The following is a 72,089-nucleotide window of genomic DNA, read 5'->3' on the forward strand; positions in this document are numbered from 1 at the left end:
GTGCATATTATGTAACCCATGTTCCCATTGCCATTTTGTATGTGGGCCTATCTGAAAGAAGCAGGGAAGCCCAGGAAAGAAGCTGACTGAAATCCACAGGATGAGTTGTCACATCCATCTACTAACTGAGTTTCTTTTGTAGTGGATGTCCTCTGATAAGCATTTACATGGATCACAAATATCTTCACCCTCTGAATATTGTATATTGGTATGTATTGCCACATGAAATAGAGACACTTATTATCTTTGTTGATAGGGATAGGATAGAGAAGCATTTTCCAGATTAACACCTGAGTACCTGGTGTATGGATTTCCTTCACTAAAGATAGCACATCCAGGGCCAGTCCCATGGCCAAGTGGTTAAGTTCGCATGTTCTGCTTTGGTGGCCTGGGGTTAATTGGTTCAGATCTTGGGCGCTGACCTGAACACCACTCATCAAGCCATGCTTTTGCGGCATCCCACATAGAAGAACTAGAATGGCATACAAGTAGTATATGCAACTATATACTGGGGCTTTAGGGAGAAGAAAAAAAGAGGAAGATTAGTAACAGATGTTAGCCCAGGGTCAATCTTATCATTAAAAAAAATAAAAGATTTCACATCTGATCTTGCACCTGTGATTGGCTTCACTAACCAATTAAGTTTGTGATAAATTACAGTCATTTTGATAACCTGTCTAACTTTTAGTTCTCCAAACAGGTGTGTTAAATGAGATTGTGATAGGGATCATCAGCTCTTTATCTTCCAAGTCTGCGATGGTAGCACTAATATCTGAAAATCCCTGAGTTATGACAGTGCTTGTGATGTATTATCTTTATGGAAGGTGTGGAGAAGTCAATTCTAGTGGCCTCCACTTGGCCTTTTGTGAAGATCTCTAGCTTGGGACAATAGAAACGACTCACAGAACTCCACAGAAAATACTTTTGTAATGTTTTTAATAGAGAAAAAATAGAGCTTGTTGGGTTACAGTAGGAGAAAGAGAGTAAAGGTGAGCATCAAGGGTAGAAGAGATGTCCAGGAAGATCTCTAGAGTCCTTTCTTCTTTGTACAGGACACACTTTGTCGCAGGATAGGAAACACCAGGATTTGTATGATGAATTTTGATTGGTTGTACAAGACAAAAATGACTAATGGAGTCTTTTGTGCTCCTCTAGTCCTTTACCTAAGCCAGCCTATCTCATTCATTACTGCAGTTGTAAACCATCAGTAAACAAACTGGCATTGTTGGCTAATGGAAAAGGGGGGGAAGACTTTCAAACTGTAAATGACAAGTCATAAATCATTAGTTAGCCACTCTTCCTTATTGTGGCCCAGAGTTAGTACTAGACTCTCGACATCCACAAAGATAACCATAGAGTTGTCACCATCTAAGTGTGGTGACCCACATGGAGACTATGTCAGTTACTAAGTGTATCTACATTCAGGAATCAGAGAAATAATGTAGATGCTTCCACAATCTGCACGGATCCATTGTAAGAAGAATTGAGATAAATTTTTACCTATCATTTGACCTTTTTGAACTCTCACTCTTCATTTTGTACCATAGTAGTATTCTAGGTCTCCAGAGATTAGTGTCAGTTCAAAGTAATTAACAAAAAATCTTTAGATATTTGTCTTTCTCCCATTGCGAGTACCATGGTAAATAGACTCCATGTAATTTAATACAGAGATCTCATCTGGGACTGTAATTGGAATCAGCTTCTGATTTATGTTGAGATAAATTGCTGCATCACGAAGGAGCTAAGCAAAAGGAGAGAGATGTCAGGAGAAATGCTCAGAGGAAGAACGTGGAAGATGTAGGTCAAGATTGCATTATATTTTCCAATAATAATAAAAAAATGAATAGTACCTCATAGCAAGCTATCATCTGGACCCAGGAATGAGTATCAAGTCCGAGATCAAGTCTGCTTTCATAATCATTCTGGGATGGGCATGTTTGGGTAGTGGAGCCATTGCTCTGTAATAAACTCTAGCAAATAACACACTCAAATTATGGCTTTGAGGCTCGAAGAGTAGCTACTACTTGGGGATGAGCATCATCATCTGGTCTTGTAAACATATAAAAGTACAGATGAATTAACATTTCAAATTTTAGGATTCTCCAGACATATAGCATTAGATTTTGTGAAGATCTGGAATGGAAAGTCGCCACTAACTGGAAAGTGGTGGTGCAGGAGTAATTATAACAGAAGTGGTTTCTGCTATCTCTCAGACAAGCAATATGCCACCGTGACACCTGGAAAGTGAATCCTCCTGCAATTCGTACTAGTTACTGATGAAATCGTAATTTTATATCAAGAAACAAAGAAAGATCTACTATTGCAAACTCTCAGAGAGGTTTAGGAAGCCTCCCCTTCATCATTACCTGTGTGATGAGATCTTATGTCTAGGAGTTCCTGGCAAAGAGACGGGAACTATAATTAGTCATGCTAATTAGAGCAAAGGATCTCCAGGACCATGGGGTGGCTTCCCTTCATGGAACAATCATGCTTTTATGATCTAACAGTTGCTTTAAGAGTGAAACAGAAGTGCCTGCATTTCATAGTGTCATATGGATTAAGTGGTATCATAATATGAGAGTATTTCATCTGACTGGGTGAAAGGACTGTCTTTGGGGGAAATGATTTGCAGGAACTGAAAGTGAGAGATTAGAATTTCAGCTTCTTTGTCTAGGTTTAGATCCAGAATCCAGAACAATGGCAGAACTAGAGTGGCATTTAGAAGCCGAGAACCCATGGAGAGAATGAAAGTGAGAGGCAGAAGGTTGGTGGTGATTCAGTGTGCACTGCAGAACTTACGTTCTCCATTCCATAGGCAGCAGACTCTTCTCAATCCCAGTTGTATAATAGTTTAAATATGGATACTATTCCATTAATTTAGGGATTATGGTAGATCTGGGTCTGCAGGTGAATCATTATTTTTGGTAAAATATGTAAACCTTAACAGAAACAAATACTTCTCTCATTGTAAAAGGCAATCAAGTTCAAAACTCAAAACATACAGCAATATGAATCACTTTTTATTCATAACGTATAAAACATCGCTTTTTGTTCACATATATACACATGTGTGCATGTAAAAAATATTTGCATCTACCTATTAGATTTTAAATTAAGTTATGATACAGACTAAACTTAGCAGAGCTTCATGATATAGTCACATAGGAATTATAAGTAGTTTAAAAATAAACTATTTTGAAATGTGTTATTTTAACTGACTATGAAACCAGAGATCATTAAACTCTTAAGACGTGTTCTTATTAAGTATTCAACTGGAAAAATGTAATGTTTTACAAAGGTTTAGCCTCTGCATACCAAAAGTTATTACCAGAATGTTAATATATTTTATATAATGATATATAGGTGATTTAAATAGATATTTTTTTTTTCTTTTTGGGAGGAAGATTGTCCCTGAGCTGACATCTGTTGCCAATATTCCTCTTTTTGCTTGAGGAAGATTGTGCCTGAGCTAACATTCTTACCAATCCTCCTCTATTTCGTATGTGGGATGCTGCCACAGCATGGCTTGATGAGTGGTATGTAGGTCCATTTTTCCAGCTTTATTGACATATAATTGAAATACTACAATGTGTAACTTTAAATGTACTGTACATAGATTTGATGTATACATTTATATATTGCAATATGATTACTACTGTAGCATTAGCTAAATACCTGCATCACAACACATAATTACCATTTCTTTTTTGCGTTAAGAACATTTGGGATCTACTCACTTCACAACTTTTGACTATATATTGCAATATTATTAGCTTTAACCACCATGCTGTACAACAATTCCTAGAAATTATTGATCTTCTAACTGGAAGTAGGAGACTAAGTGATGATGCTCAATCACCAGAAGTCAAATTGTCATAATGATCACAATGAGCAGTAAGGTAAGAGTGACAGCCAGGCAGGCCAAATCCATGAAATCTATGGATACCATCATACAGCATGCAGCCCTAGGGACCAAATAGATAAGCCACTAAAAAGAGCACTGTTTAGTCTATACTACCAGAAGAGTTCCAGGATAGGTATCTGAAGGTTGAGAGTAATATCTCCCATAAAATCACAATTACTTGCCAGGTTTTTGGACCTGAGCATTTTCAGACCTGGAACTCAATGACTGATAAAGCGAATGGGTCTACAGAGGAAGAATCCTGTAACATCATAGAACATGTATATGCTGATAATTCCCTCAATTCTTTCCCAAAGAGACATTAGCATCTTTGGAACATCTGATGATTGTCTCAGTCCCCAGCACACATAACTGAATAGATACTCTTTGTCATTCACATAAGTCTCAAAAGGCATTCGTGGCCTATGGGATAAAGCCTATCACAGAGGGAAAGGCCAAACAGAAGCACTTTGCATTGGATTCTCAGGGCTGCTGTATCAAATTACCTCAAACTCAGTGGCTTAAAACAGTAGAAATTTATTGTTTCATAGTTCTGGAAGCAAGAAGTCTGAAATCAAAGTGTTGTCAGGATCAATTCCTTCTGGAGGCTTTGGAAAAGAATCCATTCCATGCCTCTCTCCCACCTTCTGGTGGCTGCTGACAATCCTTGGTGTTCCTTGGCTGTAACTTCCCTCTAATCTCTGTCTTCACATCATCTTTTCCTTTGCGTGTCTCTAGTCTGCCTCCACTTTTCTTCTATTAGGAGAAGTGCCATTGGGTTTAGAGTCTATCCTGAATCCAGAGTGAACTTATTTTAATATCTTCAGCTTTAGAATACTGCAAAGGCCCTTTCTCCAAATAAGGTCACTTTCATAGGTTCTGAGGATTAAGACTTGGACGTATTTGAGGGGATACTACTATTCAACTCTCTACATCCTTGAGACAACTGCCTCCTATCACTTCTCTGACTTCATAGCCAAAGTGCAAATAGAAAATAAAATTACATTTCTGAGGACAGTGGAAGTTAAAGATCTTAAATATTTAAAGTATATAGGATGATAGACTCTATTACATCTCCATTAATTAACAGTCTTGCCACTGCAAAACCAACTGATTCTGGAGACTGATATTATACCCCTGAAAACTCTAGCACATAGTCACTCCACTCTCAGTCTCTGTGCCGGATGTAGGATCTCTGCTAAACTAGACTAATTCATTTTCATGGACATACATGGTATGAGGCCATTACTTTGGTGACTGTGTTCCTATCTGAAAAGATAATCAAAAACAGTTCTCATTCTCTTGGAGCACACAATGGAAGACATTTACAGTTTTGCCTCAGGACTACATAAAACAAACTTTCTTATCTTCTCTCATATGATAGCCCAAAGAGATATAGATTTTCTGGACACTCTTCAGAAAATTGCACTAACCCACCATGTTGATGTTATTATGCAAATCAGGAAAGATGAGTAAGAAATGGCTAGTATTTTGGAGGCCTGTGAAGATACATGAGCTCCAGAAAGTGAGAAATAAACTCCATGAATATTAAAGTATTTACCACATCAATAAAATTGAGATCCAGTCATCAGGGATATTTGAGGTTATCATTTCCATATAGAGAATAGATTTTCACATTTTGCCTTTCTCTCCACAAAGAAGGAAGGCAGTCAACTGTAGGCCTTCTCAGGAATCAAACGAAGTATATTCCTTACTCTGGCTCATATACCAGGTAACACAAAAGACTACCAGTTTTGAGTGGGCCTAGAGCAAGAAAGGACTCCCCAGTGGGTCTAGCCTGTGAAGGACTATACTACTACATAGACATTATGATATTAAAAATATCAGTGGTGAGAGAAGACGCTGTGTGGATTTATGGCAGCATAGTAAGAGAATCACAGCACAGTAAGACAATGCCATGTGAACTGGAGGATTACATGCATTTGGATAAAACAAGTCCTCGCATGCTACAGGGGCCTGTTAGAGATAAAATACCCAATCCTGGGACACTATGTTAATGCTCACCAGAGAATATCCATCACAGAACAGATGATAAACAATATATGCAAAATAGTTCAGCCAGTTTACTTCAGCCAGCTTCTATCATCAGTTATCTTAGTTTTTGCCACAAAAGCAATTAGAAAAGTGGTCATAGTGGCAGAGTGGCATTATGCATGGGCCTAAATGAATGGGATTCCATTTACCAAAACTGATCTAACTCTGCCAACACCAAGTATCTAGAGTATCAAATCTAGTAGCAGGGGTCAGCCCAGTGGTGCTGCGGTGGCCCATGGTTCCCTGGTTTGGATCCCAGGTGCTGTGGCAGGTGTCCTACATATAAAGTGGATGAAGATGGGTACTGATGTTAGCTCAGGGCCTATCTTCCTCAGTAAAAAAGAGGAGGGTTGGCGGTAGATGTTAGCTCAGGGCTAATCTTCCTCAAAAAAAAAAAAATCTGCTAACAACAGAATCAAACACTGAGTCCTTGATATGGCATCATTGTTTGAATAGACCAACTGGACACCTACCGGCCAGTTTTCTAATTGGATCCCTTTCACTCTGAATATTTACCCTGACAGGAATAGCCACATATTTTGGGAATGACTTTATCTTATTATTTGCATGGGTTCTGCAAAAATGTCACATTCTGCTAAACTGGAATTTTAGCAGTTTAAATAGTTGACAAGGCTGAAAGTTATACAAGCAGTACTACAGTGAAGATAGTTTAAGGCCATGCTTGAAAATTGACTTTGACATATAAAACAAAGCGCTCTTTGAGTAGCTTAATTTTTCAGCATAAAATAGTGTGAGCTATTTTGAATTTCTAATTTATGCAGATCCTATTCCAGATGTATAGTCTCCTCAAACTCCACTTTCTTTTCCTCATTCAGAGATACCCCCAGCTTCTGATAGGTCCCATTCTTTGCAATGTAATCTGAAAGGTGGCTATGGTCACAAAGATGGAGTGATTTTAGGATTCACTTCATTATTTTCCCTTCTCTTGGTTGTCATCTTTCTGTGATGTCTAATGCTCATTATCTGAAAATAATCGTTGTATATAATTTGTCTAGTTTTCTAGTTGTTTATGACAGAGGGTTAATCTGGCTCCAGTTACATCATCATGTCCAGAAATGGAAGTCAATATCTTAATTCTTAAGCAGTACAAACAACTTGGAACATTATTTGAGTAGACAAATTAAAGCAGAAACTGAGGAAACTTTGTAAAAAGAGGAATTTTCATAATGTAGACATGTAGTGACTACCGAACTCACATCATAGTGACGGCAAATCTTATTTTTCCAGACTTACTAAAACTATGAGAACAAAAATAAGGACCACTTTTTTTCCTAATGAGAACAAAATGGTTAATACTCAGGCCAGAATGTACCCAAAGCCATTGAGAAAGTAATATTGATAACGAATGAATTCACTTCTGTAGGTCAAAGGTCTTTATCTCTTCTGTGGCATAACAATTACAATTGAGAAGAATGCTTGATTTAGGGGATTTTTAAAATAATATTCTAGCATTATTTTAAAATCTCAAAATTTTTTCAGCTTTACTGAAATATATTTATTTATATATTTTGAAATATATTTATTTATATATTTATATATTTTGGATATTAACACCTTATCTGATACATGATTTGCAAATATTTTCTCCCTTTCCAAGTGTTGCCTTTTCATTTTGTTGATTAATTCTTTTGCTGTGCAGAATTTATTAGTAGAACATAGTTCTACTTGTTTGTTTTTGCTTCTGTTGCTTATGCTTTTTGCATCACACCCAAAAAATTATTGGCAAAACAAATTTCAAAGAACTTTTCTCTATGTTTCCTCTAGGAGGTTTCCAGTTTTTGGTGCTGTATTTAAGTTTTTATTCACTTTGTGTTAATTTTCATGAGTAGTGTAGTATAGGGTCCAGTTTCATTCTTCTGCATGTGGTTATCCAATTTTCCAACCCTATTTATTAAAGATACTATCTTTTCCCCATTGAGTATTCTTGGCACCCTTGTCTAATATTAGTTGACCATAGATTAGAGGCTTGTTTTTTTCCTGGACTCTATTCCATTCCTTTTGCTTATGTGCATAATTGTTAAACCAGTACCATACTTTTTGATCACTATAGAATGGAGATATAGTTTTAAATCAGGAAGTGTGATGCCTTCAACTTTGTTCTTGTTTCTTAGGATTTCTTTGGCTAGTCAAGGTGTTTTTTTGTCTCCATACAAATTTTAGCATTGTTTTTTCTATTTCTGTGAAAATGCCTTGGAATTTTTACAGGGATTGTATTTAACATAGATGGCTTTGGGTATGGACATTTTAGCAATATTAATTCTACTGATCCATGTATCATTTCTTCTTTTGTGCCTTCTTCCATTTCTTTCATCAAAATCTTGTATTTTTCAGTAGAGACATGCATCACTTAATGATGAGATGCATTCTGAGAAATGCATCATTAGGCAATGCTGTTGTTATGCGAACATCATAAAGCGTACTTACACAAACTTAGATGGTACAGCCTACTACACACCTAAGCTATATGGTACTAAACTTATGGCACCATTGTTATATATGCAGTCCATTATTGATCAAAATGTGGTTATGTGGTGCATGACTGTATACAGATCTTTCATGTACCTTGTTAAATTTATTCCTAAGCATTTATCATTTTTGATGCCATTGTGAATGGCAATGTTTTCCTTCCTTCTTTCTTCCTTTCTTTCTTTTTTTTTTTTTGTGAAGAACATTTGCCATGAGCTAACATCTGTTGCCAAACCTCCTCTTTTTTGCTTGAGCAAGAATATCCCCGAGACCACATCTGTGCCAACCCTCCTCTACCTTGCCTATGGGATGCGCCTACAGCATTGCTGACAAATGGAGTAGGTCTGCACCTGGGATCCAAACCTGCAAACCAGGGCCACCAAAGTGGAGCACACAGAACATCAACCACTCAGCCACAGAGTCAGCCCCCTACTTATTTATTTTTTAGAGGTTTCATTGTTAGTGTACAGAAACACAGCTCATTTCTGTATGTTGATTTTTGTATTCTGAAAACTTACCGAGTCCATTGATTAATTCTAACAATTTTTTGGTGGAGCCTTTAGGATTTTCTGTATGTAAGACATATAATCCACAAATAAATATAATTTTACTTCTTCCTTTCGAATTTGGATGCCTATTATTTCTTTTCCTTGCCTGATTGTTCTTTCTAGGACTTCCAAGACTATGTTGAATAAAATGGTGAGAGTAGGCAGGTGCCTCCTTCCTGATTTTAGAAGAAAGCTTTCAGCTTTTCACCACTGAGTATGATGTTAGCTGTGAGCTTGCCATATATTACTTTTAATATGTTGAGTTATGTTCCTTTTATACCCAGTTTGTTGAGCATTTTTATCATGAAAGGACGTTGTAGTTTTCAAATACTTTTCTCACATTTATTGAGATGATCATTTTATCTAAACTTTCATTCTAATAATGTTGTGTATTAAATTTATTGATTCGTTTATGTTGAACCATCTTTGTATCCCAGAAACAAATCTCACCTGATCATAATGTATGATCTTTTTAATACACTGTTGAATTTGGTTTGCTAATATTTTGTTGAGAATTTTGTTTCTATATTCATCAGGGATATTGGTCTGTGGTTTTCTTTTCTCCTCTGACTGGATAATTTCAATGATTTGTCTTTGAGTTCACGGATTCCTTTTCCTGCTTGATTAAGTCTGCTGTTGATGACCTGTATTCATTTTTATTTCACTCATTGTATTCTTTACCTCCAAGATTTCTGTATGTTTGTCCTCATCTAAACAAAATAGGCTCTTTAATATTTTTTCAGATTTATGTTTGATTCTTTTTATGACTTCTGTCTTTTTTTTAACTTCCCATTTCGTACATATATTGTTTTCCTGATTTCATTGAGTTCTTTATTTGTGTTCTTTTATAGCTCACTCAGCTCCCTTTAAACAATTTAATTTAAAATCTTTTCAAGCAATCCATCAATTTGCATTTCTTTGCTGTTGGTCACTAGGAAATTATTGTATTTCTTTGGTGGTGACATATTTCCCTGATTTTTCGTGTCCCTTGAAGTCTTGCATTGGTGTTCACATTTAAAGAAGCAGTCTCCTCCTTCAGTCTACTGACTGGTTTCGGGAGAGAGGTACCTTCATCTGTCGGTCTGACTAGGAATTCTGAGGCTTTCTCAGAACTTTTCCATGGATATCCCTGCTCCACACTTCTTGTTCTCACTTGAGCAAGATTACATCAGATTATATGCCTTCTCTCAATCCCACAAAGACCCACTAAATTTTGAGAGTGTGCCATTTGCTTTCCCCAGGGAAGAGGTGTGAAATGTTCCCGTTTATGAGAATTCTCCTAAGCTCGGAAATTTGGGCTGGCCTTCTGCACTTGCTCACTAGCTGTCTCCAAAGGCTCACTCTCACCATCAGTGGGAGCACACATCTGGAGTGATCAGGGTAATGGCAGTGAAGTGTACGGAGTGTATGGAGCAACTGTGGGCCAGTTGAGGGTGGTCTGCAAGAAAGGTGTCCCTAGTGGCTTGTGGGCATGTTTTCTAATGGAATCCATAAATTATTTAGTAGGAGGAACCATGAAGTGGTTTGTAACATCCCTTTGATGGTTTCTGAGCTCTGGCTGTGATCCTAGCCTCTTCTAGCCCCTCAGCCTTGCAGATCTCCTCAGTAATCTGAGTAAGGCAGAAAGAAGTGCACCTCTTGGACAGCATCCTTCTTGACTGAGGAAACTAGGCATTCACTCACATGATCACAGTTTCTACTATAGCAGAAACCACAGGTCAGTGTGTTGTCTCCTGGCACTGAGTCATGCTGCCTTGAGGGAGGAAGAACACAGACACAGTGAAACTGTTCCTTTTGCCCTCTTCAGTGCATCTGTTCTTTAGAATTATTTGTTCCATGCTGGGTTGAAACTTCTCCATTGGACTCCCAGATTCCCAAAGTACTATTATCCCGGGTGACTGTGAAAACCAATTTTCTGTCAGGGGGATGACAGTAGAGAACACCAATTCTGCAATCTGCTGACGTTATTCCACAAAATAATTTCTCATAACCACAAAGCTCAAAGTAAGGTGGTATGGATTGGAGGACAGAAGTGGAACAACATAAGGTTAGAAAACTAGCCAGATTCTTAGGGGCCATTTCAGACAGGGTACATTTTAACATATATAAAAACAAAAGCTATTAAAGTTTTTTGCTCAGGAATGACATTCTCTGAAGTAGATTTTTTGAAAATCTGAAAAATTCCTTTGCAGAAAGTGGGTTTCAGATGTGCTAAAGTGAAAGCACGAAGATCAGAGGCTGCTGTAGTTAGTCTAGGTTAGATATGAAAATGATTAGGATTTGATCGATGTGCATGAAGACTGATAAAAGGGAATAGATTGATATATAACTTGGGGGTAGAATTTATAGATATGATGATCGATTGTATAATTGTTCAATCCTATTTTTTATTATCCAATTATTTTATAATAATAAAAAGGATAATGATATTATCATCATATATTCCTATTGATTAATTATTTGAGGCTGAAATCAACTTTTTAAGGAAAAATTATAGATGAAGTTATTGTTGTAAATACCATTGAATCCATTTCTACATGGAGTAGTGGCTTCCATGTACGGGGATCCAAGTGAAATAATGGAATTTTACTTTATAAAGTCTCTTAGAAGGGCTGGTCCCATGGCAAGCTAGTTAAGTTTCCATGCCTTCCACTTCAGTGGCCTGGGTTTGGGGGTTTGGATCCCAGGTGTGGACCTACTCCATTCATTAGCCATGCTGTGGAGACATCCCACATACAAAGTAGAGGAAGTTTGACACAGATGTTAGCTCAGTGCTCATCTTCTGCAAGCAAAAATTAGAGGAGGATTGGCACCAGATGTTAGCTCAGGGTGAATCATCCTCACACACACACAAAAGTTCTCAGATTGAAAAAGCAAAGAAAATAGAATAGATGTGACATAAGGAAGGAAAAAATTATTTTTATTTTCTTCATGACTTGCTTTTTCTATTCTAAGATAGCTCTTCTCATTATAATATTAATCTAAACTAGAATAAAAACTTGAACTCATATCTACAGTAACAGAAAAAAAGAATACTTTTTCTTTTGAAGATAGGTGTGATTTAGCAGAAAGAGCAGTAAATTTAGCAGTAGAATATTGGATTTAAATCTTCTCTCTGCCTTAATACTTCTTACGGTGCACATATTATCTCATTCTGGTAGTAGATGGTACCCTCCTTTCCACCTAGAATACCTAGCAGTGTTATGATTAAGAGAAATACTAGAGGGATAATTCTGCTCAAATGAAAATCATATGTAACCAGAGAAAAAGATAAAGAGCAATCCTAATTGAATACGCATCACATGGTAATGGATTTTCTTAATAGAATTTACAAATTATTTTTGATCTGTAATTAACTTTAAGCCTCTTTTTATTTTCACATCCTCTACAAGGAGTTTTGAATCTCTGGTTCTGAGGATTTCCCTCCTAACTCATTTTATTGACTTTACTGACCTTTTCTTTATCAAAGCAGTTGCTTTAATTTTAATCAATGACACAAAGCATGCTGTTCAAAGTTCAGCCCAATCTACTATAAATAGGTTGAGAGGGTCAAAGAAGAGTTCTCTGCATTGCAAACTTCATGCACTTGGTTTAAGTCCAGGTTTCGTCAGAGCGGGAGCTGATCATGAAGACTGTGAAAGGCTTCTGTGTCCTTTTCATGCTGCATCTGTGTTTCCTCGACTCTGGAAGGACTGGGAAAGTACTTGTATGGCCCACAGATTTTAGTCATTGGATTAATTTAAAAGTTATTCTGGAAGAACTCCATCTTCGTGGGCATGAAATAACCCTCCTAGTACCCTAATTTAGCCTTCTGATGGATCATACCAAGATTCCCTTTAATGTAGAGGTCCTTCAAGTTTCAGTAACTAAAGAGACTTACATGGAAGAGCTCAATACCTTTATCTATATAACTACTTCTGAACTGCAGAAAATGTCCTGGTGGGACAAGCAAGTAAAACTGCCAGAAATGTTCAAGAGTTTTTTAAGGACACACAAAAGAGTATGCGACGCTGTTATCACAAATACGGAGTTACTCAGCAGGCTTCAGGCAGCAAAGTTTGATATCTGTGTTGCTGATCCTTTAAGCTTTTGTGGGGAGTTGTTGGCTGAGCTTCTCAATATTCCATTTATATACTCTTTTCGGTTTTCTGAGGGGAATGCTGTTGAAAGACTGTGTGGAGGGCTTCCCACCCCTTCTTCATATGTTCCTGGAAGCACAACAGGACTGACAGACAACATGACTTTTGTACAGAGGCTGGAGAATTGGTTATTGCATGTAATGAGTGATGTGATGTACTTATATTATCTGTTTCCAGAATGGGATGAGTATTATAGCAAGGTTTTAGGTAAGAGAAATTTGCATGTAGTAAGGATTCTTATTTTGTACGTAAAATGTAAATATTTATCTGAGTGTATAAAAACTTTAAAAAGGTATTTCTAAGTGAAGACTCAAACTCCTGTGGGGCTTGGAATTGCAAAATTGGGGTTAAACAGTGACTGTGCTGTTTTAGGCCAAAGAAATGATTCTTTTGTTTGTTTGTTTTCGATGTTAGAGTACTTATAATATATCAGAGAAAGGAATATTCTTTATATTTATACATAAATCCTACTTGCTGCTACTAATTTTTTAAATATCGGGAAAACCTACATCTAACAGTGTGATTTCCCACACCTTGATCTCTTTCTCTCTTGTTTGTTTCTTTTAGACATTCTGCTTTCTTTCTAATTAACTTGCTATTTCTTAGGTTTTCTCTTTGCGTCCTACCTAGGCTTGGTTGCTTCATTGCAGAAATTGTCATGAAGCGAGCACAATACTAGAAAATAAATAAGCATATCTTGGTTTCATCTGCTCTTGTCTCTCAAAGAGGAAAAAATAGATTTTTCTCTGAAGGACCTTCTTTCCAGATTTTTTAACTTATCTCGCTGTTTTGTTGTTCTCGTTCTTTTCAAAAATGAATGAGAGGGCATCTGCTGAGCTTTGGTCCTGAGTGCAATGATTTTCTCGATTTCAGCAAGTCTTTTACTCCTTCTTTTTTCCTTTCACATAATTGATTTTTTTATTTAAGAAAGTGTTTGTATAATTGTATTAAGAATGATTTTGCATAATATATTAATCTTTGAGGAAATAGTATCCTGCCTATGTTATTTAGGTTTTTTTCTTTTTGTGAGACATAATTGACACCTAACATTATATTAATTTCAGGTGTACATCATAATGATTTGATATTTGCATATATGTTGAAATGATCACCACTGTAAGTCTGGCTAACATCCAACAACATATATAGTTACAAATGTTTTTTCTTGAGATGAGAATTTTAGGATCGACTTTCTTAACAACTTTCAAATAGACAATATAGTATTACTAACTATACTCACCATGCTGTACATTACATGCATGGACTTCCTTACTTTAGAAATGAAATTCGTATCTTTTGAACAACTTCAACTGTTGTATCCACCCTCCATACCCCAATATGACAACCACAACCCAATATGACAATCTAATCTCTGTATCCATCAGTTTGTTTTGTTGGTTTTTTTTAGATTCCACCTACAAGTGATATCACACTGTGTTTGTCTTTCTCTGTCTGACTTACTGCGCTTACATAATTCTGCCTAGGTTCATCCATATTGACAGAAATGATAGGATTTCCTTTTTTCTCATGGCTGAATAATATTCCATTGTATATACAATGACATTCTCATTATCCATTCATACATAGATGTACACTTCGATTGTTTCCTTGTCTTGGCTATTGCCAATAATGCTGCAATGAACATGGAAGTACAGACATCTCTTTAGGATAGTGATTTCCTTTTCTTCGTATATATACCCAGAAGTGGAATTGCTGGATCATATGGTAGTTCTATTTTTAATTTTTTGAGGAAGGTCCCTAATGGTTTCCATAGTGGTTGCTCCAACTTACATCCCCATCAACAGCGCACAAGGATCCTTTTTACCCAACATTCTTGCCAACTTTTGTTATCTCTTGTCTTTCTGATGTAGCCATCATAACAGGTATGAGGCGATATCTCATAGAGGTTTTGATTTGCTTTTCCCTGATGATGAGTAATTTTGAGCATCATTTCATGTACTTGTTGCCCATTTGAATATCTTCTTTGGATAAATACATATTCAAGTCTGTTGCTCATTTTTTAATTGCATTATTTGTTTTTTTTGCTATTGAGTTGTATGAATTTCTTATATATTTTGGATTTTAACTCATCAGATACATGGTATGCAAAAATTTTCTGAAATGTCATGGGTTATCTTATTTTGTTTATCATTTCTTTTGCTTTGCAGAAGCTTTTTAGCTTGAAGTAATCCCACTTGTTTATTTTTAATTTTGTTGCTTATGCTTTAGGCATCATATCCAAAATTTAATGTCCAGACTGACATTAAGAAGATTTTTCCTATGTTTTCCTCTAGGATTTTTACAGTTTTAGGTCTTACGTTTAAGTCATTAATCTATTTTGAGTTAATTTTTGTGAGTGGAGTGAGATTCTGGTCTAGTTTCATTCTTTTGTATTTGAATATCCAATTTTCCAGTACTGTTTACTGAAGAGACTATGTTCTTTTCCCTTGAGTATTCTTGGTTCCCTTGTCAATTATTAATTGAGTATATTTGCATCGATTTATTTTGAGGCTCTTGATTCTGTTCCATTGGTCTATGTGTCTGTTTTTATGCCAATACCAAATGATTTTAATTACTATAGCTTTATACTATAGTTTGAAATGAGGAAGTGTGATTCCTCCAGGTTTGTTTTTCTTTCTCAAGATAACTTTGGTTATTTGTAGTCTTTTGTGGCTCCATGTGAATTTTAGAATTGTTTTCCTTGCAACTAACTTTTTTTAAATTTAAAAAATTTTGTTTTTATTTCAGTAACATTGGATTATAACATTATATAAATTTCAGGTGTATATCCTAATATATTTCAAATTCTGTGAAGATTACATCATGTCCACCACTCAAAGACTAATTATAATCCACCACCTCACATGTGGGCCTAATCACCCTTTTCATGCTCCTCTCTCCTCCCCTTCCCTCTGGTAACCACCAATCCAATCTCTGTTGCTGTGTGTCTGTTTGTCATTGTTTTTATCTTCTACTTATGTGTGAGATCATATGGTATTTGACTTTCTCCCTCTGACTTATCTCACTTAGCATAATACCCTCAAGGTCCATCCATGTTGTCACAAATGGGCAGATTTCATTATTTCTTATGGCTGAGTAGTATTCCATTGTGTATATATGCCTCATCTTCTTTATCCACTTGTCCCTTCATGGGCACCTAGGGTGCTTCCAAGACTTGGCTATTGTGAATAATGCTGCAATAAACATAAGGGTGCATCTATCTTTATGCATTTGTGTTTTCAAGTTCTTTGGATAAATACCCAGCAGTGGAATAGCTGGATCATATGGTAGCTCTATTCTTAAGTTTCTAAAGAAACTCTGCACTGCTTTCCATAGTGGCTGTACCAGTTTGCACTCCCACCAGCAGTGTGAGGGTTGCCTTCCTTCTACATCCTCTCCGATACTTGCTGTTTTCTTTCTTGCTAATTATAGCAATTGTGACCAGAGTGAGGTGACACCTCATTGTAGTTTTGATTTTCATTTCGCTGATAGCTAATGATAGCTATGTTGAACATCTTTTCATGTGTCAGTTGGCCATCCATATATCTTTTTTGGAGAAGTCTCTGTTCAGCTCTTTTGCCCATTTTTTAAATTGGGTTGTTGTTTTTTTGTTGTTGAGACATATGAGTTCTTTGTATATTTTGGATATTAACCATGTGATATATGGTTTGCAAATATCTTCTCCCAATTGTTAAGTTGTCTTTTCATTTTGTTGATGGTTTCATTGGCTGTGCAGAAAATTTTTAGTTTGATGTAATCCCAATTGTTTATTCTTTCTTTTGTTTCCCTTGCCAAATCAGAGACGGTACTTGAAAATATGCTGCAAAGACCGATGTCAAAGAGAATACTGCCGGTTTTCTTCTAGAAATTTTATGCTTTCCGGTCTTACATTCCAGTCTTTAATCCATTTTGAGTTGATTTTTGTGCATGGTGTAATGTAATGGTCTACTTTCATTCTTTCACATGTGGCTGCCTAGTTTTCCCAACACCATTTACTGAAGAGACTCTCCTTTCTTCATTGTATGCTCTTGGCTCCCTTGTCGAAAATTAGCTGTCAATATATGTGTGGGTTTATTTCTTGGCTCTCATTTCTGTTCCATTGATTTGTGTTTCTGTTTTTGTGCCAGTACCATGCTGTTTTGGTTACTATAGCTTTGTAGTATATTTTGAAATCAGGGAGTGTGATACCTCCAGCTTTATTCTTTTTCCTCAGGATTGCTTTGGCTATTAATGGTCTTTCGTTGTTCCATATAAATTTTAGGATTCTTTGTTCTATTTCTGTGAAAAATGTTGTTGGAACATTGATGAGGATTGCATTGAATCTATAGATTGCTTTAGGAAGTTTGGTTATTTGAACTATGTTAATTCTTCCAATCCAAGAGCACAGAATATCTTTCCATTTCTTTGTGTCTTCTTCAAATTTCTTCAACAATGTTTTATAGTTTTCAGTGTACAGATCTTTCACCTGTTTTCTTAAGTTCATTCCTATGTATTTTATTCTATTTGTTGCACTTGTAAATGGGATTTTGGTCTTAACTTCTCTTTCTGCAACTTGGCTGTTAGTGTATAGAAATGCGGCTGATTTTTGTATGTTGACTTTGCATCCTGCAAATTGACTGTATTCATTTATCACTTCTAAATTTTTTTAGTGGATTCTTTAGGATTTTCTATATGTAAAATCATGTTGTGTGCAAATAATGATTTCTTTTTTCTTTCTTTTCTTTTCTTCTTTTACGATTTGGATCATTTTTATTTCTTTTTCTTGCCTGATTGGTCTGGCTAAGACTTCCAATAGCATGTTAAATAAGAGTGGGGAAAGTGAGCATCCTTTCTGATTCCTGTTCATAGAGGTATAATTTTCAGTTTTTCTCCATTGAGAATGATATTTGCTGTGGGTTTGTCATATATGGCATTTATTATGTTGAAATTTTTTACTTTTATACCAATTTTATTTAGAGTTTTTAACATAAATTGGTGCCGTATCTTATCAAATGCTTTATTGACATCTATTGGGATGATCATGTGATTTTTATTCTTCATTTTGTTAATGTGGTGTATCCCATTATTGATTTGTGGATGTTGAACCATCCCTGCATTCATAGTGTAAAACCCAGATGATCATGATGTATGATCTATTTAATGTATGGTTATATCCAATTTGCTGGTGTTTTGTTGAAGATTTTTACACTGATGTTCATCAGTGATGTTGGCCTATAATTTTCTTTTTTTGTGTTGTCCTTGTCTAGTTTTGGTATCAGGATTATATTGTCTTTGTAGAATGAGTGAAGAATCCTCTCTTCCTCTTCAACTTTTTGGAGCAATTTGAGAAGGATAAGCATTAAATCTTCTCTGAATGTTTGGTAGAATTCACCAGGAAAGCCGTCTGGTCCTGTACTTTTATTTTTTGGGGAGGTTTTTGATTGCTGTTTTGATCTCCTTACTGGGGATTGGTCTATTCAAATTCTCTAGTTCTTCTTGATCCAGTTTTGGAAGATTGTATGATTCTAATAATTTATCCATTTCTTCTAGATTATCCAATTGGTTAGCATATAGGTTTTCATAGTATTCTCTTATAATCCTTTGTATTTCTGAGGTGTCCCTTGTAATTTCTCCTCTTTCATTTCTGATTTTATTTATTTGAGACTTCTTTCTTTTTTTCTTGGTGAGTCTAGCTAAGCTTTGTCAATTTTGTTTATCTTTTCAATGAACCATCTCTTGCTTTTGTTGATTTTTCCTATTGTTTTTTTAGTCTTGTTTTTGTTTATTTCTGCTCTGATTTTTATTATTTCCTTACTTCTGCTGATTTTGGGCTTTGTTTCTCCTTCTTTTTCCAGTTACTTTTGGTGCACTGTTAGATTCTTTATTTGGGATTTTTCTTATTTGTTGAGGTAGGCCTGAATTGCTATGAATTTCTCTTTCAGAAGTGCTTTTGCTGTACCCCATAGAATTTGGCATGTCATATTTTCATTTTCATTTGTCTCTAGGTATTTTTTTATTTCTCCTTTGATATCTTCATTCACCCACTTGTTGTTCAGTAGCATTTTGTTTAATCTCCACATTTTTGTGGCTTTTTTGATTTTATTCCTATGGTTGATTTCTAGTTTCATACTATTGAGGTCCCAAAAGATGCTTGGTATTTTTTTAATCTTTTACATTTATTGAGACTTGTTTTACGGCCTAATATGTGATCAATCCTGGAGAAGGTTCCATGTGCATTTCAAAAGAATGTGCATTCTGTGAATTTGGATGGAATGTTCTACATGTATCTACTAAGTCCATCTGGTCCAAAGTGTCATTCAAGGCTAATGTTTCCTTATTGATCTTATGTTTGAATGATCTAACCATTGGTGTAAGTAGAGTGTAAAGTTCCCTATTATTATTTTGTTATTGTCTAAATTTCCTTTTATGTCTGTTCATAATAGCTTTGTATATTTAGGTGCTCATATGTTGCATGCATACATATTTACAAGTATTATATCTTCTTGTTGGATTGTTCTCTTTATCATTATGTAGTGCCCTTCTTTGTCTCTTGTTACAGTTTTGTTTTAAAGTATATTTTGTCTGATATAAGTATTGCTACCTCCCCTTTCTTTTCTTTGTCATTTGCATGAAGTATCTTTTTCTATCCTTTTGCTTTCAGCTTGTGAGTGTCTTTAGGTTTGAAGTGTGTCTCTTGTATGCAGCATATATTTGGGGCTTGTTTTTTTAATCAAGTCAGCCACCCTACACTTTTTGATTGGGAGAATTAGTCCAATGACATTTAAAGTAGCTATTGATAAACATGTATTTATTGCCATTTTGTTACTTTTTTTCTAGGTGTTTTAGTAGTTCTTTTCTGTTCCTTTCTTCCTCTCTTGCTCTTGAAATTTGATGACTTTCTCTAATAATATGTTTGACATCTTTCATCTTACTTCTTTGTTTATTTATTATAGGTTTCTGGTTTGTGATTACCATGAGGTTCCTATATAATATTCTACATTGAGTTGATAATCTCTTTAGCTTGACTTCTTTCTAGAAGCTCTACTCTTTTATTCCCCTCCTCCCACATTTTATGTTTTTTAAATCATATCTATTCTCTTGTTTTGTGTGTGCCTATCCATTACCCTCTTATCATTGAAATAGGTATTTTTAGTAGTTTTGTCTTTTAACCTTCATATTATCTTCATACTTGGTTGATCTGCTACTTTAGCATATTTTTGCCTTTTTTAGGGATTTTATTGCCTGGAGCTTTTTTTGATAATTTTCTTATCCCTATTTGTGATCATCACTTTTCACTTAAATAAGTCCCTTCAGCATTTCTTGTAGAACTGGTTTCTTGGTGATAAATTCCTTTAGTTTTTGCTTGTCTGGGAAGCTCTTTATCTCCCCTTCGATTCTGAATGATAACCTTGCTGGATAGAGTATTCTTGGTTGTAGGGTTTTTCCTTTTGGCACTTTAAATATGTCATCCCCTTCTCTTCTAGACTGCAGGGTTTCAGCTGAGAAGTCTGCTGATAGTCTTATGGGGTTTCCCTTGTGTGTCACTTGATGCCTTTCTCTGGCACCTTTTAGGATTCTCCATCTTTGGACATTTGAATTATAATCTGTCTTGGTGTGGGCCTCTTTGCATTTATCTTGTTTGATGCTCTCTGTACTTCCTGTACTTGTATGTCTGTTTCCTTCCTTAGGTTATGAAACTTTTCAGCTATTATTTCTTCAAATAGATTCTCTGCCCATTTGTCTCTCTCTTCTCCTTCTTGGACACCTATAATATGAATGTTAGTGTGTTTGATATTGTCCCTGAGTTCCCTCAGACTTTTCTCATTCTTTTTTCTTTCATCTGTTCAGCTTGGGTAATTTCCTCTAGTCTTTCATCCAGTGCACTGATCCATTCTTCTGTATCATCTAATCTGCTATTGAGTTCCTCTAGTGAATTTTTCATTTCCAGTGTTGTATTCTTCATTTCTGATGGATTATTTTTTATATTTTCCAATGCTTTCTTGATGTTCTCACTGTGTTCATCCAGTCTTCTCCCAATATCAGTGAGCATCCTTATGAGTTTCTGTTTGAACTCTTTGTCAGGTAGATTGCTTATTTCAATTTCATTTAGTTCTTTTTCTGGAGTTTTGTCCTGTTCCTTTGCTTTGAACATATTCCTCTGCCTCCTCATTATGCTTCTTTGTCTGTGCTTATATCTATGTATTAAGTGAGTCAGTTATGTCTCTTGATCTTGGAGAACTGGGCTTATGTAAGAAATTCCTTTTGAGGACCAGCAGTGTGCTTCCCTCTCATCTCCAGTCCAAATGATCCAGGAGTGACCCCTGTGTGGGCTACAAGTGTCCTTCTGCTGTGACAGGGTTGCTTTTTCTTCAGGAACTCAGAGAATCTAGTCTTTCCCTTCTTGATTAGCTACTTTAAATCAGGTTTGGGGAGCCCCAGAACCATTGGCTGCAAGTTCTAATAGTGCACTCTTGTTGCAGTTTTCCTGTTGATTGGGCAGGTACCCAGTGTAGCTGATTACTAGGCTTATGTGCTTAAAGTTGCTGTAGGTCTCATGCCTTCAAGACTTTTGGCAGCTCTCTTAGGATTTCAGCTGAGTAGGGCTGGCCCTAGACATGGGAGCACCCAGTTGTTCCAGGCTTTGGAAGGTGAGGCCAATCCTCTTTGTGGCTGTTTGTGAAGCACAGGTCTTCTGCCACTGATAAGCCCCACCACCCACAGGTCCACACACACTATCATCACAATCCTGGTCCATGAACACTTCCAAAATCCCTGGAGTATACCCAGTTGCCCCACTGCAGTAGCCCCCACCTCTCCACCAATGACCCCCACACTTTACCTGGTCCTCATGCAGGCCCTGTGCCACAGAGACAAGAGACAGACACACTCACCTGCCTGTAGAGGATCATGGCTCCCAATCTAGGCAGGCTGACAAGTAGCCTGAAGGCTTGCTGTTGGGTGGTGCCTGTCCTTCTGTCAGGCTTCCTGGCCTGGCTGAATTGGATTAAATCTGCACTCTAGTGGTTGTGGCAGGCCCCTGGGCTAATAGGTCAGGAGAAGAACTTCAATGGCATCTGCCAGCATCTGCATCAACATGCCTGCACTAGGTCACAACAATGACTACAGTCAAAGTCTCAGTCTCTGGAGAGGGCTCACCTCTCACTGTGATACACCCAGAGCCTACCAGGTGAGTCCCTTTTCACCAAAGGACTGTGCAGCCTTCTTTCTGGTGATTTAGGCTGCTCTTTGAGATGGGTGAACTTGTGCATGGGCGCTTTAAGAGTTGGGTTTTTTTTGGCTTTCATCTGATAGCTTTTCTTGGGGTATTCCCTATTGTAGTTAACAACCAGTGAAGCAAGATAGTAGGACACTCATCTCAGTTGTTCTGAGTCTGAAGGGTGCTTATAGTGGTAACAGGCAGCTACTCAGGTCCCCACTCCTCCAGGAAGGGCTGTGTACCTGAGTGTGGCTCTCACCTGGCTGGCTGTGAAACTTTGTGGCTCACGAATGTGGCTTTTCTTCTCTTCAGAAAGAATTTCTGTCTCTTCTGCCTCAGTCAGGACTGTCTCTTGTAGGGGTTCTTTTCATCCAGTTTTCAGTTTTCTCTCCAGGATAATTTTTCCAAAAATAGTTGTAACCTGGTTGTGTAGTGGGAGGAAGTGTGTTCAGAGTCTGTCTATGCTGCCATCTTCTCCTTGTTGCTAATTTTAGCAGAAGTATTTCTAATACCTTATCATTATTAAGGTTAAGTTTATTCCTTAAAATATTAAAATTTTCCTTTAGAGTTGTGGTCTCTTATTTTATAAAGCAGCAACTCTTTTAGTTTTTTCTGGTATCTATTCTAACTTTTCTCTGAGAAATCATTCCTCACAACTCACACAAAAAAATGAGTGTTTTCAATAAAATACGCTGTCAAGGAATATGCCATATGTTCAAAGAGGCATATGACCTCATCAAGGCCGACACATTGCATTGAGACTTTTCTAGGTGTTCTGTGACAGAAGCAGGTGCTTATTTCTTCAAGACTTGACCCTAAAAGAAATGTAGGCAGAGACTGCTGCACCCATCACTTATCCATGGTCAGAATCAAGCAGCAAAAGGCAAAACTGAGAAAAGATAACTTAGAATCTCATCTTGCAGACATTTTCTGAGTCATGGATTAGGGAGTGACTGATCAACGGCTGGATCAAAATTGTTTATTTACTTCTGGTTTTAACAGTTTGGTACTCAGTTTTGGAACCTCTTACACAGTGAAGCATTAGAGATAAGGTATGACTCTGTCTCTGACTCTTTCCCAATTCTTGACCCGTTAGAATATTCTTTTGGGAGCATATCAATAATCTGAGAAAGAATAATTAAGACTTGATAAATAGAAGGAAAATATTTCTTTGACTTTCATAAAGTAAAAAAGTACTGTTAGCGGGGCCTGCCTGGTGGCGCAGTGGTTAAGTTCGCACATTCCACTTCAGTGTCCGGAGTTCACCAGTTTGGATCCCGGGTGCAGACATGGCAGCACTTGGAAAGCCATGCTGTGGCAGGCATCCCACACATAAAGTGGAGGAAGATAGGCACAGATGTTCGCTCAGGGCCAGTCTTCCTCAGCAAAAAGAAAGGATTGGCAGCAGAAAGCTCAGGGCTGATCTTCCTCAAAAAAAAAAAAAAATGCTGTTAACTATAGATTGTCATTTGGGTATTCAGAATTCAGGACCCTCACTTTAAAATGTATTCTACATAGACGCCGACCTGGTGGCACAGCAGTTAAGTGAGCATGTTCTGCTTTGGTGGCCCACGGTTCACTGGTTCAGGTCCCGGGTGTGGACATGGCACCACTGGGCAAGCCATGCTGTGGTAGGCATTCCACATATAAAGTAGAGAAAGATGGGCATGGATGTTAGCTTAGGGCTAATCTTCCTCAAAAAAAATGCACTCTACATATATTTTTCTAGTGTTAAAAATATAACTTGTAACTCTTAAATAGTTATTAAGTGAATTATACCATAGATCAATCCAAATCACTGAGGAAGAAATCAGTAAGATGCAAATTAGGTTCAAAAAATATTTTTAAGAACTATTTACAAACATTTTTGGGGAAAAAAGGAATGTTAAGATAATAGTACTAGGTTACACATAACAGTGGTTAGTATACTATAGGACAATAAAATCATAATTTAGGAGGTGATCCTTTCTACTACACAGAAATATACAAGTTAACACAATGTTACTGTATCTGGACTCAAAAGTTTGTAGTAAATCAATAACAAATGACTGAGTAAACCATAGACACAATCTTCTAAAATTTAAACAATCCTTCTTTGCTTGCTCAAAATTCTGCAGCATGGAATCAAAAGGGCATACCATAATTTCTTTTGATTTCCAAATTTGGAACATTTTCTCATAATGTCTTATCCAAATCCATTACTTTTTATTCCTCTTGTACTATATTGTCTTCATTTCAATAAGATACATTAAGCACATTAGATATCATCTCAGGAGAAGAGATTTAAGATGAAAAAGATATCATCTTGTTAAGAAAGAGAGTCAATAAACTACATGATTCTGTAATTCTACTCCATACATACAATGTATACATACAAGATAAATGAAAACATATGCCCACACAAATATGTACATGAATGCTCATAGGAGCATTATTCATAGTAGCCAAAAATGGAAAGAGCCCAAATGTTCATCAACTGATAAATAAACAAAATGAAGTATAGACATACAAAGAAACATTATGCAGCAATAAAATGTAGGGAAATACTGATAGATACTACAACATGGACGTACCTTGAAAATATTACGCTAAGTGAAAGAAGGTAGCAATAAGAATACATAGTGTATAATTTCATTTATATGAAATGATGTAAGATTATTCTGGAATAGGCCAATAAAAACAGAGTGTAGATTAGTGTTTGTCAGGGGCTGTGAAGAGGGAGAAATAGAGGCTGACTGCCAACGGACATGAGATTTTTTGTAGGGAAACGAAAATATTCTAAAATTAAATAGTGGTGATGGTTGTACAACTTTACCAATATACTAAAAACTACTCAGTTGTGTTTAAAAGGAAGGCTTGTATGGTATATAAGTTATATCTCAAAAAAAATACTGTCATACAAATGAGGAGGGAGTGAAATATCACATGAAGAGAATAAGATTATACCCATAGCCGACTCCAATGAGGTACCAAAATGAGATACATACAGAGTATAAAACTGGATTTTAAATATCATTGTCATTATGATGATCAAACCCATAAATTATGGATATTTGCTTGTGATCTCTTATACAGATAGATTGTCCTGGTAAGTTCAAAATCCCTTATATTTTTTGATCAAACCTTAGTGCACTTAGAACATCAAAGAGAATATTCAAAAGGCCATATGTTGGGAAACCTTGTAGTAATTATGATTTCCTCTTATCAATAATACTGAATATATATTTCAGAAGGACACCAAATGTCTGAGTAACCTTCCTTATTCCACAATAACTGAACAGAATTTAGAAATGAAGCTCTGGCTCCTAACTAAGGGAAAATGATTTAATCAGAGTCCCTAATTTGAGTTCTTGTTGTGTTAATGCTTAATGGTTGCCACTTCTTTGAAAGGTGACCTTTGCACTGTTAAACAACTAAATATGTCGGAAGAGCAAATATTTTGCCTCCAGATTATCATACAGTGCTACATCTTTGTCAAAGAGAACAAAGTTTTCTGAAACAGGAAATTTCATTTTGGATAGCAAGAGGATAATCACTTTTGAAAAGTTTGTCAAAAGATTTCCAGTCCTGGTAAGATGTAATTAGTTATGGCAGCACACTTGGAAACACCAGAGAAAGATGGATAAATTACAAAAGTCCTTTTTCAAAGATATCAAAAGCCTTTTGGAGCACCAAGGGTGAGACAAACTGGAATTGGAGAAGAGGAGGAGACACTGCCACCATGAGCTGAGGATCACTGCCTGAGTTTTTCCTGCTGGGAGCATTTGACCACTTTGAGCAGGGACTAGGGCTCAGGCTTAGCTCAAGCAGAGAGACTGTATTATCAGTAGACTTTTTCCTTGTTCTGGACTGAAATCCTACTTTGGTTATTCATAATCTCACTATGGTATACTTTTGATGAGTGGGAGGCCAGTTGATTTCTCATGCATTACATAGACCTCAAATTGGGTCTTTATGAATTTTTCTTAGAAAATTGGATGGTAAAACATTTTGCACTTAATAAATCAGTTTGTTTTTCCTCTATTACCCTTCATTTTTATTCAGGAAAACCTACCACAATATGTGAGACTATGGGGAAAGCTGAAATGTGGTTGATTCGAACTTCCTGGGATTTTGAATTTCCTTACCCTTATTTACCTCACTTTGAATTGTTGGAGGACTACACTGCAAGCCTGCAAAGTCCCTCCCGAAGGTAATTAAATGTCCTTATGTTTGCTTCCTTGAGTATTTGTCTTTTGGAATGATTTCTAGTTTATTATTTAAAATATTTGACGTCAAACTGAAAACATAGACACAGGAATTAATGGACAGTATCCTCTTAGGCTATTATACTGACGTAGGGAACTTTTAACATTAACATGGCAATCATTAGTTATCCTCATCAAGTATACCAAATATTTAATACCAATGAAATTCCTAGCCCTGCGTTTAGTGGAACCGTGAAGTACTCTCTGGGCAACGACTATAAACTAAGTGTCTTGGATCATTCAAGGACCAACACCTAATTGGCGGGTCCAGATACTCCAGAATTTTCTTTTCCTTTGTTACCTCAACAGGCTGTGTTTCAAATATGAGCTATTCTGTCAACCTGAGTTCTGGATTAAAAGATATATGCACCAACTGCAGCTCATTAAATAGACATACAGCATGAGAAAGAAAGTGTTGTTTTAAGGCACTGAGTTTTTGTAGTTGCATGTTATTTAGCATCACTTCATCTTAGAAATGGACACCTGTGAGGAATTATAATAATTTGAGAACAATCAAACTGAGATATGAAGGTTTATCCAAAAGATCTGGCAGAAGTGCAGTGATGATGAACAGTTTTGTTTTAATAAAGGAGAGAAAATAGACTAGAGAGATAATCAGGGGATAGGTTATAAAAAATAATGGGCACTACTAAGTATTCTTTACTTCAAATTTAAGGTCAGTGAAGGATCAATGCAAAATTTTTAAGCAGTAACATGATGCATCTTACCCTTTCATAAAACTTGGCTATTAAATTTTTTGGAATGGAGCAAGATTTGAAGAAGGGAAATAAGCTAAGATACAGTTGCAATGCTTCCTGAAAGAGATTATAGAGATCCAAACTACAATATGATAGTGATTTGAGTGGAAGTGCAGAGATTTAAGAAGTATTTACAAAGAAATTCAATAGGATTTGGTTATCGGCTGGAAGTGGAGATTAAGGGAGAGAGTTCAAGAACAAATCCTTGGCTTCCATTTCTTTGTATGTCTTTCCCCTATTGTTTCTTTTTATGGGCACTTTAGTTGAGCACATTGGCATTTATTAAGGTGAGGAACAGTTGTGAGGGAAAATAGTGTTTATATTTGGGCATGCTGAATTTGATGTGCCAATGCAGTGTCTAGTTGCAGTTACTGAATTCAGCATTCTTAATCTCAAGGGATATGTCTATGTATTGTTTGCGATAAACTTTTTTTTATGTCCATTTACATTCACAGAAAAATTGAACAGAAAGTACAGAGAGTTTGACCTATCTCCTGTCTTCTTCCCACTCACAGCTTCCCCCCACCATCAATATCCCACACCAGTGTGGCACATTTGTTACAATCAATAGACTAACATTAACACATAAGCATCACCAAAGGCCACAGTTTTCATTAAGGTTAACTGTTTGTGTTGTACTTTCTATAGGTTTTGATAAATGTAAAATGAGATGCATCCACACTGATAGTATCATATAGCAAAGTTTCTTTGCCCTAAAAATCCCCTGTGCTCCACTTATTTATCCCTCTCTGCCCCTAAATCCTGGGAAATAACTAATTCTTTTACTCCCTACATTGTTTTGCCTTTTCCATAAGCAGTGATTTAAAATAATGATGTCAAGGAATAAGAAGACATGATTTTGTATTGGTTAAGTCACCCTGGGTAGACGTAGAATTTGGGATGGACCAGAAGACTGTGAGCCAGATGGCAAAGGCTTCTGTGAACAGGGGTGTTGCTGAAAGTCTGACAGGTGGCATACTGAGCACGGGTAGTTGATAATACAGATTAAACACATAAAGACAAGGATATTTTTTGAAAGTATAGAGAAAGAAATGGTTGGAAATTCAGTCAGTAGAGGGAAGGACACAGATCAAGCCTCTGTCTGGCCCCTGATGCAGGTAGGATAAAATCAGTAGAGTATAGTGAAAGGATTATAGGCCAAATCCTAAGTTTCAGATAAGACCAGGAAGTACATGAAATACTCATTAAAGAGTCTGAAATATTTGGGAATTTTAAATCACGTAAGAAATCTTTACTTTATCTTGTTACATGAACACAGTAATTTAATTTTGACAAGTTAAATATTACTGGAATTTCATTCTTTATTGTTCTAAACCATTGCTCCTGCTCAGAAAGTAGTCACTTAAATATTCTGAGCCACCTTCATATTACTTCATACTTTTTGGATAAAAGATCTAAGCACTGTAAGGATTCAATTCTTTTTTTGTTTTTTATTGGCATCTGAGCTAATATTTGTTGTCAATCTTTTTTTTTTTCCTCTTCTTCTCCCCAAAGCTCCCCAGTACATAATTTCATATTGTAGTGGTAGGTTATTCTGGCTCTGCTATGTGGGATGCCACCTCAGCATGTCTTGATGAGCGATGCTAGGTCAGTGCCCAGAATCCTAACCAGTGAAACTGTGGCCTGCCCAATGTGAGTGGGTGAACTTAACCATTTGGCCATGGGCTCAGTCCCAAGATTCAATTCTAAAAGCAAAGAAGTCAACTGTTGGGATAGTGTGAGACTTACTTATATGCTATATGCCATATTTTAATAATTCAAACATATTCAGAAGCCTGCTATTGCCTTATTATTCATCCAGTAACACACCTATGTGTTTGTGTGTATTTATGTATTTATTTATTTTACCAACAGTGTGGCATGGAGGGTCTATCTGATGTTTTTCATATGAGCTTTAAGAATACCCAGAAAGGGGGGCTGGCCCAGTGGGACAGAGGTTAAGTTCACACATTCTGTTTTGGCAGCCTGGGGTTGGTGGATTCAGATCCTGGGTGCGGACCTACACACCGCTTGTCAAGCCATGCTGTGGAAGGTGTCCCACATATAAAGTAGATAAGATGGGCATGGATGTTAGCTCAGGGCCAGTCTTCCTCGGCTAAAAAAGAGGAGGATTGGCAGCAGAAGTTAGCCTAGGGCCGATCTTCCTTAAAAGAAAAGGGATACCCAGAAAGAGCTAGAGCTTTAACGTATTTCCAGTGGAATTTTATGACCCCTGTCTCCTCTCACCACAGTACAGTAGGCCCTTGAGGACATTACAAAGCACAATCCCAATCTCTATTCAAATAATGCACAGGCTCTCACGCTTGTGAAAAAATTGATTCCTAAGTCAATGATGACAGTAAAGTGTCTTTAATATAGAAAGTATTTTCATAATATTTAATTTTTTGAATAGTTCATGTTAAATTTTGGCATTAAAATGTTTCAGGATTTTCAATAATATGCCTAATAATTAAAAGTAGATTAAGGACACTAAATCTACGTTACATACAAATATAAGAACAAATGTGAACGTGCAAAGTAACTCATATTGAGGGTGAAAAGCAAAGTAATCACGAGGTTGAGGCTTTAGTAGAAACAAAGTGGGAGAACCTGGTACAATTTGAATCTTTCCACAAACAATAGCCATATTTGTGTGCTGTGTTTGAGTTAGTGTACGTACAATGGCAAATGATTAATAAGTGTAAGCTCTTTTATTAACTACATTCGTGCCTTAATCTCTATGTAGTAAATTATTCTGGATCTTTTGTTTAGACTCAACTGTACATAGCTTCAGCTTCCTTTAAATCAAAGTGTCATCAGTAATCAGGTAGCTATGTCAGAGTAATGAGATCAATTAAGCATGAAAAGAAGAAAACAGTATCCAAAGCCTGTCTTGAAATACTTCTTTTCTTCTTAAACTTTTGGCCTCATCTACAGAAGAAGTAGGGAAAGAGCCACACTGACCCATGTCTAGGTGTTCTTGCCACACTCAGTAAAACAATCTCCTAGAAATGTGACCCAATCAGGGTTCTACAGTAAGAACCAAACGGGCTTTCATTTCTTCCTTCTAAGAGAGACAGGTTAGGAAGAGCAAAGAATAATTTCCCTCCCACTACAATGTGAAAAAAATGTCAGTTTGATTTTGAATGCTAAAATCTATGTTTGAGGAACCATGGATTTTAGGTTTTGTTTTTGTTTGTTCGCTTGAACCTCAGGTCCTCAGAATGTGTTAATCATACCCTCAACTCATGCCATTCCATAATCAGCCCATATCAAACACCCCTTTTGATTTATCTTCTTACATGTTTCCTTTGTCCTCTTTTCCATTACCCACAACCAGTAGACAGTTAGTCAAGCGCACGTAATATTTATTCCCATTCCAATTTATACAGATAACTGTGGATCTTTGAAAATATATAGCATTGATTTGAGCTTAATTATGTAAATGGGGTTATGCTATAATTCACATTTGCCTTCTTTTACTCCTCTAAGTTTTTAATGTGTATCCAAGTTTCTATTTTTAAATATATTTCATTAATTCTGGCTGCTGTAGAGATTTTTGGTGCATGTATTTACAACATTTTGTATATTTATTTCCCATAAAGGGCAATTAGATGTCTCCATCTCTATCCTACAACAAAGAGTAGAGTGAAGAAAAGTTTCAAATGTGTTCCTTTATGGTACTTGTATATATTTCAGATACACATCCAACAGTGGGGTTGTGGAGTCATGTGTACATGCATACTTAATTTCATTCTGCATTAATTTCACTAAAAAGCCATACAGATGTATAGTTTCTTCGGGAGTGCTTGAGTGGTCCTATCTTCCATATCGTATCTAGCCCTTGATAGTTTTCTATTTTCTAATACGTGTCAGTTTCATAAGGGTAAAGTGGTATCATATTGTTGTCTTTTATTGATAATTTCAATTAATAACACAGTTGAACATCCTTTCAGAAACTTAGTTATTCTGATTTTCTGTGTTAAACTCACATACTTGGTATGTTTTTCTTTCAGATAATTTATTGTTTTTCTTTCCAAGCAATACAAATTCTTTCCATAGTCTAGAATATCTAGGCATTAATTCTTGTTTTAGCCATTGCAAATATCTTCCTCTATGAATCCATATATGTGTTATGTTACCTCTGACTTCCTTCTTTAAAAATAAAGTACTAAATTTGATGTAATCAAATCCATCATTTGTACTTTATGGTTTGTACTTTTCAAGTCTCATTTAAAATATTTTTCTCATTTCTAACATTATAAAGCTACTGTTTTATATTTTATTTTAAAAATTATAATATTGTACTTTAATATGGATTCACTTAACCCATTTAGATTTTATATTAATGTATAATATGAGGTAAAGAGTCCCCTCCCTTTTATGTCTAAGTAGTGAATATATTTTTATAGCTTTACCTAATAGTAAATAATCTACTCAGTATGAATTTTTCTCACTGGTTGTCTCAATGACTTGTGATATCACCTTTATATATAGCAGGCTTTTATATACTCATGGTTCTTTTTCTAGTCTCACTATTTTGTTCTTTTGTTCACTTTGTCTGTTAGGAGGTTAGTAGCACCAAATGTATTATGTATTATTATCCGATTTAAGAAGTTCCTAGTATTTCCTTTTCTTTTCAAATTTCATTAATTATTTATAGAAAGATATTCTATATAAATTTTAAAACGTTTGCCAATTTATGAAGAAAATTATGCCATAATTGAAAATTAATATAAAAAAATTGATAGTTTTATATATTAAGTCAATCCACCAATAACCACAGTATGATGGTTACTTTTATGTGTCAACTTGCCTGGGCCAGGTACCCAAATATATTTCCAACATTTTCTGGATGCTTCTGCAAGGGTATTTTTGGATGAGATTAACATTTAATTAGTGCACTTTGAGTAACACAAATTGCTTTCCATTATGTGAATGAGCCTCACTCAATTAGATGAAGACATGAATAGAACAAAAGACTGACCTCTCTCAAGCTAAGGCAGTGTCTGACAGCAGAAGGCCTTCCGATTTGAGCAACATTGGCTCTTCTCTGGATCTCCAGTCTGATGGCCTACCTGCAGATTTTGGAGTTACCAGGCTCTATAATCACATGAGCCAATTCCATAAAATAAATCTTTCTTGATTGATAGATAGGTAGGTAGATAGATAGAGAAAGAGGGGAGGAGGGAGAGAGAGAGAGATGGATAGACAGATTGATATAGATCGATATGTGTACACACATAGTATTGGTTCTATTTCTCTGGAGAACACTGACTAATACACACAATACATCTCTCTATATATCAGGGTCTTGTTTTACATCATTTACTAGAATTTGAAACTTTTTTCAATAAAAGTACATATTTATACTCTTAAACAGTTTATATTTTTTAATTACTACTGTGAATGATGACTCATTTTAAACGTTCACATTGGTTATTGCTGTTGTGAAGAAATATTATTGATTTTTGTGTAGTGATTATGAATCTGACCAACTATCATTTATAATGGTTTGCATTATTGGTTATTGCCATTTCCCCAATATTGTCATGTACATGTGTACAAAATTTATGTCTTCTCATTTAAATCCAACACATTTTTTCTTGTCTGATTTGATTGGATTATTTCGGTTAGTACTTAAACGTAGGGTGAAAAATTTCTTTTTACTTCAACATGATTAAACATGCTATTTTTGTTTTCAATGCAAAGCAATACATTCCCATAATATTACTGTTCTCTCCTGAGTGTGCATCATAGGTATTTCTACATCACTTATTTAATCAGTAAGTTATATGGCTACCTCATTCCTATGTGTGTTTGTGGAAACATATAAAGCACGAATGGAACCACAATAAAGAGAAATTTAAAAAACAGAAAAACAATGTAAATATACCATTCCCATGTCATTATACTGACTGACTCAGCATAAAAATTAATGATAATCTTCAAAGTATCCAAGGTTAAATATGAAGTGAAGTACCAGAGCTATTTATTATAAAGTAGAAGTCAAGTATTCATTTGGAGCATTGAGGAGAGAGTTGGACAGCAAAAGAGAGCATTAAATATGGTCATTGGCTTTACAGTCAACAAGCTTAACTTAGAAATTTGGTGCTGCCATCTACTGCTGTATATCCTTGAAGAAAGTGCTTAATCTCTCTGAGACAGCCTTCTAATCAGCAAAAGTATACATATCCCTTAAGATCACTGTATATTTAAGTTCAATCATACATGTAAAGAGCTCAGCACCTGGCAGAAGGTAACTAGTAGTCAATAACTTGTAAACACAAAGACACACCTGAAAAATGTTTAGACATGCTTGATAGAAAACTTCAATTTAAACCATTTTTAATTTGCCTAATAACCAGTGATTTCAGGTCATATTTCATACTTTAAAATCGTTAATGTACGAACAGGTAGAACTGTATAATAATTGAGGCTCATTGAGAAAAGTGTATGACTATTGTATTCTCTTAACTCTAGAGTTTCATATTACAAAGACTGTTTTCTTTACAGGAGGTAGAAGAGTTTGTCCAGAGCTCTGGAAAAGATGGAGTTGTGGTATTTACTCTGGGGTCAATGATCCAAAATCTCACAGAAGAAAAGTCTAACATGATTGCATCAGCCCTCGCCCAGATTCCACAGAAGGTCAGATAATCTTATTTTTGAGGGGCAGCTATTCTAAAATCCATGAACATCTCCTTAAAAGTGTACTTTACAAGTGTAGAAAAAGCTATTGGTATCGTTAGCATCAATTTAACTGAGCCTTAAAGAAAAAGTATTAAATGTCAGAAGAAGGTAACTAAAAGCATTTGACTGCTCTCTTGCTTTAAATCTGGCATTGCTATCAGGAAAGCATGCTGCAGTATTTTCTTTAAATAGTGGACTACAACTAAATCATTCACTGATCTTAAACAATCTATCAGCTTTATGGCTAGGTTTTAAGGTTTCCATGTAATCTAATCTTGTTTGGTTGTTCTGTTTTTTCTTTCCTGGGAAGATTGACCCTGAGCTAACCTTTGTTGCCAATCTTCCTCATTGTTGATTTTTTCCCCTCCCTAAAGCCCCAGCACATCGTTGTATATCCTTGTTGTAAGTCATTCTTGTTCTTCTCTGTGGGATGCCACTACAGCATGCCTTGATGAGCAGTGTGTAGGTCTGCAACCAGGGTCCGAACCAGTGAACCCTGGGCCACTGAAGTGGAGCATGCAAACTTTACCACTTGGCCAAGGGGCCAGCCCCTCTTTTTTTTTCTTTAAGTCTGAGGCATGCATACAAGGTACAACTAGCATGACAGAGAGTAAAGGAAAAGATTTTCAAAAACACGGCCTCAATTCACAAGGTCCTTGGGACTATAATTAATGATTTTGGACAAGGCCTTGATTGAGCCTGGTACTGATAGCTTAGATTTTTGGAGTACTTCTAAATAGCGATTCTTCTGTTTAAACAGTTAAAACTTTTAGTAGGGGCTGGCCCAGTGGCCAAGTGGTTAAGTTCGCATTCCCCACTTCCACAGCCAGGGGTTTCACTGGTTCAGATCCTGGGCATGGACATGGCACCATTTGTCAGGCCATGCTGAGGTGGCGTCCCACATGTCACAACTAGAAGGACCCACACCTAAAAGATACACAGCTATATACTGGGGGGATTGGGGGAGAAAAATCAGAAAAAGAAAAGCAAAATTGGCAGCAGTTGTGAACTCAGGTGCCAATCTTTAAAAAAAGAAGCTTTTAGTAATATAGCAAAAGATTTGTGCAGTTCATGCTATGATGCTCCTTTAAAATATGATTTTTTTACTAATATCATTCTAGATTATAACTGAGTAATGTTTTTCTTATACTAGCTGGAATAATTTTCCTTTCTAGCTTTAGTCAAAATACCAGAATATATGTCATTTAAGTTCTAAATGATTGTAACAATCTTGTACTTATAACCAAATTTCTTTCACAGGTTATTTGCTGCAGTAGTACTCATTTAAATATTTGAGATAGAAAGGATCTTCATAAAAATATTCAATGTTCTATTACATTAAAATACAATGATTAGAGGTGACATCAGGATGGTGTAGGCAGCACCAAGGATCTGCCACTTAACCTAAAAACAATTTATACTGGCAGAAACTGTCTGAAGTCACTATATCAGAACTCTGAAGTCCATCAGAGCACTCACAACTTCCAGGGGAGAGCTTGGCTGGTACATAGTGATTAATGAAAAGTTAGTTAATTTTTATTCAGCTTTTAGCAGAGCAGCAGCTTCAAATTCCTCATCTCCCAGCCCCAAGGCAGGCTAAATGCCTGTATTCCTTGCATGATTTTGTGGAGCCAAAGTTTAAAATAAGGACCATATCCTCCAAATATTGTGCTTCTGCATTCTATTGTTGATTTCTGCCTTTCATCACTGAGGTAGAGGCATGGAAGTTGGTCAGTTTTCCCACAACCCTCTAGCGAAAACAGCTTTCAGGAGAATTAAAGGAGCAACGTTGTCTTTTTTTTTTTTTCATTTTTTCTTTTTTCTCCATTTGGGAGAAAGACAATAAAGAATTGGACCACTTTAAAACACCCTCACAGAGAGTAGAATTTAGAAAGCCATGTGCATGTCCAGCAAGAGACACAGGCTACAAAAAAATCTGAGAAGATGTAAAGCTTTCGCCTCAGGCTGATTCCTGGCAAAGAGATATCCTTCAACAACCGAAAAAAAAAAAAAAAAAAAAAGAAAAATCAAACCACAACAAAAAAGGAGAATCTGACTCCACAGTTAATACATTATAAGAATCAAATGTCTGGTTCTCTACAAAAATCTCAAGGCATACAAAGATACATGAAAGTATCTTTCACTCAAAGGGCCAAAATAAATTGAGAGAAAGTATCCCTGAGGAAGCTTAGATATTGGAATTACTAGACAAAAACTTTAAAATAATTGCCTTAAAGATGATCAAAGACCTAAAGGAAGATATTGATAAAAAGAAAACACAATATAGGAACAAAATGAAAAGATCAATAAAGAGAAAGAAACTACGAAAAGAACAAAAAGAAATCTGGAGCTGAGAAGTATAATAATTGACATGAAAAATTTCTCCTGGATTGCAAAGCCGATATGAACAGGCAGAAGAAACTGGCAAACTTAAAGACAAGATGACACAAATTGTTGAGTCAGAGGAACGGAAAGAAAAATAAATGAAGACAAATGAACAAAGCCTAAGGGACTTCTGAGACACCACCAAGTGGAGGAACATACACACTGTGCCAGGAACATACACTTCTGTGGAAGTGCCAGAAAGAGGGAAATGGTCAAAAATAATATTTTAAGTAATAGTGGTTGCAAGTGTCCCAGATTTAATGGGAGAAATGAATATAGAAATCCAAGAAGATCAAAAAACATTAAATAGGATAATCTCAGGGACGCACACTAACACACATTACAATCAAGCTTTCCAAAAGCAGAGAGAATGGTAGAATCTTGAAAACAACAAGATAGAAGCAACTAATCACAGAAATGACCTTCAATAAGATGATCAGCCAATTTCTCATCAGAAACCTTAGAGGTCAGAAGGCAGTAGGTTGATATTCTCAAAATGCTAACAAAAAATTCTCAACAGAGAATCTTACATCAGGCAAAAATTTCCTCAAAAATTAAGTATAAATTAAAACATTCCCAGGTAAATAAAAGTTGGGGGAGATCATTACCACTAGACCTGCACTTCAAGAAAGTCAAGGGGGAGTCTCAGGTTAAAATGAAAGGGTACTAGATAGCAACACAAAACCATAAGAACTAATGATCTGCAGTAAAAGTAACTACAAAGGCAATTATAAAAGCTAGCAGTATTACACTTTTGGATGTAACTCCATATCTTCACTTTCTCACTGATTGAAAAGAAAAATGCATAAAAAACAATTATTAACCTGCATTATTAGGAACACAGTGTATACATATGTAATTTGTGACATCGTTAACAGAAAGGGGGATGGAGCTATAAAGGAGTAGAGTTTTTGTATGCTATTGAAGTTAACAACCAGATGCTCAAAGAATAAATCACAAGGATAGTTAAATAATACGTAAAATGAATGAACACTGAACAGACTGAAACTTATGAGATGCAGTGAAAGCAGTTCTCAGAGGGAAATGTACAGCGGTAATGCCTATACTGAAAAAGAAGAAATATCTAAAATTAATAACCTAATTTATATCATAAAGCATAAGAAAAAGATGGCAAACTAAACCCAAAGCAAGCAGAAGGAAGGAAATAATGAAGATTAGAGCAAAGATAAATAGATCAGACAATAGAAAAACAATAGAGAAAAGTAATGAAACCAAAAGTTAGTTCTTTGAAAAGATCAACAAATTATCAAAACTTTAGCTAAAGTGGCAAAGAGAAAAAGTAACTAAAATCAGAAAGGAATATGGGGAGAACACTACTGACTTTAAAAGATCAAAAGAATTATAAGGGTATTATGAACAAGTATATTCCAAAAAATTGGACAATCTAGAAAAAATAAATTATTTGAAACATACAAGTTGTTTAAACTGACTGAAGAAGAAATGGAATATTTCAAATGACCTATAACAAATTAAGAGATTGAATTAGTAATCCAAAATCTCTCAACAAAGAAAAGTTTTGGACCAGATAGCTTCACTGGTAAATTGAATCAAACATTTAAAGAAGAATTAAAGAATTAAACTAATCTCTTTCAATTTCTTCCAAAAATTTGTGGAGGAGGAATCACTTCCTAAATGGTTCTGTGAGGCCCAATTTATCCTGATACAGAAGCCAGCTGAGGACATCCCAAGAAAATAAAATTACAGACCAAGATTCCTTGTAAATGCAGTTATAAAAATCCTCAACAAAATATTACACATCAAATCCAACAGAATATTGAAAGGAGTATTCACTATGATAAAATGGAGTCTATCACAGGAATTCAAGAGTGGGTCAACACAAGAGATCTATCTATGTAATACCTTACATTAATAGAATGAAGGATAAAAAAAACACACAATCATTTCCACTTGCACCCAAGAAGGGAATCTGACAAAATCCAACATTCTTTCAAGATAAAACCTCTTAGATAACCAGGAACAGAGGGAAAATTCCTCAATATGGTGAAGCACATTTTTGGAAAACCCACAGGTAACATCTTACTCCATGGTGGAAACTGAAAGCTTTCCTCCTAAGATAAGGAGCAATCCAAGGACATCTGCTTTTACCGATGCTATTTAGCATTGTACCAGACATTCTAGCCTAGGATCTTACACAAGAAAAAGAAATAAAAGGCATCCAAATGGGAAAGGAAAAGGTAAAATATTTTCTATTTGCAGATATCATGATCCTACGTACAAAGTCTCCAAGAATCCATAAAAAGGTACCAGAACTAATAACCAAATTCAACAAATTCTAATGCACTACAACACGAATGAAGCTAAAGGACATAACACTAAGTGAAATAAGCCAGTCAGAACAAGACAAATACTATATGATCTCACTTATATGAAGTACCTAGAATAGTCAAATTCTCAGAGACAGAAAGAAAAATCGAGGTTACCAGGGACTGGGGAGTGGGGGAACAGGGAGTTACTGTTTAAGGGTGCAGTGTTTGTGTTTGGGATGATGAAAACTTCTGAGGTGTAGAAGGTGGTGATGGTTACACACATTGTGGATATACTTAATGCCACAGAATTGTAACTTATAATAGATTAAAATGATAAATATCATTATGTATATTTTACAATAGTAAAAAAAAAAGACAATGTTTGCCTTTACGTTACTGCCAAACAAGTAACAAAAGTTCAAAACACTAATTCTTAAAATGACTGTAAGTAACATCCCTCCCTCTTGCTTCCGATAACTCCACTTAAAACTTCAGTTTACCAGAGTGGCCTAGTAACATCAATTTGTAAATATTTCAGATACAGATTGTTTTGTTTCCTTTATCTACCAAATGAGAGTTGTCCTGTTGATGACAGCCTATCTATTAGGACTATTGCAAGCAATTGAAACATAGTTGCAGTTTGAATTTAAAAACACCCATTACTTAATCACTTAAGGCCTCAGTTTGGCTATCTGCTATATGGAGGCATTGAAGTAGATTAATTCTAAGTAACTGAATTCTGTGATTCTGAACATCTTATAATAGAGTAAAGGTATTTATCTTAACAGGTTCTGTGGAGATACACAGGAAAGAAACCAGATACGTTAGGACCCAATACACGACTATATGACTGGATTCCACAGAATGATCTTCTAGGTAAGACCAAAGAGAAGCAAAACAAAACACAGTTGAATGAGGGATAATCTGAATGATTACTCAATAACAAATATATCCAACAAATTTGTATTCAAAACAAGCAAATAAAACACTTCATGTCTTCTTCACATTTTTTCTGAAGTTTCTTAAAGAAAAAAGTATTCATGACTCTTGTTAAAGACTGCAAGGCACACTACTGAAGACCATCATGGACTTTTGCAGTGAGGCAGAGAGATTGGCCTCAACTCTGAATACAAAAAGGAAAAGTAGGGATTTTATAGCCAAGGAGCAGAGCAGCAGAGGGTGTGGGGAGGGGTGGCGGTCACTGGATGGAAAATTACTCTGAGGAAACCTCAGGGGCGTGGAGGACTCTGGATAAACTGACCTAAACAGATGTTTGTTGAAGGTAGGTCAAGGTGATGAGACATCACCTGGCAGATGCTGATGGATTAGGAAACTGATCAGATATAAATGGTGATCAGATATTGAGTCTGGGAGAGTCTAGCTAAACTGACAGCAGGATTCTTGCTAAAATTTGACAATGCAGAGACAACACATAGAAGCCAAAATAATAGGGTCTAGTTGAGAAGAATGTTCAGAGGAGCCTGACTAGAGTTTGGTCAAGGAGAGAATTTTTGTCAAGCTCTAACATTAATATGGAATGTATAATTCTCCATTTGCTATACCATCTCCTTCTTTTCAGAATCAGAGTAAACATACTTTTAGGTCAGGCTCTCATTAACTGGCGTAGAATGTTGCAGTATCTCCTGAGTCTCTGTATCTGTTTTCAACTGCCTCTCTTCTCTCTTCCCCACGATAACTATTTGAAAATAAAAATCGAGTAATTCTATTTATCATTTTTAATATTATAAATGACTCCATGTTATAAAATCAAGTGCAAAATCCCATTTTCTTAAGCAGAGTTCTTCATGAACTTGTCCTAGTATTGTTTTCTAGCCTGTTAGTCCAACATCCTCCTGCTGAAACACTGCACATCTTGCTTCCCCTTCCCCCTCCACACAAGACTTTCGTTTCTTCAATGTTTCCATTATTCTTATTAACGTGTTCCTTACCCCAACACCTTGTCCAGCTGACAACTATTCTCCATCATTTAAACTCCACAGAAACCTTCTCAGAGATTTAGGGAATGACTTAATTGCTGGAATAACTAACTACTGCTTTGTTTAGAGTTTATGGGAATTTATATACGGCCTCATGGCACAGAGTTGTATAGAAGATGTTGTCTAATTGAATCAATGTTTTGTGCAGTGGTCATCATTTTCTGTTTCTGAAAGTCTCACAACTTAGAATAATGATATATTTTTTCCTGTTAGGTCATCACCAAACCAGAGCATTTATCACTCACTGTGGAACCAATGGAATGTATGAAGCTATTTACCATGGGATTCCTGTGGTGGGAATTCCAATATTTGGTGATCAGTTTGGCAATATTGCTCGTATGAAGGCCAAAGGGGTAGCTGTTGAAGTAGACTTGCATACAATGACCCGTTCCGATCTGCTTCACGCTTTGAAGGAAGTTATTAACAACCCATCGTGAGTATAGAATATATTCTTTACTGAGAACCAAATAGCATTTTAAAAGAAATAAACTTTCATTCAATTTTAAAGTGGTTACTTTTAAATAAACACCAACACTTTAATTGATATCCAATATAATTTTCTTATACTTCTCAAATCTGTGATGACATTTTAATTCATGTATTGTTAATGAGTAATTGATTACAACCTGAAAGAAACACTAAATTTATGTAAAGAAAATAAGCTATTGTTAAAGACACACAAAATGTGACTTTTTATTAATAATAATTATTGTTTATTTCTCGCAAATTGCTGGTAATAGCATTATAGAGAATTTAGGTTTACAGCACAAAAATAGAGAAACAAAAATTAAAACTCACTTAACTCTCGTTGTGCAGCTGTAACGAATTACCAAAACAGATTATTACTTCAAATATTTTATTTTGCTAATTCATAAGGATAAAGAAAAATGTAGAAATAATTTTATAAAAATGGTATCATGCTAATTTTTAGCCAAAAATATTCTATATTGCTATATTTTAACTTAAAACAAAAGAAAGAAAATAAAGTAGTGGCTGCCTCAGTTGCGCAGTAGTTAAGTGTGCACGTTCTGCTTTGGCGGCCTGGGGTTCACCGGTTTGGATCCTGGGTGTGGAGGTGGCACCGCTTGGCACATGACACTGTGGTAGGTGTCCCACATATAAAGTAGAGGAAGATGGGCATGGATGTTAGCTCAGGGCCAGTCTTCCTCAGCAAAAAGAGGAGGATTGGCAGCAGTTAGCTCAGGGCTAATCTTCCTCACAAATAAAAAAAGAAAAGAAAGTAAAATTGAGAGGTCAAAATGGGGATATAGAAGTACCAGCCTCTCTGTCTCCTGACAAACATCAGTAATTACATAGCTATCCATGAACAAAATTAGCTCTGGGAGAGCTCTTAACTCCACGCAAGAAATTGTAGCAAGAAAAAAAAACATTGTGAAAAAAAAAAAAAAAACCTGAAAACAATCACCAAAGAAGAGAAAGAAGATAGCTTCCTTTTGCCTGCATCGTCCCATCCCCAAGCCAGCACTGCTTACTGCCAGGAGGAAACTACTCAGCTAGAAAGAGTCCCTAACCAAGAAAGGAAGAGCTGATTGAGCGACAGCTTCTCAAGCCTTTGGGGCACAGAAATAGAAAAAAAAATCTCCTAAATTGATATGGAGCCACAAAGGACCCAAAATAGCCAAGGCAGTCCTGAGAAAGAACAAAGCTGGAGACATCACACTTCCTGATTTCAAACTATACTACAAAACTGTAGCAGTAAAAAAAGTAATGATACTGGCAAAAAAAAAGACACATAGACCAATGGGCAGAATTGAGGACCCAGAAATAAACCCCTCCATATATGGTCCACTAACTTTCACCAGGTAGCCAAGAATATTCAATGGCAAAAGAAGAGTCTCCTTAATAAATGATGCTGGGAAAACTCGATAACACATGCAGGAGAGTGAAACTATACCCCTATCTTACACCACTCACAAAAATTAATTAGAAATTAATTAAAGACTTAAATGTAAGACCTGAAACCATAAACCTCCTATAAGAAAACATAGGGGAAAATAGCCTTTATATGAGTCCGGCAATGATTTTTTGGATAGAACACCAAAAGCACAAGGAATAATAGTGAAAACCAACAAGTGGGACTGCATTGAATTTAAAGATTCTATATGCAAAAGAAATGACCACAAAATGAAAAGCAATCTATGGAATTGGTCAAAATATCCACAAATTATATATCTGGTAATGGGTTAAATCCAAAATATGTAATGAACTCATATAACTCAATAGCAAAACAAACACACAAGAAAAACTAAGTAGATAAAAAAATGAGCAGGAGTACTGAATAGACATTTTTTCAAAGAAGACATACAAATGGCCAAGAGGTACAGGTAAAGGGGCTCAACATCACCAATTATCAGGAAATGCAATCAAAACCACAATGAGATATCACCTCACACCTGTTAGAATGGCTGTCATGAAAAGACAAGTATAATAAGTGCTGATGAGTATGTGGAGAAAGGAGAACACATACTTTTGCTGGGAATGTAAATTGGTACAACCACCATGTGAACAGTAAGGAGTTCCCTCAAACAATTAAGAAGAGAATTACTATATGATTCAGCAATCACACTTTTGGGTATAAATCCAAAGGAAATGAGAATAGGACATGGAAGAGATATCTGCACTCCCATGTTCATTGCAGCATTATTCACAATGGCCAAGATAAGGAAACAACCTAAGTGGCTGTCAATGGATGAATGGATAAAGAAGGTGTGGTATATGTATACAGTGGAATATTATTCAACCGTGGAAAAGAATGAAATCCTGCCATTGGTGACAACTTGGATGACCATAAATGCATTATGCAAAGTGACATCTCAGACAGAGATGACAAATACCTTATGGTATCACTTATATGTGTAATCTAAAAAGCCAAACTCACAGAAACAGAGAGTAGACCCTGGTGGCTAGCAGGGCCTAGGGGATCAGGGAGTAGAGATATATTGGTCAAAGGAAACAAACATACATGTATAGGATGAATAAGTTCTAGGGATCTTTGTAAACCATGGTAATACATGCTTGAGAGTTGCTAAGTGAGTAGATCCTAAATGTTCTCACCACAACAACAAAAAAATGGTAATTATATGATGTGATGGAGGCATTAGCTAATGTTACAGTGGTAATCAAATTGCAATGTATAAGTGTATCAAGCTATACATCATACACCTTAAACTTACACATTTTTGTATTTAAATTATATCTCAGCAAAGCTGGACAAAGTCCTTTCATTTTGATCTTACTTGGTAACACTCTTTCATTTCAAGATAAACATAGCTGTGAACATAAATAAATAAATGTAAATTCTCAATAATAAATGATTACATTAATTATGTTATTTTATTTAAAATAAATCAAAAAAATATATTCAGGGAAAGAAAGAAGCTATAGTGAAAGTAAAAGAATTGCCAGGTTTTGGATAAGTATTCTTTAATAGACAAATATCTTACAAAAATTTACATATAGATCCATGAACAAATATTGACATTAGAGATTAGAATAATTATTTTTAAAATGTTTCCAATTTTGGTGAATATAGAATTTCTCACTCTAAAGTCACTTCTCAACCTCTCATATTTCTTTCTTTTTTTTTTTTTTTAAAGATTTTATTTTTTCCTTTTTCTCCCCAAAGCCCCCCGGTACATAGTTGTGTATTCTTCGTTGTGGGTTCTTCTAGTTGTGGCATGTGGGACGCTGCCTCAGCGTGGTCTGATGAGCAGTGCCATGTCCACTCCCAGGATTCGAACCAACGAAACACTGGGCCGCCTGCAGCGGAGCGCGCGAACTTAACCACTCGGCCACGGGGCCAGCCCTCTCATATTTATTTCTTAAACCTCACATTTTAATTTTTTGTTTGTGGTCTTATCATTACTTCATTGTCTTTTGGTTTTTTTTTGAGGAAGATTAGCCCTGAACTAACTACTGCCTGTCCTCCTCCTTTTGCTGAGGAAGACTGGCCCTGAGCTAATATTCATGCCCATTTTCCTCTACTTTATACTTGCGACACCTACCACAGCATGGTTTTTGCCCAGTGGTGCCATGTCCACAACCAGGATCCAAACCGGCCAACCCCAGGCCACCAAAAAGCAGAATGTTCAAACTTAACCGCTGTGCCACCAGGCCGGCCCCCCTCATTACTTCACTTTTAAGGCTTACAGCATATACATCTTGTCAATGACCACAATTTCCAGTATTGTTGAACCCTGGTTTGGTATTCATATGGATTTATTAATATCATTTGTGTTTTACCTCAGTCTTTCTATTCCTGAGAGGTTTTGGGTTTCTTAGTTTGTTCTCTAACAAATATTTTGTTTATGGATCTTGGAGCTTTTGTTGTTGTTTCTTTTTTTTCCTGAGATATCTCCAGAGGAACTTATTCCTTAAGTTCTTGCATATTAAGAAAAGCCTGCCTTGCTGTCTTAAAACCAAAGGATAACAGGGCTTTGTATAAGTTTTATGACTCCCCATTCTCTTCCTCAGAACTTTTTACACATTGTTCCACTATTTTCTGCAATTTAATGTTCTATCTTCTCCTCAAATGATGATTGCACTTCACCGTGGAAGAATTAACTCCTTCCTTCAACTCCTTCGCAAATCCAAGGAAATCCTTCTTCTAGATCAGCCACCCAAAACCTTAAACCAAAACTCTGGCCTGGTCTTATGTTCCTTGAGTTAAGTTATAACGGTTAGTGTTCTCACTATTGCTATCGTCGCTTCTCACCACTGGCGCTTGCATCCCTCTGTAGCTTGAAGCAGAGATTCCAGTCTCCACTCACTCTCAGGTCGTACCTTTTACCCATAGGGTCCCATTAACTTTTTGGTTTGGCCTCAAATGTCAGACCCAGGAGAATCATCAACAGAAACCAATGCCTGCTACTGTTGAAGACTAGCTTATTGTTAACACTTACACTCCAGATCCAACCTGTGGGGGAAGAGGGAGGTCTCTTTATCATAGATCTGCCCCTCAATGCTACTTCCTGTCACTATCTTGTTCCTAAAACACACTTAGCAAATGAGATCAAAATTATTTATTCTTAACTGAAATGTCTACATTCTTATTTCTGAACATTTTAAATGCTGTTTCCAATCAGAAATTATTTTCTCTCCTACCTTCAATTATTACTTAGTCTACGAAATATTGAATAATTCTAACTGATAGGCTGCCATATCTAGAAATTTCTCATGAGAAAATAAACTGTCATATGCATTCTGGGCTCTCAGTGATATCATCTATGGCAGGTTAATTATATAATTATGTAGTAACCTTTAATAACATTACATAATTTAGTATATCATGTTCTTCATGAACTTTTCAAGCTGCTGACTATGTATCCAATCTTTAGCTATAAAGAGAATGCTATGAGGTTATCAAGAATTCACCATGATCAGCCCATGAAGCCCCTGGATCGAGCAGTCTTCTGGATCGAGTTTGTCATGCGCCACAAAGGAGCCAAACACCTGCGGCCAGCCTCCTACAATCTCACCTGGTACCAGTACCGTTCTTTGGATGTGATTGGGTTCCTGCTAGCCTGTGTGGCAACTTTTATGTTTCTGGTCACAAAATGTTGCCTGTTCTGTTGCTGGAAGTTTGGGAAGACAGGAAAGAAGAAAAAGAGAGAGTAGTTTTCTTTGAGTTTGGCTGGAAATATTGTTAGGGCTCATCAAGTTAATCGAGACACTGAGTTGGACAGATTCCTCTCCTACTCTTCCAAGCTCTTGTCCATTCCTCAGCTTATCAAGTCAGAGATTAAAGACTCTTCCAAGGAGTTGGCCTCATGATTTAGAATTAAGGTTTAGGTAATCTAGTCTTTAAAAAGGATGTGTGGCCAACTAGTTGTTTAGATTTGGTGTTTATGTTTCAAAGTTTTCCTCTCCTTTTCCCATGAACATCCAAGGCCAGTTTGTTTACTGATGGCTTACAACTGCTGTAATCCATGTGATAGGCTAGCTTAGTTAAAGGACTAAAGGAACACAAAGGACCCCATTAGTTATTTTTGTCTTGTATAAAAAATTAAATTCATCATACAAATCTCAGTGGTTTGTTTCCTGAGACAAAGTGTGTACCGTACAAATGGGAAATGACCCTGGGGATCTGTGCCGGGAAGTCTTTTGTACCCTTGATGCTTACTTTCTCCTACTTTAACTCCACAAACTCTGATATCCTGTATTAAAAGCATTACCTGAGTATTCTCTGTGGAGTCTTGTGAGTCCTTTCAATTACCCAAGCTAGAGATCTTCACAAAATGCCAATTGCAGGCCACTGGAATTGCCTGCTCCTCACCTTCCACCAAATAATACATCACAAGCACTGTCTTAACTCTGGGTGATGTTCAGATATCCACATACTGTCAAAGACTTGGAAGATATGGAGGTTATGATTCGTATCAAAACCTCATTTAACAAACTTGTTTGGAGTACTAAAATTTAGGTATATCATAGAAATGACTATAATTTATCACAAACTTAATTTATGAGGCTAATTATAGGTACAGATATTATATCTATACCAAAGCAAATCAACACATCCCCTGGCATCAGGGACTTAGCTATTAATTTGGAAAAGGCTTTTCTCCTCTATCTCTACCAACAAAGAGAATAAATGTCTGGATTTTCTGTGGCAGTAGATACCATATACAGTATTCAGAGTTTGAAGATATTTGTGGTCCAAGAAACATGTATTAGAGGGCATCCACTACAAAAGAAACTCAGTGACTAGATGGACTTGAAGGCCTACCCTGTGGATTTCAGTCGGCTTCTTTCCCTATCCTCCCTGTTTCTTGTGAATAGGCCCACATACAAAACAGCCAGGGAAGCATGGGCTGCATAATATGTACTTCTCCCTTTCAGGACTGAACTAGCTGCTGCCATTGCATGTGTCCAATTTTAGCCCCCAATCTTAACCATCATTTTTGGAGTGGACCAGTGACATAGTTGGTATCAAAATGATACACCGGCCTCCTTCCATTATGGAAGAGGCAGTTTCTGGTCCTCACAGGGTGATACACATATTTAGACTACAAATTTGCCCACCCTACCTTCAACTTTTCTCCCAAGACCACTATTGGTGAAGTTAGTCACTACCTTTCCCTTGTGATGGTATACCACACATCACCTCTGAATAGCAAGCACAGTTTAAAACAAAGAAAGCATGAAAATGACTAGCTAGTCTGAATATATGGGTGGCATTGAGGCTTCAATTATAATTTTACTCAGGTTGCAGTAAAAATTCAATTAATTGCCTGAAGCAGTACTTCTAAGAGACCACACCAACCACACAGTAAGCACTAACAGTTTAAGAATTTACATCCTTAGAAAGCTAAGTTGTTATATATGGGAAAAAGATGGGACAAGGGTGTAGGACTCATATCTTCAAATTAGTCCCTCTGCTTTGACTGACACCAGGTGTCCTGTGCTTACTGATGCTTCCTAGAGAGACACAGGGAGCCAAGTACGTGGACCTCTCAATGGGAATAGCTTTTTGATATTGTGGCTTGTGGGGTTTTCATACTAGTTAGGCACTGGGTGTTGTTGTAACATGTCATCTTCATGGTTCAAAATTGTTTAATTGAGTTGCCTCATTAAAGTTGCATCATTATTCTTAAATGCGACTGTGCTTATCATATTCTTAACTGCCCAGTGAGAGGGGGTCGTCTATTTATCAGTATAGTCAGATTCTCTTGGGGGGATATAAATAAGTAAATGATCTTAAGGCAAAATTAAATTCACTTCTAAGCAATATTTCAAATAAGGCAATTATAAATAAAGATAACAAGCAAACAAGATGAATTATCCTTTGCAATATTTTGAAATACACATACCATAATATTTCAATTAACTTAAAACAATTGACTAAATACATTTTTGGAAAAGTCAATTAAAAGCTGAAAGATGGCATCTTCTGGAGGTCTGTCATACAGGAATTGGTGAAGACTTTACTCTTGGGGGTCAATATAGGACGCCATTGCCTCCAAAACCAGAATATGTAATTCTGGGACCAAGACGTGAAAGCAGCCCCGAATGCTATTACAAGAAATAACTCTTTCAGCAATTTTTGCTTCCAACCTCCATGACATTAGGGCTCAATGGAGTTTAAGATCCTATTTCTTGAAGAAGGAATGCATTTATCAGAAATTAATTCTGTCAAATTGAGCCTGTCCTCTCTCCTTTGCCTGAAGCAACAGACAGAGAAGGGCAATTAGAATGTTGCTTAGCAATGAACAAAGAGCACTATTTTGAGAATCCAAGAGATACACTGGGATGCCTTTTAATACTACCATGCCTGAGAGTACTTGTGAATGGGAAGCTGTAGCACCCGGTAAAGACAGTATCACTAAGAACTGGCTTCTGATAACCACAACCTTCTCCTGACCTTTGGATTTGACTTAGTAATAGCACTCTCAGCTGCTAGCCATAAAATTCTGCATTATCACTTGGCGATTCCCCTAAACCCTCCTGCTATGTCCAGAAATAGTTACATAATTAATATTAAATTTTTCATTGAGTACATTTGCAATCAGAGTACTGAAAAGAAGAAAATGCAAGAAGATATTAATATACTATGTGAACTTATGTCCTTTACACAAAATGTGTATTTATAGCTAAGAACTCTACTATAGATAATCATGTGTCTAGTGCTCTGTTAAATGCTAATAGGACCCAAGTATGACCAGTGGATGCAACAACCCCAAAATCTAACCTTGAACCATAAATATCTCCCTGTGAGCACAGGGGATGTCAAGGCAATATGCACAAGAAAAAACAGTAAAATGAGAAAGAAAGAAAGATCATCAGGTGTGTTTGTGCTTATAAACCCAAATACATACTCTCTGTGAAAATGATGAGTGCCTATGGTCCAGATGTAACTGCTTCTCACTATCCCTAACATACATCCAAATTATCAGAGACCAGGGTACTGAACAAATCTGTGGTGGTGGCAACATCAGTGAAGGTGTTTGTTAGTAGTTATTTAGCTGTAGACACATATGGGTGCATTTTATCATTTTTAAGTTATAACTCAACAAGATAATAGAGAGAGTAAAAATGCTTGCATTAGAAATTATTACCATGTATGCTTGTAAAATTCATAATAGATCTTCAAGCTTTAAATTACACAATCTCACTTGTCAAACTTGGAAACATAATGCTTTAGTCTTTGTGGAGGAAATGTCTAGTTAAATATTACATTGTCTATAAAAGTAAATCTTAAGTGAGAAATACAGTGCAAGTTTCCTCTACCTTTGTCTTATAAATTCATATTAGTGCAGAGATAAAATTCGCTAGATGATTTATTCTGTAGTTCCAACCAAAAGAGTAAAATCTACCATACTGATGCTGTACGGACAAAATGTGTCAATCATTCATAAGCATAGGTCTCAGATACTTGTGATAATTAGGCCAATCATGAGATATATGGTCAAATTGTTATCACATTAGTGATCTGAATGAAACAAACTGCTGAGTTTTTAAAAACAATTGCCAAATGTGAAGCAGTTATCAAACAGCATGCTCATTTTTAACTTTTCCACCTGCATAAAAATCATTTTCAAAATTGTATCTCTCTCTAAGGTAATTGATGTCTTATCATAAGGAAATAGTGAATTGAACTCAACATAGACAGAAATGCAGGGTGTTTAATGTACGAGTAATGTGGAAATTTGAAACATCAGGAAGAACATTGTGAATAAGGTTCTTATTTATATGCATCAGAGTGATTTAACAAAGCTACTTTTCCTATTAAAACAAAGCAAAGAGATGTAAATTCTTTGGTTTTGGTTATTTGGAGAGATACGTAATAACTGCTCACTAAAAAGGAATCCTGAAAGCCTACCCAGAAGACAAATAAATCAGTTATAATAATTTTATCAGACATAGAATGTTATAGGAGGGAACCTAGGGGTCACACTATGGACAATTTCTTGTTCTTGCTTTTAAGGAAGAAGAACTCATCTTTACCAATTCCTGGTGAATATACTTCATTTCCATAACTGGCCCACTAGTCTTATTTATCTGTAGTTTAAGGGATAGAGTTTTGATATCACCCATTTCAACTGAACGTATTTTATGGTTTGGCATGTTAGAAGGCAGCAATGTATTAACAATTTATCTCTATTTACAATTGTAGTCATCCATTTATTTAAAAAAATCCCTCTAATGCATTTCTTACCTGGATGAGCAATTTTTTTCTTTACAGGAAATGGCAGAATTTGTTCAGAGCTTTGGAGAGTATGGTATTATGGTGTATTCATTGAGATCAATTACCAAAAATCTCTCAGAAGAAAACATTAACATGATCACAGTGGCCCTTCTTCAGATTCCACGGAGAGTCAGATAAACTTTAAACTCCTCATTATATTTACTTTCCACAAAAGGAGGTAAAATTTTAAAATACACATAGTCAAATATCTTCCTATGTCCATTTTGCATTATTTTTACACATTTTCTTAAATTTTGCAAATTTTGCTTTGCATCGCTTTCAGAAAGTTAAATGAATATAAATTAAGGATAAGATTTTGATATTATTGCCAAGAACAAAAAATTTCTAGATTCATTCATCAACCAGGCATCATTCCACTGCATTTTCTAAATAAGGTGTGGCACCTGAAGCAGCATCAGAGGGAGTCATGTTATCATTCCAAACACTTGTTACTCAGTGTAGAATTGGTAAAATGTTGAGTGGATAAGCTCTGACTTCAGGTATAAAATGAGCTACAACTCCATTTCCTGCTCTTATTCCCTCTTTTTCCCAATTGAGTACATTAGACAATTTGGGAATAGCATACTTAAAGTATCTCCTGAGAAAGATGGCCTGGGCCTCCAGGAATCCTCTGTTACTCTGAGCGTGCATTAGAAGACAGGGACCAATATCCAGTCCAAAACTACAGACTACTTTTTCTAGTTTAAATTGGGAAATAGCAACAGAAATGTTGGGATATAGGTTCGTAAATGTAATGTCTTCTCACTTGCCCATTCAGAATGTGACTTACTCAGTAGAATTGCTTCTGAATAGTCAGATAAACAACTCCAACTTTCTCAGATGGAATACGAATAGACATGTATAAACTTGAGAAAAAGTGGGCAGAATCACGTCTAACCTTTAAAAAAGTAAATAAGTCCCCTTCTTTTAAAATCTTATTATTTTTCTAAAATTATAAGATCAGCTCTGCCATGGTTTTGAGCTACAGGCTAGATTCATGCCTGATCCTGAACTGTTTCTGAGAAATCTACATTATTTTCATCACAATGCTATTTGAGAACTGACCTGGCATATAATACACAGCAACCTGCCCTAAAAAAAATATTCCAGTTATCTAGGATTCTTTGGAATTTTATCCCATAGATATGGATGCAGAATGAAGCTCGAAGTAGATTCATGATCTATTCAATATTTTCTATATTATAAAGTGGGATTAGATCACCTAATATGATAAACTGATAATTTTCACATTTTAACTAATGATAGCCAATTAATCAATTGAAGAATTTGAGATCCTCATTCTTGTGGCTATATCAATGATAATATTATGATTTCTGACATTTCTATGGGCTTTTCTTCTTTCTACATCAAAAGTACAGAAAATGAGTGACAGGCATCTAGTGGCAAAAATACTTTAGACCCAAGTCAATGATTTTCTGTCTATAATATTCTGGGAAACAGTGTTTCCTCCCTAACATATATTAAAAATTGTTATACTGTCTCTGCAAGAAGAATACATGTTATTTCTTACTCTCAAGTCAATGATACTGTATTATTGACTACATAACATAGAAAGATATAAATCCTCGGCTAAATATCTGTGAGTAACAAAATGTAAGCAAATCACTCCTTATTTCTTTCAAAAGAATGGTGTACCAAGGATCGTGGTAGAGAAACCTAAACTGCCTTAGAGAATATCTAAATTATAAAAACAAACTGTAAGCAGAAATACTGGTATTAATGTCGCTGCCAGTGAGGACTCACAAGGAGATGGAAAATATGGTATTGGAAACTGGAGGAAAGGGAATCCTTGGTCTTTAGTGTCAGAAAGCTTTGAGAAATTGTGTCCCATGACAACATGGAAATCAGGAATTGTAAGTGATGAACTTACATGTTTACCTGAGGATATTTCCCAGCAAAGTTTCAAGATACTACCTGGGGTTTCTTTTTCTGCTTAGAGTAAAATGTGAAGGGAGAGAAATAAACTGATGGAAGAACTGTTAACAAGGAACTTGGGCTTGATGATTTATAAAATTCATAGTCTGTCTAACTTGTAAAAGATGCTATTATTAAGAGAGTCACTGTGAGAAAAACATGCTCTAGAGGAAAAGCCAAGGGTGTCGATATGCAATCTTTTGCTGACACTTCAGAAAAACCAAAAAGTTTATACTATTCAGTCACACAAAAGACTGTTTGAAGAGATTAAAGGTATGACTCAATCTAACAAGAGAACATCTAGGAAGTTACTCCTCAGTAAAAGTCAAAGGAGAGAGAGAGGATTAGCTAAGAAAGATCTAAGAAAGAATCGCTCCTTATCTAAGGGAGTGAATCTCCATGACATACAGGAGACACACAAAGTTATTAAGAATTTTATACCAGAAGAAACACTCTCTGCTTTGACCAAAAGAGAGTAGAAGATGAAAGAAAGCTGTCTGATCTCCAGATTTCTGCACACAGGAAATGGGGTTAACACATCTACTTGGCTGCAAAGACATGCTATCTTCCATGAAAAATGAAACATGGCCCAGAAGGCAGAGTCATAAGGTCAAACAATCATTCTCGGGTCTTGAAATCTAGTGGTGTTTTCCCAGGTGGATTTCACAACGGCTTGAACCAGCAACTCCTTTTTTAAAAATGTTCTCCTCTTTTGAAACAAAATGTCTGTAACTATTTTCCTGGGTCTATCGCTATCATATTTTGGGAGCAAACACATGATTCTTTAGTTTCACAGAAAAGAAATTGTGTTCCATAATGGATTATAGCAAGAACCTCTCTGATACCTGACTTAGATGATATGGATGATGAGATTTGGGACTTGTGAGCTGATGATATTTTGAACTTTGAGTTGATGTTGCAATGGTTGAGACTTTGGGGGACCCTAGGATGTGGTGAACGTACTTTTCCTACGTGATGGACATGAATCTTTGGGGCCCAGAGGACAGGCTCTAATGAGCAGAATGATGGCTGTCAAAGATATCCACGTCTTAATCCTCAAAATCTGTGAGTATGTGAGAATCCGTGGCAAAAGGAAGTTTATAGATATATTTTCTATTTTCATATCACTGTGGTTGGAAAAGATGCTTGGAACTATTTCAGTCTTCTTAAATTGCTAAGACTTGTGTTGTGGTCTATCATATGATCTATCCTGGGAATGTTCATGTGCACGTAAGAATGTCTATCCTGCTGTTGTTGGAGGGAACGTTCTATGTATGTTTGCTAGATCCATTTGGGCTAACGTATAATTCAAGTCCTAACATTTTCTTGCTGATTTTCAGTCTGAATGGTCTATCCATTGTAGAAAGTGGTTTACTGAAGTCCCTTACTACTTTTGTGTTGTCCATTTCTTCCTTCAGATCTGTTAATATTTACTTAATATACTTAGGTCCTCTCATGTTGGGTGCATATATATTTACAGTTGTGATATCTTCTTGGTTAGTTGATTCATTTATCGCTATATAGTGAGCTTCTTTTTCTCTTACTACCATTTTTGGCTTAAGGTCTATTTCGTCTGTTATAAGTATAGCTACCTCTGCTTCATTTGATTTCCACTGCATTGAATATCTTTTCCATTCCTTTCCTTTGAGTCCATGTGTATCCTTAAAGCTGAAGTGAATCTCTTGTGGGCAGCTAGAGATTGGTCTTTTTTTTAATTATTATTTTTAAACCATCCATTCACTCTGTGCCTTTTAATTGGAGAATCGAAACCATTTACATTTAGAGTAATTATGGATATGTAAAGATTAATAATCTCATCTTATTAATTGCTATCTGGCTGTTTTGTAGTTTCATTGTTTCTTCTTTCCTCTATTTCTGCCGATCTTTGTGAAGTGGTGATTTTTCATGGTGGTGTTCCCTGCTTTCCTTCTCTTTATTTTTTCTGAATCTCTAGAGGTTTCTGCTTTGTTGTTACCATGAGGCTCCCATAAAACATCTTATAGATAAAACAGTTCATTTAAACTGATAACAACTTAACTTTGTTTCCATATAAAAGCTCTACATTTTAGACCCCATTTTATGTTTTTGATGTCACAATTTACCTCCTTTCATTTTGTCTATTTGATAACTAGTTATAGTAACTATATTAATTTTAATTCTCTTTTCCTTTAATCTTATACTATAGTTAAATAGTTAACACACCATCATAATACAGAATTAGAGTTTTCAAAATATGACTCTATATTTAACTTTTCCAATATGTTTTATATTTTCATATGTTTTCATGTTACTAATTAGTGTCTTTTCATTTCAGCTAAAGAAATCCTTTCAGCATTTCTTGTAATGTAGGTACATTTCTTGTAATGTAGGGGTAACAAATTCCCTTAGCTTTTATTTGTGTACAAAAGGCTTTATTTTCCCTTCATTTCTAAAGGATAACCCTCCCAGATAGAGTATTCTTGGCTGGCAATTTTTTTCTTTCACCACTCTGATTATATCTTTCCACTTTCTCCAGGCCCGTAAGATTTCGGCTGAAAAATCTGCTGAGGACCTAATGGGGGTTCCTTTGTAGGTTACAATTTTCTTCTCCCTTGATGCTATTAGGATTCTCTCTTTGTCTTTCACTTTTGATGGTTTCCTTACAATATGTCTTGGAGAAGACTGTTTTGAATTACAGTATTGGGGTGCTCTATTAGCTTTGTTAACTTGGATATCCAAATCTCATCCCCGGTTTGGGAAGGTCTTGGTTATTATTTCTTTGAATAAACTTTCTGCCCCCTTTTCCTTCTCTTCTCATTCTGGAACTCCAATGATTCAGATATTGAGTTTTTGATGATGTCCCATGGATCACGTAGACTTTATTCACTCTTTTACTTTCATTTCTTTTCTTGTTGTCCTCTTGCAAAGTTATTCAAAAGTTTCTATTCTCTAACTCACTGATTCTATATTCTTTTTGGCCTATTCTCCTATTTATTCTATTACATTTTCCATTTCATTCATTCAATTCTTCAGCTCTACAGTTTGTTTGGTACTTTGTTATGATTTCTATCTCTTTGTTAAGTTATTATTTTGTTCCTGTACTGTTTTCCTAGCTTGTGTGTCTTCTCTTAGTCCTTCAACTCACTAGCCCAGCTGTTTGAAGCCTGTCTTTTGTCTTCCAGAAGGTGACACTACAGCACAAGATTTTGTTTTCTCCCTTACCCATAGGGCCTGGCGTTTTTTCTATGCACAATCTTTGTTTACCAGAAGTCGCTCTAACTGCTGCCCTCAGGAGCATGCACAATGAGCTAGTTGAAGAGTTGGGGAAGGTGTAAAGTTGGCACTTGGGGCTTTAAAATAACTAAAAATCAATAAATGAAAAGATTTCAAGGCTAAATTTGTCTTGATTGTTGAAGTATAGTGCTTTAATTAGCTTACCAGTATTTGTTGGCAAATTAAATATTTTAATTAAATGTGGTTCATTTCCTATAGATTCATCACTTACTGAAAGAAGAAATTCTGGATCTGGGTGTTAGTGTCCAGCTTCCATTAGGTTTAGGGAGCTTCATACATCCTTAGAATTGCTCTTTTTGTGAAAAATCCCTTCAAATTAATGACCAGAATTTTGTGTTTAAATATAAATCACCTCCCATGAAAATTTATATTAGATTTTTAATTTTATTATGATACATGGCTCATTTTTATATCAAAACAGAGTTATTTGGGAAAGTCATTTGTTTCACAACTTAAAGCAATTTTTCCTAATGGCTTTAAAGATTTTTTTCCTTAGGTGTTCTCCCTCTATACATAACCTTTCATTGTATGGATTCTCGAATGTAGCTCATCTAATGAGGTTAATGTCTTCGAATGCTTATTCTTTCAAAACATATGTGTGCTTATATCTTCCCACACTGGAACAAGAGAACTCCCCACTTTCTTTAAGATTTGCTATGGTATTGGAAGTGTTTTGAAAGACAGTTATATATGAAGCTATTATTCCACATAAACAAAATTTAGATGATCTTTTCTTATTCCTTCTGTATCTTCTTAAAGACCTTTCTTTCTTCTCTCTCCTCACTTCAATACATAAACATCGACTTCTTCAGAAGGGGTGATTGATAATATCTTTTCCTCTTCATTTTAAGTTTAGGTAACATATATCTGTAATCAATAAAAAAATATAAAATTATAAATGTAGACTGCCAGTATTGGGAAAAGTTAGAAACAATCTCAGAAAGTTTTAACAATTCCTCATAAAAGTTGTTTTATAATAAGAGAGTTCTATAATGAGAAAAATGTAAATATCTCAATTGATCAAGAAATTCATAATCTAAAATCTTTACTAACCAAACAGTGTTACTCTCACAGAGCAATTCATTTCAAATTCAACTCCAATGAGATGTATCTGCCTGGAAACTTTATAACAGGATTTGTATGAGTACATCTAAAACGTATGGTGTAATTTTAGAGAAAAATAACATCTTTAAACTGAAAAAATATTTGCTATATTTCCTAATTAAAATTATCAGTAAAAATTATTTGCCTAAAACATAAACTATAAAATCCATAAGATACAGGAGAGTTTCTTAATATTTTCTTTACAATTAAGATCACTAAAGATCTTTCCAATAATTATCCTTAAGAATGTCTCCTAAATATCAGTCATTAGATTATTTCTTAACTAGCTATCTTTTAACATTTCTTGTCTTTCTAAAGTGATGAGGCATTTGGCAAAATTCCAATTCCATGCTTTAAGAAATAGTTTTGAATAAGAAGTCTATGCGAAATTGTTTTCTTTATTAAAGAATATAAACTCCAGGGGCCAGGCTGGTGGCATAGTGGTTAGATTCATATGCTCTACTTCAGTGGCCTGGGGTTCCCTGCTTCAGATTCTGGGCATGGCCCTATGCATTGTTTATAAAACCATGGTATGGCAGCATGTCTCATAAAAAGTGGAGGAGGATTGGCCCAGATGTTAGCTCAGTGACAATCTTCCTCAAGAAAAAAGAGGAAGATTGGTAACAGACATTAGCTCAGGGCCAATCTTCCTCAAGGGAAAAAAAAATAAGAATATAAACTCCAAAATCAATGGAACCAGCACATTTAATGAAAAATGTACTCACACTTGAAGATACATTACATAAGATTTTCCATAAGAAGAGAAAACAAAATAGGCATAAAATACGGTAAAGAATACAGTACCCTATTTCCTTCTGTTCAACCACATACACACACACACACACACACACACATCACTACATGAAGTTATGGTTTTGATTTCTTTCTCTCAGTCAAATAATCTGCGGAGCTCTAAAGGACCATGACCATGTATCTTGCTGATCAGCCCACATCTGATATGTCATAGCACTGTGCACTAAAATTGGGGTTAAAAATGTTAAACAATCATTACTGTAATAGCCAAGTGAAACATTCAAATCACCTATTTGATTTTCCAATATTGTGCTTTTGCTCACATTATTTTTGTTGTTAGAAATGTTTATTTTCTTATTAGCATACAGTACTGCTTCATCTACCAGGAGAAGTTGCCAAAATCATTCACGAAAAAAAATCTTCTTTTTCTTCTTTCACATTTATATGTCTTAGTTTGTGCCATCTAAAACTTATATGTAATGAAGAAGAAGAAAACAATGTATTTCTTTCTACGTGTATTTTCCTTATTTTAAAATAATGCTAGCATACTATTTAAAAAATGTCCTAAATCAAGCATAATTCTGAATTATGTTTGTTATGAACCACAGAAGAGCTAAAGACCTTTTGACTAAAGCCAATAAATTCATCCATTATCAATAATAGTCTCTCAGTGTTATTGGGTGCTTCCTGGCCTGAGTGTTAAACGTTTTGCTCTTTATCAGAAAAAAAAAAAAGGTGCCTATTTTATTCTTTTAATTTTAGTAAGTCTGGAAAAACAAGAGGGTGTACTTTCTCTAAGATGCAAGTTCAGTTAGTCACTAAAAATCTCTATTAAGAAGATTCCCTTCTTGTTACAAAACTTTCTCAGTTTCTCCTTTAATTTTTCTACTCAAGAATATTCCAAGATGTTTGGACTGCTTTAGAATTGAGTATTGATGTCCATTTCTAGTCCTCATGGAGTAATTGTGGCCAGACCAGCCCTCTACCATGAACAGCTGGAAAAGTGGACAAATTATGTACAATAACTATTTTCAGACATTGAACATTAGGCATCACAAGAACATGATAACTGAGAGACAGGAAATTGATAAGATGAATTCTAAGGTCACTTCCACTGTCTGAGTGTAGTCACTTTCCAGATTACATTGTAAGGAACAGGCTCTCCATCAGAAGCTGGGGGTATCACTGCATAAGCAAAAGAAACCTTGGAATTTGAGGAGACTAGACCTTTAGAATTGAATCTTCATAATCTGGAAATTCAAAATGGCCCACACTATTTTCTCCTGAAAATTAAGCTACTCAGAGAAGGGTTTGTATGGACCTGGTAAAATCAGTTTTCACATCTGGCCTTAAACTATCTTGATTTTAATATCAATTTTATGTCTCTCAGCCTTGTCAACTGTTCAAACTGATAAAATTCCAGGTTAATGGAATGTGACCTTTTCTTTCTCATCTGCATATCTGGTTTAATCAGATAAGAAACATAAAGAGATTCACAGTATTCCTGGCTAATCCTGTGAGGGTAAATAGCCAGATGGAAGGGATCCAATTTGGAAAACTGGCCTCCAACTATCCAGTTGTTCTATTCAAAAAATGGTGCCATATCAAGGACACAGTGCTTGATTCTATTGTTAGCAGATTTGATACTCTTGACATTTAGTTTTAGGAGTAGTTAGATCACCTTTGTTAAACAAGAGCATGTGTGTTTGGGCCCATGCTTAGCCTCACACCCTGCCACTATGGCCACTTTGCTAATTTGCTCTTGGGACCAGAACTGGGATCACTGATGATAGAGGCTGGCTAATGTCACCTCATCGAGTAAGTCATTTTGCCTACTTTATTATTTAGCACTTATTCCATGATGGATGCGCTCTGGTGAGCATTAGCATGATGTCCCATGGTCAAATGTTCCATTTCTAACAGGGCCCCATAACATCTAGGACTTGTTTTTCCAAATGCATGCAATTCTTCAGTCTAGACGCACTGTCTTGCTGGTTGTGGTTTTCCCATTGTGCTTACCACAGATTCCACACAGCTAGTATAGGTTGGGCAATGCTCTTTTTCATGGCCTATTTTGTCCCTAGGACTGGTTGTTCTATAACCATATCCATAGCTTTTCATAGGTTAGGCACGCCTGGCTGCAAATCGCATCTTTCTGCTCATTGTGATCATTGTGACCACCTGGCTTCTGATAAGTGCGTGCCATCATTTGGTCTCTTTTATTTTTAGATTTGATTATGATTAATATCAGTGACCTCAATTTTATAAATACCAAAAAAACCTGCCCTTCAGAGGACAGCCACACTGAGCATTCCTTATAACTTGAATGAACAATCACCTGCTAGATTTTCCTGATTTATATAACATATCTATCTTAATATATCCACTGCTGCAAGCCTTTTGATTCTTCTCTCACTGTTTGCTATGGCATTTCAAGCACTTCAGGTCACTTCATGGGGGCCATCACATTTCTAAGTTTCCATGGCATTTTAGTAGTCTATTACCACTATCTCCTGGAGGCTGACCACAGGTATTAAATCCTAAATCCTGAGAGAGTGCTCCAAAATAAAATTATGCTTCCTTATGCAACTGTATGTTCTATTTTCCATAATCCAGTTGCTAAGTATACAGTTCCCTAAATAATCTCTCAGCTCCTTCTGGTAAATATTGGCTAGATCATTCAATTCTTTTATTACCGAAACCTAAGTCAGTTGCCTCCTGGTGAGTTAAATCAGATTCTCCACCAGAAGTAGTTGTCTCAAAAAGTAGAGTACATTTTAGGTAAAGAGGAGACCATGAGGAATCATTTCCAGAGTCATGGCATCCCCAAACAAAGGGAAGCAGGGACATTTATTTTGGATGGGAAATGAATATTCAAAAGAGAGAGGTGAGTAATATCATGCACAGGCTCCCTTGGAAAACATGCTTCCAGTACACTGCAGGTTATGGGAATAAGGGCTAAGCTCCTCCTGGGAGATCTTAGAATAAAAATAAGGCAAAGGTCATAGGCATCCTTCTCCTGGTGAGGCTTGGTCGCCTTCAGGATGGTTGGTGATTGCACCTCCTTAACATAACAAAAGGAAAAAGAACAATTTGGAAAACCAGGTAAAATATCCAAATTCACTCTTGAGTTCCTCGGGGTAACTAGTCCCTGACACTTTGAGTTATAATACCTTTCCTCCCTTGGGAGTGTAGCTTATACCTGGCTATGTTACAATGTGACTGAAGCCTAGTTATTGGCCCATGACAAAGAAGGGCAATAAGAGCAGATCCTGAGAGGGACACATGATGTCGTGTGGGTAGAAGACTCTACATCATCCTCAAATAATGGAAAAGTGCTATCCTTTGACTGACAGGAGTGCACCACTTCTGAGGACTAAAAGGGTTCAGAGGAATCTGTAATTTCAAAATCGTCATGCACAATTAACAATTTATCAGATGTCTTAGCATTCTGGTCTTTCTCAACTAAGGTCCTAACCTTGGTAAGAGATCAGACTAGGTTGGGACTTTAAGTAGTATTGGAAAAATTTTACTTTTAAAATGATACAGAATTGTTTTCAACTTCTGTAAGAAATGAGAATCTATTTATCTGCTATCAAGGAGGCCTCGGTGGCTTTCAGACTTAGTCTTAATTTGATGGTTAACAGCTGTCATTTTTCCATTTTATTCTCCAAAACATGAATTCAGAAGAAGCAATCATCTAGCTCCATTGTCTTCATAATTTCTATTTTTCCCGTATTTATCAAAAACTTGATATATCACAACCACTAGTCCCTTTCTTTCCAACAGTATATGTTGCCAATTCACCATCACCGAAAGTAGTAAAAATTTCAGTTACCACAGTTCTGAGGCCATTTGTGTCCCACTTCCCACCAAAGATAGAGTCCTCATTACAACTGGTGGTGAATGATCAGTTCCAAAATCCAATCTCAGTGTCTACTCTATTATTCCACCTTTTGTATCCATTATCAAAAGTTGAGTGACCGCAAGAAGGAGACACTGAGCTGGAGATTAGTTTGCGGGGTGATTACTGATTGATGCTCTTGCAAACAAAGTCTGTGAGTGTGAAGGGTAGGAAACAAGATTGGACACTGAAAAAAAGAGACATAACAAAGTTTCAGCATAGGTCTCAACCAACCCACTGAGAACTCTAAAGCTGAGATCACCTTTAAGAGTTGGCCTAAATTGAAGTGAGGAGACCAGGTATTGAATACAGGCTTCACCAGGAAGGAGACATCACTTTAGACTAGATAGCTCTCTTCGGCAGAGGCAATCCTCAAAGCAAGCTGGGACACAAGGGATGTAAGCTGACAATCTTCTCATCAGCTGGGGAATAATATCTGTATTCCCCAAAAGAGAATTTGGGTAACACACCAAACAATCCACGAAAGGGCATTGCCAACATTGAAAGATATAGCACTTCTGCTGGTAATGTTTTGCCAGAATCTATGTCCAAATTCTTTTTCAGAAAGAATCATCTCTCATTTCAGGTCAACAGATTGTTAATAGCATGACAACAAATCTATCCTGTAACATGCATTTCTCCCTTCCCACTTCTAAGTTGATGGGAATTCCTAGTAAGATTTTTTTTTTTTAAATACAACTTAACTGGATTACTAAGGCAATGTGCAAATCAAAGTTCAGAGGAAGGTAATTAGAGGATAAACACTTTCTAAGAGGAAGTGTTAGAAGGGAAGAGTAACATAAGGAATGTTGAAAACCTTCAGAAAAGAAAAAGATCATAATTTAGAGGCAATATTTTGAAATAAAAGAAAGAAACTAAAGTGGTACTCAAGTGTCCCATGTTTGGATAGAAAGGAAACAAGGGAAAGAGTATCTACAGTCAGCAAAACGAAAGCAAGAGAAATAAAATGGAGCAAATATAACAGGTGTGAAAATATGGGAGAGGAAATTCAGAAAATCTGCCTGGAAATGCTCAAATAAATCAGAACAGATTTGTGCTGAAACAATGCTGCTTTCTTCTCAGGAGACTCCCTACACAAAAGATAATGTCCTCTTAGCCTAGTGGCAGTAGTGTTTACAATGTTCCTGGGATTTATTATATGCACATACAAGCGCGAGATCATTTACCTATTCTTTATTTATTTGCTTTCCAGTACCTCTGCTATGCACTCGTTCAATCATTGTGAACATGATACGTAGCAGTTATATTTTAACTACTTAACTCATTGTTTCCTGGATATAAATGAGAGCCACATCAAATTTAAAAGAAGTTTATAGAGAGATTGAATTTTACCAGGATGTCCAAGAAATGGGCCTCTCTTCTTGTACTGTATTACCATTTCAGTTGTGGGTTCTGTGGAAAGGTGCTGGTGTAGGCATTGGATCAATTTAAAGCTGATCCTGGATAAACTTGCTCAGAGTGGCCATGCGGTGACTGTGCTGGTATCTTCAGCTTCCATCCTCGTGGATCCTAACAAGCAATCTGCTATTAAATTTGAAGTTTATCCTACATTTTTTACTAAGAATGAACTTCATTTGCTTTTCATGAAATAGATCAAGGTGTGGTCATATGAGTTACCAAAGAGCACATCGTGGGTATAAGACCCAAAGATGCAAAAAATTAATTAGGAATATTCTGATCTATTCAAACTCTGTAAGGATGCAGTTTTGAAAAAAAAAAAAACTTAAAGAAAATCTTCAGGAATCCAAATTTGATGTTTTTCTTGATAATGTCTTTCTCCTTGTGGTGAGCTGCTGTCTGAAATACTTAATCTACCTTTGGTCTACAGTCTTCGATTTACCACTGGCAATACATATGAAAAACTCTATAGAAGGCTTACCTTACCTCCTTCCTACGTACCTGTCGTCATATCACATCTTAGTGACAAAATGACATTTATAGAGAGGGTGGCAAGTATGTTGTATTTCCTATATTTCAACTTTGCATTTGAGACCTTTAACAAGAAAAAGTGGGATAAATTTTACAATGAGGTATTAGGTAAGTCAGTGGTTTATTTATTACATTGTCCCTCCAGTAGGTGGGAAGAAACCTTACTTTCTTCGTCTGTGTTAGAGTGTATCTGCGTGTGCACGTGGATAGATAGATAGATAGATATGTATATAGATGTGTGTATATGTATACATATAAAATTAAAGAGAATTTATATTTTCTTAGATTTAGTGTCAAATGGGTATATGATAATTTCTCAGTCAAAATTTATCAATCATTTAAGAAAGCTTGTACAAATTATTTTCAAATTCTGTGGCACTGGAACTGTAACTCCATTTGACATTGATCCACCATATTAATATTCTTATGACTTTTTTATTTAAAGAGCTACATATGTACAATATTTTTCATAAATCATAATATCTCTGTTATTTGTTGCTGTATAATCAACCATACTAAAGCTTAGAGTTTAAAAGAGCAACCATATGACTTGCTCATGATTCTGTGAACCAGCAATTTGGGCTGGGCTCAGTGAAATGTTGCTTCTTTGGGCCTTGCTTTGGCTCACTCATTAGGTTACAGGTATCTATCAGCTTACTTGGGGCAGAATGGTCCAAGAAAGTGTCACTCACACGGCTGGAGTTTGACACATTAGCAGGACACTTGTCTCCTCCATGCAGCCTCTCCGATAGGCAAGTTTGTACTTTTCCAGATGACAGCAGAATTCCAGAACAGCTTGCATGAATGTTCTAGGCCTGGAACATGAATGCCACTTTGGCCACCTTCCACTGGTGTAAAAAGTCATGAGGCAAGCTCAAATTCAAATAGTCTCCACCTCTTCATAGGAGGAATGACAAAGAATACATAGCCATTTTAATGTACTACAGAAAAAACCTTGGTCAAAAATGTTTAAAAATCAAGAGAAGGTGAGCCATGAGGAAATATATTTTACCAATCTCGTTCTAGTAAAAAGTTTACTTTATGTATAAGAAAGTATGTCTACTTGTGTTAACTGTATGTTTACTTGTCTTTATAATTATTTCTATGAGCTCACAGCTAAGCTTCCATTCAGCTTTCAGAATCAACATCTCTGATATCTGTCTTCTAGATTTAATTTTTCTATTATTATATCTGAATTCTTTCTTTTGTCTTATCATCTAATATCTCTATTAAGAGGAAAATTCTTAATTATGGATGAGTTGTCTCTCAGCATTATCTAGTATTACTCCTTCCTTCTCAACGGGTTAAAAGTCGTCTGCTAAGTAAACCTAAAACTTTGAGAATTACTTTAGAGTTATCAATATCTGTTTTCTTGTTCTACAATTACTACTCCCCCTCAGTTTAAAAAATAAAGCAAAAGATGAGGATGTAGTATATGTTTCATATCTGAATGGTATCTAACCAAGATTGTTTGAAAACATTCATTCAATAACAAAAATTTGTTGAGCTTCTGCTATGATTTTGTTTCCAGGAGGCAGAAGGAAACTAGTCAACATTTATTGAGAATTTGCTCTCTTCCAGGAAATCTTCTACATCCTTTATATTTATTGACTCATAGAAGACACACATAGAAGTCCTTTTACAGGTACTATTATTATCCTCATTTTACAGATGTGAAAACTGAAGTACAGAAAGTTCAGATAACTTACCGAAGTTCTCATGGGGAAGAAATGTTGGGAATAGGATTGAAACACAGCAATCTGGCCCCTGGACCTAACTCCTTGTCGTATTGCGTTAACTGAGAGAAAAGAGAGACACTGACTTCAAAAATCCACACATAACTAAGAGACATTGCTAAGCATCAAGCACAGTATAATATAGAATATCAAGAAAGTTAGTTTTTCTTGATCTAGGTGGTCTCTTTAACAGACATTTTCCATTGCCAGTACACATCTTTCAACTATCCAAACTTAGTTATGCTAGAGTGGTGCTCCCTCACCACCATTTACTCACATATATAAAGCATTTTTTTTTGTTGGGCACTATTGTAAATATTTTGAAATCTAAAAATAGAAATTTCTTTCAAATGGACCTTAACTATATTTAGCTTCAAAGTAATAATTATTTTAAATGGGCAAGAAGGTATACAAGGTTAATCAAATATTTCAGAGGAAAGAAAGATCTGGATTTTAAAACCACAATGTTTGACTATATGTATAATATATGAGGGTTTGGGAGGTAGTGGCCTGGAGAGTAAAATCAAAGACCAAAGTCTCAAAAACAAATACACCAAAAATTAATGAAGTATCACAGATCACAGAAAATAAACTCTTTGATGAGATTCCACAGTAAGGGGGTGCAAAGTATTACGAATTACAACAAGGCATCAAATGGCAAATGATGAAAGAAGAAAACTGGTTGGTAAGGAGGGTGGCTAGGTCTGCCAACAATAAAAGACTAAACAAACAATCTAAATACCAAAGTTTTTAAGATTAATCTGCTAACAATTATTCAGGAATCATAAGTCATAGAAAATAAGCTCTTAGATGAGATTCCATAGGAAGGGCATGCATGGTAATGTCAAGGAAAACAAGGATCAAATGGCAAACAATCAAAGTAGAAAGTCGAGTGGTGAGTGAGTGGATGAGCGGGTTGGAGGGACTGTGGGAATGTAAGAATGAGCAAATAATCCACAAAGAAACTCAGGGGATATTTTAGGTAAATAAGGGATACAAGTGCAAGAGATTGATACAAATAGACTTTTACAACAAAGTCAGTTTTCCATGCTGACTTTCCAGAAGTTTTATGTCATTCTTTGAATGAGCATCCATCACAGTACTGTTGATTTATTCTAGGGCTAGAAATTGACAAAGGAGATGACTTGGCTAAGTTTTAAATACTTAAAAGGGAGAATTTTCAGCTTTTTTGCTGGTGAAATTCCCTTACCACCCATTCTTACATGCTGAGTAATACCTACTTTAGTTTTTTCATATATATAACTTTTCTGTAGACTAGAGACACAAATTAGGTATGGGAAAATGCTTGAAAGACTGAACGATGGGACAGTGCCTCAGGCTCCCATTCTTTCCATGCAATTATCAAGCGTCATTCTCTTTACATTAAATTGTAATAGTTAATCCATGTCAGAATCCATGTCTCAAGTTTGTTCAGAAAAAAAAAAATAGATGACATGGAGACGGAGGTGAAAGACATGCTTTTGTTTAGTGCATCTCATTCATCACGCACTCTCCTGCTCCCGGATGGTCCAGGACTTTGGTCCTACAACATAGTTTCTTCTATAACATACACAAGGGAGAGTGAGTCTTGGAGCTATGGGAGGGAAGGCTTGCTGTTTCCTGGTGAGGATGGCAATCATTAAGGAGGATTCTTGAGCAACTGCGGTTTCTCTGCTTGCCTCCCCTAGACTCCTAAATGATATTCAACTTCCCCTGGGTAACTGGTTTATTCTCTGGTACAACTGGAGAAGAGATTGAGACAAGTGTGAACAATGTAAATCTTCACTCTGGTGATCCATATTTAATGTAGAATATCATTATGATTTTTAGAAAACAATTTCTTATTTAACCACTTACATTCGCCTTGGGGTATTTCTTCATTTCAATGAGCACAAAATGGGTTCTAAGCCTGGTCCATGTCCCATGCAAAACCCTGTCACACTGGTTCTCCCTGGAGACTGAGGATCATTGGTTAGCAAAGAAAATAAAATATGTTTAAAATGCCTTAGGATTCAATAAAAATGTCAGGAATATCATAAAAGAGGAACAAATCTAATATGATGAAGATGGAAAATGAGACTACAGTCATTTAGAATGTAAAATTCATCCAAAATACTTAGATGGTTTCAGAGATATATTCACTTAGAAATATAATGTATCAGTTATCTTGAGTTCATAATACTTGAAAAGAGGAATGAATCTTTAATGAGTTTTTGAACTTAGAAAGGTTGCAGAGGTGAGAATAATTTATTAGCTATTTAACTCTCTCAGTTACATGGGTGTTTTTTGGTTTTTGGGGTGGCTGTTGTATAAATTTTAAAACACTGGCATAATTTGAAGATCTTGACCTACAGAGACCTGAAACTTTATTCTTATTTTTTTGAAGAAAAATGGATACCAATTCAAAAATTTACATATTCTCTTTTCTAACTTCTTTTCAGGAAGACTCCCTACATTGTGTGAATTGATGGGGAAAGCTGACATATGACTGATGCGAACCTATTGTGATTTTGAATTTCCCCGTCCTCTCTTACTTAATTTTGAGTTTGTTGGAGTACTCCAATGCAAACCTGCCAAACCCTTGCCTAAGATAAAACATTGGTCTCTGGAAAAGAACTCTTCTTTTCTAATCCAGATATTGTCTTATAAAAATACATGGGGCAATACATAAAATTTCTTCACATCATTCCCACACATATTATATGTTTCTTGTTTCTTTATCACTGAAGACTCTAGGTTGGCCAACAGTTGTTACAAGGATGAGAGAAATTTATAATGAAGTACAAATCATATAATAAGTAAGATTGAGGTGGTGTGGGAGCTCTTTACTTGTATTTTATTTAAGAAAATTGCAATCAGGTATTTAAAAGAGTTAAATTCCAATAATGTTATATTAAAAGTGCAAATATGTGCCAGTATTCAAAGATCTTGGGATGTGGTGCTTTAATGCAGGATACTATGATAGCCAGGAAATATACAAAGGCCACATTCTAACCAGTAATATCTTAATATCTTTTTTTTCTTTTCTTTCCTCTTTTTTTTTTTGGAGGAAGGTTAGCCCTGAGCTAACATCTGCTGCCAATCCTCCTCTTTATGCTGATAAAGTTTGACCCTGAGCTAATATCCGTGCCCATCTTCTTCTTCTTTATATGTGGGATGCCTGCCCAAACAGCTTGATAGGCGATGCTAGGTCCATGCATGGAATCCAAACTAGCAAAACCCAGGACACTGAGCAGAGTGAGCAAACTTAACAGCTTCACCACCAGGCTGGCCCCCAAGTAATACCTTTTTTTTATTAAATATGAATGTTCAAGAGAAAAGGAGAAAAAAGATTTAACTTACCTATCTCATTGAATTGGTCTGAGAATAAAAAGTTCTTAAATGTTCTTTTTTATTAGCCGACTCTATTTTCGAATTGGCCCACACACTGAAATTTATTTGTAAGCCCAAAATCGATACTTGCAGTGCCTTCATCATCATTCATGGATGTGCACAGAGTAGCAAAAAATTGATTCACCTGACAGGCATGTTCCCAGTTGAAGTCAAACAAGGTGATGCTCTGTCTTGTTGTACTGCTCCCATACTGTAAGCAAGTATCCCTTTCCCAATCTATTTAATGCCTCATTTTTGTGGGTTTTTGGGTGATTGCACTGTTTCGAATGGACCCCAAGGATGTTGCTGAAGTACCGTCTAGTGTTCCTCAGAGGAAGCAAGACGACAATGATATGCCTTAGGGAGAAAATGTGTTTGTTAGATAAGCTTCATTCAGTTCCATAAGTTATAGCTGTTGACTATCATTTCAAAGCTAACGAATCAACAATACATATTAAATGAGATGTCTTCAAGGAGAAACACATATAAAACAAGGTTGTGTGTTGATCACTTGATGAAAATGTTGTAGCAACAGGCTTGCAGGAACCATCCTTGTGTTTCCTCTGGGGGCAATGACTCAGTATTCGCTCATCATGTGTTTGAGGCAACTTCACAGAACATAACTGTTGGGAACAATAAGAATCGACTAAGTATGGACAGCCCTTACACAGTGCCAAGCACATAGTGCTTAATATTAGCTATTGTGATTTCCATTGGACTAGTGACCCTTTTAACAAAAGGAATTAATTTTAGAAGACAAAGTAAGCAGATGAAAATGTTAAAATCTATTTGAAGCTTTAAGCAGTCTCACCTGTATCTAGACTGGAGGGATTCCTTCAGAGATACATATATGAGTATGTACATATAGGAGTGGATATTGGCAAATATTTTTCAATTGCCTCCAGCATTTGATCTAATCCTACATGAGATCAAAGAACTTCACAGCATAAAACAGAGCAGCGATCATTGTAGCCTGATAATACAATTTGTGCAAATCAGCCTCTCTCCAGAATTAGCTGTAGTGGTGCATTAAAAATCATTTGGTGTTGCATAAATTAGATATAATCCTGTTTCAAACTTTTAAATTGTCTGATCTGACGAGCTGGCTAGAAAACAAATGTAGTAAGTAAAGTCTTAGGGAGGAAATGCCTGGTTTAATATTAACCTGCACAACAGACCAGAGAGTTAGAAATATAAATAAAGGTTTTCAATGATTTTATGCCATAGTCTCCACTTAGTTCACATTCACACTCATTAGATGTCTCAACCATCAAATCACTCTCAAGGAGTAAAATCTCCTCAGAATAACTGGTTTACAAGCAAGATTTGTCACAGTCATTGTCAGTCAAGGCTTTAGTACTCTTGAAGTATTTGGGCCCAGATAAGATAGAATCAGTAGTCAAGTAGAAATTTGTACTCAAGCTTGAAACCTTGTGTGTGATGTGTATAAATGACATGTGTCAATACATGTCAGTGCACCTTCATTAGGACTTTGAAGGAAAATAGAAAGAAACAAACTGCAGGAAGTTTTGAAAAGCTATTTCCTTAATATGAGCTGAGATTAGTATAACACGCTCAATATTAGCAGAGCATGTGCCAGAGAGAAAAAGAATATGAGACTTTAAGAAAATGAAAACTATTTCATAAATTTGTAAGTCTTTGTCTCTTTCAGTCAATTAATGTAATATTGACAGAAAAAAGGTTAATAGATCAGTGTCTCATCTGGGGATTCATTTAGGGAGCATTATGGTGGTGAGAATTTGAAACACCAGGAAAGGTTGTGGCTGATGAATTGAGGGTCTTATTTATGTGCATATAGATGATTTAACAGCAGTACTTTCCTTCTTTTACTAAAGCTAGTATATGTAACCTCATAATCAGGTCATATTACATGTAGCCATCAAAATCAAGAAAGCTTACACGCCAAAATTGACTTCCTGAAAAACTGCCAAGAAGTGTAACAATTCAGTAACAAATATATTGGACATGAAGTGACATATAAATTCAAGAAGACTTTTCACTATATTCAAGGAATTCTGTTAGGAGTTTAGATCCTTTTAAATTCTTGAATTCTTCTGTTTATATCTCTGAAGAACACCAAAAAAAAAAAAAGAAAAACCTATCAAACACAGCTTGGATTATTTGTCTTATTACAGGAAGAGGGAACAGCTCTTTGACAGGCTTTCACTACTGTTCCAGAAGAGGGAAGTCAGAGGAAGCTAATTTTAAGGTGTTGGGACCTGGGTTGGCATTATCAAGGAGGGCCTTGTAAAGAAGGGAACTGGTTGTAACTTAGCAAAATTTATGACACAACTTTGGACTATTGGACAGAGGTGAAGTCTTCACTCGTGTCCTAATGAGAAAGTACATGGTTTAGTAAGTTCACTGTAAAACAGTTTGTCACATCTTGTCACCCTGGGACAAATTACTGAGCTATTTTTGCTGGGTCTCAGTGTTATCTAACAAAGGACTAGGAGAAAAATTCCTTGTCCTGGTATTGTTGATGCATGGAATAGAATATATGTTCTTTTTTGTGATCATTTAAGAAAATTAAACCTGTGTTGCTACAATAGTGACAGTTTATGCAATGAAGACTTTCTCTTTACTCTCATCTCTTATTGAGAACTGATAAATAAATCACCACAGTTGTCAGGTGCTAATTATGCCTCACCTACCAATTTTCAATAGTTTCTTGCTTGGTCTTCTTATCTCCATGTTCCGCTACGTCAGACTGCATTCTTCGCTTCTGTCAGTGTTTCTCGAAAGATGATAATGGAAAACACCACTACTTTTCTTTGGTATAGTATCTATTTTATCGAATTGGGACCTGTTTTATGATGACTATTTGTTATTAAAAATATCTAGGAATAAATATAATGCTTGTTAAAATTTCAGTAGTTGTAAAAATCTAAATTCTCATAATTCTTAACAACTTTACTGTGTTGTTCATGTCATATTTAATGAATTTTGTAGTAACTGAGTGACATCTGCTGGCTTAATGTAATGTGTTATATTTGTGGCAATTTTGAGATGCTACTACAAATACTTTGACAATCCCCCATCGTGTCTCCTCCCCTTGAACTCTAGCAGCTGTCTCAGCAAAAAGGATGCAGTGGAAGTGATGCAGCTTCACTTCCAAGCTTGGTTAGAAAATGTGATCCATT

The 72,089-nt window shown here is 36.0% G+C and overlaps 1 pseudogene; it reads left to right on the forward strand.

The window, feature by feature from the left end:
- The first annotated feature begins 12,606 nt into the window (after nucleotides 1-12,606).
- LOC106826095 (UDP-glucuronosyltransferase 2C1-like) lies at nucleotides 12,607-46,644 on the forward strand (annotated as a pseudogene).
- Nucleotides 46,645-72,089: the final 25,445 nt, after the last annotated feature.

This window comes from Equus asinus, chromosome 3 (genome assembly GCF_041296235.1).
Source record: "Equus asinus isolate D_3611 breed Donkey chromosome 3, EquAss-T2T_v2, whole genome shotgun sequence".
Classification (NCBI taxonomy): domain Eukaryota; kingdom Metazoa; phylum Chordata; class Mammalia; order Perissodactyla; family Equidae; genus Equus; species Equus asinus.